General features: G+C 41.1%; 3 protein-coding genes across 5 annotated transcripts in view; 1 reads left to right on the forward strand and 2 right to left on the reverse strand.

Moving 5' to 3' along the window:
* Nucleotides 1–5338: 5338 nt before the first annotated feature.
* Nucleotides 5339–43247, reverse strand: POP1 (POP1 homolog, ribonuclease P/MRP subunit). Of its 2 annotated transcripts, XM_029223240.1 has the most exons (17): nt 43165–43247; nt 42883–43031; nt 39051–39191; nt 37411–37578; nt 35465–35640; nt 33983–34231; nt 30562–30649; nt 29547–29734; nt 28605–28861; nt 28387–28480; nt 26095–26206; nt 25449–25568; nt 17906–18021; nt 15672–15863; nt 14418–14572; nt 7750–8091; nt 5339–6808 (listed from the first exon to the last, which is right to left on the reverse strand). In XM_029223240.1, the coding sequence occupies exons 3-17, from the start codon at nt 39187–39189 to the stop codon at nt 6154–6156; spliced, it is 3051 nt and encodes a 1016-aa protein (XP_029079073.1). In that variant the 5' UTR covers nt 39190–39191; nt 42883–43031; nt 43165–43247; the 3' UTR covers nt 5339–6153. The 2 variants fall into 2 exon arrangements, with proteins under 2 accessions (XP_029079073.1, XP_029079075.1); XM_029223242.1 differs by lacking the exon at nt 15672–15863.
* A 103-nt stretch (nt 43248–43350) lies between these two features.
* RIDA (reactive intermediate imine deaminase A homolog) lies at nt 43351–51670 on the forward strand. Its single transcript, XM_029222412.1, has 6 exons — nt 43351–43528; nt 45785–45890; nt 47432–47486; nt 48851–48919; nt 49839–49894; nt 51096–51670. Exons 1-6 carry the CDS (start codon nt 43464–43466, stop codon nt 51156–51158), a joined length of 414 nt encoding a protein of 137 aa, XP_029078245.1. The 5' UTR covers nt 43351–43463; the 3' UTR covers nt 51159–51670.
* Nucleotides 51671–64406: 12736 nt separating this feature from the next.
* ERICH5 (glutamate rich 5) overlaps nt 64407–72089 on the reverse strand; it is a 19026-nt gene continuing 11343 nt past the window's right edge. The window contains exons 2-3 of one of the 2 annotated variants that reach the window (XM_029223146.1): nt 66578–67483; nt 64407–65047 (exon numbers count right to left, since the gene is read on the reverse strand). In XM_029223146.1, the coding sequence (XP_029078979.1) occupies nt 64911–65047; nt 66578–67483 (1043 nt within the window). In that variant the 3' untranslated portion in view covers nt 64407–64910. The remainder of the gene's footprint in view (nt 65048–66577; nt 67484–72089) is intronic. The other variant, XM_029223147.1, reaches the window with a different exon arrangement.

Genomic DNA, 72089 nt, shown 5'->3' on the forward strand with positions numbered 1-72089 from the left:
AGGAAAACCACGCTCACACACGCCTCAAGCAGTAGCGGCTAAATCCTGCAGGGCAAGGGAGGAGAAGGCTGGAGACTTCAGAGAGGACCCACAGTGAGCCAGAATGTTCGAGGTGCTCCCTAAAGCCAGCAGCCCCTGCCTGAGGCTCATGCAGCAGTGCAGGGGTGTTCTGAGAACAAATTATGTCTTGTCCAAAAAATAATTTAAGGTCCTCTGTGAGATGCTGGAAACAAGAGAAGGGAAGCTAAAAGAAATGAGGCTTGTTTAGACTGGAGAAGAGAAAGCAAAAAGGTTAATAACTGACTTCCTAAAAGTAAACTGCTTGTTCTCAATGTTAGCCCACGGAAGCAGGGAGGAAGGGAGACAGGCTGAAGCTGGGGCTAAAGGGCTAGGTCGCCCATCAACATGCTGCCAAGGGGGAGATGGCATCTTCAGGTGAAGTAATGAGCTCCCCGTCATGGGAGGCATCCAGCAAACTTATTGGGGATAATGTGTATGGGATTTATTTTTTAGATGAGAGCTTTTCAAGTTGTTTCTTCTCTAGGCCCCTCTTTAAAAATCACGGAGCCTTTTCAAAGTAGGATCTTGGGAGTAGGGGTCTGCCCCAGAAGAGAGAACATTGCTTGATCTGTAACCTCATAAACTCCCCCAGTCCAACAACACACACACACACACACACACACACACACACACACACACACACAACTGAATTGTATTCCACTTCTGATGTTATTCCACAGCAGGCGGTTTTCTCATGAGGTCTTGGCACCACCTAGTGGCTCCTTAGTCCATTACAACATATACTGGGGATAGATGGTATTGTAGTTTGAACACAAACACCCTCTTTGATTAAGACATTGATTCAACAAAAGTATGTTAAATACAAGATATGGGTGAGGAATTCCCTGATGACGAAGTGGTTAAGAATCCGCCTGCCAATGCAGGGGACACAGGTTCGATCCCTGGTCCGGGAAGATCCCACGTGCCGTGGAGCAACTAAGCCCATGCGCCACAACTACTGAGCCTGCACTCTAGAGCCCGCGAGCCACAACTACTGAGCCCGCGTGCTGAAGCCCACACACCTACAGCCCGTGCTCCACAACAAGAGAAGCCACAGCACACCGCAACAATGACCCAACGCCGCCAAAAATAAATGAATGAATGAATTTTAAAAAAAAGATATGGGTGAGGGACTCTGCTAGAATCTGAGGTGCAAAGGTAACCAAAAAGACATGGTGTCCCCTTCATGAAGCTCACGGCCTAATGGAAAGACAACAAACAAGTAAACAACAAAATAATCATTACACATCGTGCTGTCATCAGGAAATAAATCCATTGTGTGAAAGAAAATAACGTAGGCAGGAGCGGGTCTCCCTGAGAAACATTAGGCCAAGCTCAGCAGGATGGGATGAGAGGGACAGGGGTGCAGAAAGCATGGGGGAGGGGTGACAACATTCCATGAAGGCAAAGCACAGCACATGTCTGGTGGCATCAAGAGCCTGGCTGGTCAAGGAGCCTAAAGATCAGTGTGTTTAGTGCAAAGTGAAGAGGACGAAGCGGGGTGCAATGAGGCTGGGGCAAGGACCTAGGAGTGGTCCACGTTTGTAAACACTTCCTTAAGTGAAAGCACACGGGTGGTTAAGGTGGGTTCTTCCAGAACAGTACCTGGTTGAATTTTAATTTTAAAAAAAGAAGGAAAATGCCATTATGTGAACTTGGCCGTTTGCTCCAATGCAGCAGGACCCCATCCGGGGACGTCAGTGACAGCTGCATGCCCTGCTGAAGACAAGCCTACATCTATCTGCTCCTGCCCTGCATGATAAGCTGATAAGTTTCTGTGTCCTTGGCTAATTGCATTGAACCTCATATTAAAGTCTAGACCACGGGTTCTCAATCCTGGCTGCAAGTCACCTGGAGCTCATAAGAATCCTAAAGTCAGGCCACACCCCTGACTCGTGAAGTCGGCATCCCTGGGGGTGGGCCTGAAGTAGGAGATAGGCCCCTGGACCAGACAGCTGGTGTTTGTCAAGTGGAGCAAAACTGAAGTTTTGTCCTCAGCCAGACGAGAATGACACCCGTTTCCCTTCTTTCATTGATATGGAGGGAATGAACTAGCAGTGGGGAATTTCTTGCAGCAGAAATAGAAATGAATTTTCCTTTTCCTAAGAGCAAGGGAAAAAAAGGGAACAGCGAACAGACCAGGGGAGAAACATAACCTGGCCTGAGTTAATCACTCCTAGTTTTGTTTTGTTTTGTTTTTTAATAAATTTATTTATTTGTGGCTGAATTAGGTCTTTGTTGCTGCACGCAGGCTTTCTCTAGTTGTGGCAAGTGGGGGCTACTCTTCGTTGCGGTGCGCGGGCTTCTCATCGCGGTGGCTTCTCTTGTTACGGAGCACGTGCTCTAGAGCGCAGGCTCAGTAGTTGTGGTGCACAGGCTTAGCTGCTCCGCGGCATGTGGGATCTTCCCGGCAGGGCTCGAACCTGTGTCCCCTGCATTGGCAGGCGGACTGTTAATAATCCGTCGTGTCTGTAACTAGATTTGTACTTCACAAAGCTAACCTCACTCCCTGACACTGTAAATTACACTCTGCACCTATCACCCCTAACTCTGTGTGAGTTACACCCTGTGCCTATCACTCCCTAACCTTACTACACCCTGGTGCTTACATTCCCTATGCCCCCTTCTAATAAATGACCCCCTTCTAACAAATCACCCCCTGTAGGGTCACCACTTCAGAGAAAAGGTTGCCGGCCGATAAACCAGAGACAAACAGACCCAATTACCAGAATACCAGACCCAAGTTACCGGGCTGCCTGATGCCAGCTATGACTGTTTTGAAATAATGCAAAGGAAAAAGAATACAAGGCCTTCACTACTTTGATCCTTATCACATACCCCGGACTGCAAGCCCCACGTATAAAATCTTCTCCGATTCCCCGAGGAGGGAGGCGCATTTCTTGAGGCTCTAGCCTGCTGTGTCTTCCCTTCTGCCTGGCAGAAAAATAAAGCCATCTCTCTCATCCTCCAAAACCTCTGTCTCCCTATTTCTGTTCGGCATCGGTGCACAGAGAAGCCGAGATTTCGGCAACATCACCTGCCACTGGCCGGGAAGAAAGAACTCACCCTGGGCAGGTGGCAGCCAAGACAGCAATGCAACATTGAGTACTAACTTCCGATAAAAGGAGAATGAACATCAGGGTCACGATAATCAAGCTCCATAAGGAACTGACAACACGCACTTAAGCGGTGCATGTCCTGCATGGGTTTTTTATACATTATATATTGCTGATGCTATTTTCCTTAAAAGAAAACTGCCGACATACATCTCAATGCCTAGAAGGATATGCACCAGAAAGGTAACTGTGCCTACAACCTGGATGGTGAAAATCCAGGTGACTTAAGTTTTGTGATTGTTGTTGCTTATCTGCATTTTCTAGGTTTTTATGATGAATGTGGATTATTAACATAAAAACATTACTTATGTAATATTCTTAAAAAGCAGAGCATAATCACACAGACAGAATTCTGTTTCATGCACAATTCAGGCGTGTAGCTGGTCTCCAGGTGCTCAGCTCACAACTTGGCTGTCTCAGGACACTTCCTGACTGAATGAAATCTCTACTGCTCAACCAGAGGGCGGGAGCCACACTGTACTTATTCGGGTGCTCGGCAGACACCTAGTAGGGTCACCATAAACACGTCCATTCATTTCACTGCTATAGAGAATAAGACCATTCCTATCAGTCTTTTTCACAACAGAAATGGACACTTTCCTGTTTATCTATTTATGCAAATTCTGTCACACTGTTTTGCAAGGTATATTTCACGAAACTAGCGTTCTTCGGACAATAGTTATGCAAAAAAAAAACAAAGTGGTGGTCTGTGAAGGACAGATTTCCTTCCTATCGGTATTTGCAGAGCCTCAACTATACAAATATTCATTGTGGATGTGCAATAGGAGGGTACAGTATATGGCCTTCCCCAAATTTATGTAGCCATGAAACACTTTTTTCCCAGGAAACATCTCCAGGGACCAGTGCTCCCAGGAATGTATTTTGGGAAATGCTAGTCTATCCTCTTAGCGCATAGTTCTTTGACCTGCCACCACAAAGCAGAGCAATTGTGCCCTGTCCCCCGTGATGAGGGCAGGGCAGCAGGGCCCACGCGGGGTGCTGTACGGAATGAGACAGTGACACAGCTCGCTCAGACTTCCGTCATCAAGCGAGCTAAGCCACAGAAGTGGCTTAGAGCCTAGAAAACAAATGAGGAATAGCCCATCAAATATTAACAACCAAGCACCAGGTGACATTTTAATTTATTCTGCTTACAGAAACCAAAAAAAAATTATACTATTTTTTTCAGTCTCATCTGCGTTGGACACAAATACTTTCAGAGGCAGAGTGAGAGGGAAAATGACAGACGTTTCACTGGCTACTGTAATACTGCTGTATCTCTCCCCAACCTGTCACTCCCAAAGACAGTCACTGCCAAACGCTATTGCAAAAACACAATGCATTTAAGTCAATAACACCTAACTGTACATTTAAATAAAAAATTAATACTAATCCCACCTAAGCTCTGCTAGAAACGTATGGCAGAAAACGACGGAGTAAGAGTATGAGTGACACATATGAGTATGAGTGCACAGCCGCTAAAAGCTGATCAGCACCTAGCTTCCCTGCAAGTGAAAAAAAGCAGTGATGACGCCACTCTTCCATATGGGGCAGGAGGAGACCCCTCTTTTATACCCTGCTCAAAATGTCAGGTGGACAATGGGACTGCATGAACGTTTAAAAGCAGCTCGACATTTTAGCTATCACCTTGCAGAGGTCATCGCTGCACTGCACGGCCGCACTTCCCAAAGTATGTCCCTAAGAACACTGGTCCTTGAAAAGAGAATTTGGGGCTCAAAAAGATTTATAAGATACTATTAAAAAAAAAAAGATACTATAGACTATTATCCACTTCTTGGAGAATCACAATGTACATTATCACATGGAAGGTTCTAGAAGTCCTTTAAAAAGAAATGCTTAACTGTATTTATTTATTTACTTTTGGCTGCATTGGCAGCAGGGTCTACTCTTCATTGCGGTGCGCAGGCTTCTCATTACGGTGGCTTCTCTTGTTGCGGAGCATGGGCTCTAGGCGAGCAGGCCTCAGCACTTGTGGCATGCGGGCTCAGTAGTTGCGGCTCGCAGGCTCTAGAGCGCAGGCTCAGTAGTTTGTGGCACACAGGCTTAGTTGTTCTGCGGCATGTGGGATCTTCCCAGACCAGGGCTCAAACCCATGTCCCCTGCATTGGCAGGTGGATTCTTAACCACTGTGCCACCAAGGAAGTCCCGCTTAACTGTATTTAACCCAGAATTTCCCACTCTGTCCTTGGACTCTTTTCCTTAGGTAACATACTTCATAGAACATATTTTGAGAAATGCTCCTCTATGGCTTTGAAAAATTCTTTGCAGAAACAAAGCACAGAAAAATTAAGTAACTCCTGGAATCATGCGCTGGTCAACAACACAGAGGACGAGTGGTCATAAAACCACAGACCACCACTCTAGTTCCATCTCAACACTTTTGCCATAAACTGAACCTGCCTGAATAGAGGCAACAATACGTTTTCCACGATTTCCTTCTTTATGGTGTAAAGCGTTGGGCATGCTGATCACAGTACAGAATTTAACGTGGCCCACAGGGGCCCATACTTCATGCACAGAGACCAGATGTTTCTAGTCTTTCCCACTTCTGTAACAATCAAATCATTAAACAACCGTCGTCGCTTATCACATGACTACAAGATTTTTCAAATAGACTTGACAGCCCTTTGTTCTTGATAGGACACAAGAAAACAATAGGGCTTCTAATTATTTTCAGCAAGAATTACACAGACCAAGAAATCAAAATACAAAAGCTTTTGGCTATATATGCCAAAAAATTTTAAAGTATTACAGCAAGGACAGGGAAAGATGGAAATCAAGGACATTACTGGAATGAGGTAAACATTTCATCCATTTGCATAAATACATAATTTTTTAAATTCTCGTTTCCAAGGAATTTAACATGATATATTGAAACGGAAGACAGCAAAAACAACTCTCCAGTTGTGGGACTTGGCAAACACAGTTATTATCTGTGCCAGGATGTAAACCGACCTCACACCTCAATAACGATTCTCGCAAATCGATACTGCAGAGAGGCAGGCGGCCTCAGCAACACGAGACCCCTCTCCACTCCTGGCTGGCTGGACAGCATATCCAGCAAGCCCGTCAAACTAACAAACCCCAGGGCTTCCCCACAGCCGACAGCCATGGAAAAATCTCCCTGTGTGACAAAGCCAAGGAGAACTCTGGAGCAGTGAGAAGTCACAACCGGGAGAGGGCCTGACCACAAGCCCAGGGTCAGAGGCTGTTGTCCAGCTGCAGGGTCCCCCTCTGCCAGGCCCTCAGATGCAGCACAGCCTCGCTTCTGCCTCTTCTCTAGTTTCTTCTTCTCCTTCTGTTTCCGGATCTGGCTCTTGAATGGGTCACTATGCTTGGGCTCCTGGGGCCCACAGTACAGCCGATCCTGGCTGAGCTGGAGGAGGTCCTCCTCAGCTGGAACACAGATCATGGTGTGCGGCTCGGGGCTGCCCTTCCTGAGCAGGGACAGCCTGACCCACACCAGGGCCTTGGGGAAGCGGTCCAGGATGGACAGGCAGGCCTCTCTTCTCAATTCTTGCTGCCCTGTGCCAGGAGCTCGTGCGGCTGCCCGACTGTTCCCAGAACTGGGTCCACACCAGGCTGACAGCTGCCTCAGTAATTTTCTACTCCTGCATGAAGTGGGAGACACACGTTTTGAGGATATTTTGTTCAAGGGGAAAATATGCAGTTAGAAGACTGGACATTGCTGGAGTTCATTTGATTTTTTGATACTCTATGGGGGGAAAGGATCAAAACTTTGATTTTTTAAAAATCAAAAATACACATTTGTGTAATGATACTTTTCTTTTTATGTGTCTACTACTCTGAGACTCAAGGATTAAAGGTTTCAAGTTGAAGGCAGAGAAAAATAAGACAGTGGAGTAGAATCTATGGCTATATTCACAGTGAGAGGATTCGAGTAAAAAGGAACTGATGTTTTGATGAAAAAAGAACCTCTAAGGGACACTTATCTGAAAAGTAAGAAGGAAGGATATGAAATTACTGTACAGAAGAATAAGTATAAAGCAAAGGGGTGGCACTCTTTTAAAATGAGAGCACAGAATAAAGGGTTAATGATAAGCAGAATCAGATAGCCTGCAGCAGCACTGAGAGAAGAACACATTTTACACAGTAACCTCTGTGATATGACAATATCACAATGAATGGGGATCTAGTCGGCCACAAATGCAGGTCATTCAAAAGCAATGGGAAGAAATCTAATTCAACGGTTTAAAGAATGCTTGCAGGGGTTCTTCATTACTTAAGATCACAATCGTGAGGGGACTGCTTTGTGAGCAAAGACTAAATAAAATAGGTCATAAACTGCCCTGGTTTAGGTCTATTGACGCGATATTTTAAATCATTTCGTCAGTTAGCATCATGCCCCAAAGCAAATGTATGTGATTTAGCCTTTTCCCTGGGCCCTCTATGATTCACTGGCTTTCCCTTCCAGAAGGTCCACACATTCACTTGGGCTTTGTGTAAAGGAGCAATGGTAACTTTTACTTCCTGGTCAGTGTCAAAAAAAACAGACAATCCAAAAACGTACCCGAAAGTCGTGTGCACTTACCTCAGAACACAGAGGAGACTGCCGGTGGCACCCTGGCCCACTACCCCCTCAGTCCCCGGCCGGGCTGGACCATCTGTGTCCATCACTCCCTTGGGCTCGCTGGAGTCGTTTAGGGGTGTGCCCTCGTCATCAGACAGCTGACGAGTCCTTCCAGGCATGGGAGCACAAGGCACCACATCTCTCCTCAGGCTACTCTCCTCACCACCTGGAGAGGAAGCTGCAGACGATTCGTCTTGGGCCTGGACTCTTGATTCCCAGTCTCGAGTTAACTGCTCCCAGGGACAGCAGAAAGGTGCCAGCGTGCCAAGCTTAACGTAGTTGGGCCGTTTTGCCGGAGGGCGTCTAATGGAAATCAAAGAGGAGAACCAATTTTGAACAATTTAGGATGGACAATCAAAATAACCATGGCCACCATACTCCATCTCTATTTTAAAAACAAATGGACAGGGCTTGCCTGGTGGCGCAGTGGTTGAGAGTCCGCCTGCCGATGCAGGGGACATGGGTTCGTGCCCCGGTCTGGGAAGATCCCGCATGCCGCGGAGCGGCTGGGCCCATGAGCCATGGCCGCTGAGCCTGCGCGTCCGGAGCCTGTGCTCCACAATGGGAGAGGCCACAACATTGAGAGGCCCGCGTACCGCAAAAAAAAAAACAGAAAAAAACAAATGGACAATCAAAATAACCATGGCCACCGTACTCCATCTCTATTTTAAAAACAAACATACAAAAAAGTTTTCTAAGAAATACGATTTTAAAAAATAATAATAACCAACTCTAGTGGCTGAGCGTTTTTGTTTTCTTTGGTTTTTACTGTAATAGATAACGCACCCACAAAGTCACCCTACGTACATCACTCCGGGGAGTGCCACTCCTAAAGAACTGCAGGTAAAGGGTGCTCCTGGAGCTGTGCAGTGATGCCCCTGAATACTCACAGGGTTTGAAGTTCAAAAGGTGCAGGAGGGGGACTTCCCTGGTGGTCCAGTGGTTAAGAATCTGCCTTCCAATGCAGGGGACGCAGGTTCGATCCCTGGTCAGGAAACTAAGATCCCACATGCCATGGAGCAACTAAGCAACTCTGAGCCCACGCACTCTGGAGCCCTCGTGCCCCAACTAGAAAGCCTACGCACCGCAACTAGAGAGCCTGCATGCCACAACTACTGAGCCTGTGCACCGCAACTAAAGAGCCCGCACACCACAACTAGAGAGCGCACCACAACTAGAGAGAAGCCCACGCGCTGCAACACAAGATCCCACGTGCTGCAACTAAGACCCGATGCAGCCAAAAATTTTTTTTAAAAAGGTACAAAAGGGGTGATGGTGAAGTTCCTCTCTTACCCTTGACCTCTAGTGACCCAGCTGTCCTCCACAGAGACAATATCATCATCTGTATCTTATATATCCTTCTAGAGACATTTTATAAACTTACAAGCAGATATAGACGTATTTCTTTTTCTACTCATTTTACACAAATGGTGGCAAACCGATCCTGTACTCTTTTGCTTAACTTTATTCATTTAACAAAATAGCTTGGAGGTCATTTTATATTAGCACATCAAGACATCCCTCACTCTTTAGCACAAGTCTTATCCCACTGGACGGTTTATACCTTAAGTTATTTAGACAGTCCTCTCCTCGAGGATATTTTGGTTATTTTCAAGCTTTTGCTTCTACAAACGATGCTGCCATGAATGACCTTGAACATGTTGTACAAGTACAAGTATATCCACAGGATAAAGTCCTGGGAGTGGAAGTGCTAAGGCAACGAGTATTATTAGCACTTGCAATTTTGACAGATATTTCCAAACTGCCCTTCACATGGGTGATACCAAATGACTTTTCAGCAACATGTGAGGGAGAACCTTCAAAAAACCACTAACTAGTGGGAACCAGGGCCTGCTCTGGTATGTAATGACCCCAAGAGGTAAGGAGCAGCCTGGCCATGGGCGCTTCCGGGCTGGGGTACTCTGTGGGAGTCCCAGCCTGCACCCTCAGGCTGATGGTCTCCTCGGAGACAGGCCCAGACATTCCTTCCCCCCTCTGTTTCTTACTGTGTGCTATGCCCTAGGACCTCAAATGGAAATGAACCTGTATGCTTAATCAGAGGTTCAGTTTGAGCCTATATTCTGGAGACTGAACCAAATGTGTTCTGGCCTCCTGAGAGGGGCAGCTGGTGAAAAACCCTCTAAGGGTACTTGCCTCACCCAGAAACTTTTAAAAAGAGAGACGGGCAGTTTATAAAAAGAGAGACAAAAAATGGTGAAAACACCTAAGGGTACCCAACCTCACTTGTAAGCAAACAAACAAAAAATGAGAACGGTAAGATGCCATTTTTTCATCTATGTTTTGTCAGTATTAAGATTGGTAAGGACTTCCCTGGTGGCGCAGTGGTTAAGAATCCGCCTGCCAATGCAGGGGACACGGGTTTGAGCCCTGGTCCGGGAAGATCCCACATGCTGCGGAGCAACAGAGCCCATGTGTCACAACTACTGAGCCTGCACTCTTAGAGCCCCCGAGCCACAACTACGGAAGCCCGTGCGCCTAGAGCCTGTGCTCCACAACAAAGAGAAGCCACCACAACTAGAGAAAGCCCGCATGCAGCAACAAAGACCCATCGCAGCCAAAAATAAATAAATAAATAATTTTTTTTAATTAATTAAAAAATAAAAGATTGGTAATAGCCCATGTTATGGAGACGTGAGGGAAAACAGGCACCCTCGGAACTAGAGGTAAAATTCTACACTAATACAAATAGCAGTTTGCCAATGGTACGTCAAATCCTCAAAGCATGCAGCTTTTTTTTCTTTTTAACTAGAAATCTTATTTATGAGATTGAGCCTAAGGTCCTTCTTTGCCTTCTTTCCGCTACAGCTCCTCTCAAGTGATAGCTCTTTCTTTTTCACACCCCACAGGCCTAGGGGTGGGCACATTCCTCCTGATGCCCCCAGACCGCTTTTCTTCTCCTTCCCGCTCCCCTGAAGCACAAGCCATCAGATAAACCACTGGCTCTCCCTGCTCAGCCAGGGCCTCGGTCAACTCCCCAGGCACCCCATTCCCCGCCACTCTGCCTTCCCCTCCATCCCGACCATTCTCAATGGCTTCAGCAGCTACATATATCATCCTTCTAGTACTCTGGCCCACCAGAAACTTCTCACACCTTTTACTTCCCCCCATCTCAACCACCCACTCTCCTGGTCACACCTTACCTTTTGGTCACTGCCAACACTTGCTCCACCTTAAAATCTCAATTTCAAGTATCCTTCACTCAGAATGACGCCTCCTATTTTGCCTGCCCATTTACCTCTCCACGGCAACAGTTCCTCAACCACTGGAACTTACTACGGTAAGTCCCCTACGTACGAATGAGTTCCGTTCCAAGAGCGAATTCGTAAGTCCAATTTGTTCGTAAGTCCAACAAAGTTAGCCTAGGTACCCAACTAACACAATCGGCTATATAGTGTTATAATAGGTTTATAATATCAATACTTTTCACACAAATAATACATAGAAAACAAACACAAAAAATAAAGAGAACATTTTTAATCTTATAGTACAGTACCTTGAGAAGTACAGTACAACAGCTGGCATACGGGGCTGGCATCGAGTGAACAGGCAAGAAGAGTTACTGACTGGAGGAGGGAGAGGAGGTGGGAGATGGCAGAGCTGAAGGATCCTCAGCAATGGGAGACGGAGGGCAGGCTGCAGTGTCACTCATGCCTGCCTGACGCTGATGGAACACACGTTCACATCGTTGAAAGTTCGCAACTTGAAGGTTCGTATGTAGGAGACTTACTGTATTCGTTTACCACTTCATCACTGCTCACTACCGTCCTCACATCTCTCTCCTTGGAAGCCTAGATGCCACAGTTCCTAAGAGAGTCACTCCCTTTACACATACCCCCAAGTCCCTCCTCCGGCAAAGCCCCTGCTGGTTACGTTCAACCCTCCACTACCCCACGCCAGCACCTGATTGGCAGAACATGGCTGGGGAAGAACATGCAGTAGTCCCGAAGGGTCTCACTGTCAACACAACTTAAGTGGACTCCTACATTTCTTACAAATCTGATACGTTTCTCCAGTCGATTCTATCTTCCACTCTCCCAGAACACTGTTTATATCAATTCCTCTCTCCTCAAATCTCCAACAGCCTCTCTCCCCCTTATTCCTAGATGATAACCTTGCCTATTTTTCAGAGAAGACGGTCACAATCAGACTACTACTACCCAACCTCTGCGCAGAGTCTAGCCTACCTAAATCCGTATTCGCATTTCCAGAGTCAGCCTTCCAGCCTACTAAAAATAAGACAGCTAAGCCTGATCCTAAGGAATGCCACTCCTCCCCTTATGCCCTGGATGCTACCCCGTCTTCCTCACTCAAGGGCTTTGCTCTGGCCATTTTAGCCTCCCTCCCCTTGCCTGGATCCCTCCCACTAGTGTAGAAACACGTACTTCCATCAAGAATAAGCTCCACAAGGGCAGAGCAGACTTTGCCCGTCCTGTCCCCTGCTGCAGCCTCAGTGCCTAGAAAGGTTTTTGACACACGGCAAGTTCCAAGTAAACATGTGCTAAATGAATAGATCAAATACGCAGAGATACAAGTGGAAAGCTGTTCACAGAAGCACAGAGCAAAAACTCAGAAAGAACCTAAAGGGCCACTGATAAATCACAGAACAGCCATGCTGCATTGGCAGACTACAACTCACTGGGCAAACCTGGCCCACTGCCTGTTTTTGTATGACCCGCGAGCTAAGAATGGTTTTTACATTTTTCAATGGTTGAAAAAAACACAAGAGGGAATTCCCTGAAGGTCCAGTGGTTAGGACTCCGCGCTTCCACTGCAGGGGGCCCGGGTTTCATTCCTGGTTGGGGAACTAAGATCTCACAAGCCGCGCGGTGCAGCCAAAAAAAAGAAAAAAGGAAAGAAAAAAACACAAGAGAATAATATCGTGTGGCACATGAAAATGCTATGAAATTCAAATAGGATCGTCCATAGCGTGAGCCTGGAACACAGCCGTGCTCACTCATTTATGCATCCTCTGAGGCTGCTTTCGTGCCACATGGCAGAGTTGAGCAGCTGCCATGGAGACCAAAGGGCCCACAAAGCCAGAAATAGTTATCATCTGGCCCTTTACAGAAAAAGTTTGCCAACTCTTGGTTTAGAGTCATATTTATTGATATGGGAAAACTTTCCATAATACACAGCTAAATGAAAAAAGCAGGTTTCAAAATAGTATATGTAATACAATGCCTTAAAAAAAATTTGTGTCTATGAAAAATTTACATACATAAAAAAATCGAAAGGGTGAGAAATAAGTATTACTGTCAATTATTATTTAACAAGCATGGAGAAGCCCCTGCACACCATGGGAGGCGTAAGATGTACAACACACAATGGCTGCCCTCAAAGGGCTTGTAAACCAGCAATCCAGGAACGTATCCCCGTTCACTCACTCACTCATTCATCCATCATTCAAACAACAGCTGGAAAGCCAAGCCAACTGTGGCCAAGCCTGTCTCTAGAGTTGCAGCAGCGCACAGGAGAGCACAACTGCGGAGCTCACAGTCAAGGAAATACAACATTCAATGAGTCACCCATTCATCAGTCAACAAAAAAACAGGTATTAAGGCCCACTGCGCCCTAGGCACCGGCTAGATACTGCAGATGCCACAACAAACAAGAGAGCTTTTGTGCTTCCCGAAGTCTACAGTTCAGTAGGAAATACAGGTGCCCTATGTTTCCTTTCCAGAGTATAAAGGAAATAAAGCCCCTCACTGGCCACTCCTCCAACGGAAAAGAAAAAAGTCTAGATGGATAGATACCAAAATGTAAAAACAGTGCTATCTCTCTGGATAAAAGGAATACACCAGTTTATAAAGTATTTTTGTATGTTTCCATACTTTCATTAAAATTCATAAGTATGTACTCCATCTATAACCATTACGAAAGACACAATTTCCATTTTGAGGAGGCAGGGCTCAGTAGCGGGAATCAATTAACAAGCGCCCGGGACTCAGGTCCGCAGCTTAGGTGTCCACCATCATCAGTGAAGCAAATAACCCAGAGAAAGGTTTGTAACCTGCATGGGCTATAAAATCTAGATGTAGGGCAATCTCCTGACCTAAGTAGCATCTTCTGAATTATGCCTTGGGAATGTTGACAAGTCTAAGAACTCCACATTATATAGTAAGAGTCCCTGAAGCCAGGACAAACATGATTGTTCAATGTGTCTTCCCCTTAAGACATCAAACTAGGGACTTCCCTGGTGATGCAGTGGTTAAGAACCCGCCTGCCGGACTCCCCTGGTGGCACAGTGGTTAAGAATCCGCCTGCCAATGCAGGGGACACGGGTTCGAGCCGTGGTCCAGGAAGATCCCACATGCTGCGGAGCAACTAAGCCCGTGCGCCACAACTACTGAGCCTGCTCTCTAGAGCCCGTGAGCCACAACTACTGAAGCCCGCGTGCCACAACTACTGAAGCCCGCGTGCCTAGAGCCCACGCTCTGCAACAAGAGAAGCCACCACGATAAGAAGACCGTGCACCTCAACGAAGAGTAGCCCCTGCTCGCCGCAACTAGACAAAGCCCACACTCAGCAATGAAGACCCTACACAGCAAAAAATAAATAAATTTATTTAAAAAAAAAAAGACATCAAACTAGAGAATCCAGTTTCTTACCTTTTGTACTTTTCAAGAAGATTCTTAGCTTGCTCTTCAGCAAAGAGAATCCCAGCAGGGCAGTCTGGGAAATCACCTGGGACATTAGGTGACCTTTTATACTGAGAATGCACTACAGTCTCTTTTAATCCTCCAACTCTTGCACCTCGATAGATCTGAAAGAAATGCCAGAAAGATCCTGTCACTATACCAACTTAAAGTGAAACTGCTAAATTCTTTGTATGGAGAAAAATGGGAAACCTAAATACCCATCAAAAATAGAATGGATAAATACACTGGGGAACTACCCCATGATGGGTTACCATACAATAGTAAAAATGAATGAAATAGAGCTTCACCAATCAACATGGAAAAATCTCAATGTTGAGTGAATATTGCAAGTTGCAAAAGCATTTATACAAGGAATAAAGTTTAAAAACATGTCAAATATAGCTATTTTATTTTAGGATATACACACACACTTAATAAAGCTATAAAAACATGCATGATAGTGACAAACACCAAAAATAGGACTAGTGATTCCTTTAGAAGGAGAGAGGGAAATGGGATTGGAGAGGGATACACAGAGCGCTTCCAATGAACCTATAATGTCTTATTTCTTAAGCTGGATGGTGGGTGAAAGGTACACAGGTATACCTTCTGTGTGCTTAAAACAGTTCATAATTTTAAAGTTAGATTTAAAAATATTCCCACTCCTAAATGATTAACTGAATGTCCTTTGCACTATGCATAATCACTAAAATTAATTATCTGCCTGAATCTAATGGTCTTACATGTCATGTCCTTTATGCTTTCTAGCTCAAAGTAATTATTTAACCAGGAAAAAAAAAACACACATTAGATTTTCAATAAAATTTTTAGCTGCAGTTAATAAAAGAGGAATAAATGGAACAGCACGTAAAAAAAAAAAAACTGTATTCTACACATCTATAAAAACGAAGTCTTTTGGCTTTTAAACTGTAACAAATTTCAAGTAAAGAAACCTCAACATTTTGTTGCCACTATTATTCAAAAATCAGGCCACTTTTAAAACCTCAAAAATTCAAAAAATGTCAGCACAACTCTTAGTAATGAAAACCGGGCTCCAGGGACTCTATGAAGTATCTTATATCCAGGATTATAGCTCAAAGGGCAGAAAACTAGCACTCAATTTCTAGGTCGTGCGTAAAGTCAGGAACATTTTCAGTGCTTGGCATTCACTGGGAATGTATTTTAAATGTTGTAACTGTTGGTCAGAATCGAAGAGTAACTTACAAATGGAATCCAGAAAGCCATGCCCCAGCCCTTTGGGAGGAGGACATCCCAGCCACTTCCCCAGCCTCGCTGGTCATCACCAGTCACTTTTCCTGGCTGTTGAATCAAAAGTATAGGAACCTTGGATTCATGGGGACCTAAAAAAAGCTGTGACCCGGGCACCAGCAATTCACTCCTCTTCCGGTTTAAATCCTGAAGTGGAAGAAAATAATTCAAGACAAACAACCCTAGTCTTCCGGGAGATCCTACTGGGTCTCCCTATAAGCAGCTTTAGAAAGTTCAATGCTCTTTTAAAAAGCAAGAAAAAGGTGTTCTCAATAAATAAATGTGAGCCATTTTAAGTACAAGGTATTTCTCCCAGGATGATTTTCCTCTATACAAGTGCTTTGGTAGAAAATGCCAAATTGTCTTAAATTAGAATATACTAAGTGATTCAAAGTAATAAAATAATATACATTCATTCTGCTAATTCCTTATCTATCAGGATTAATCTTACATTGTGATACTCTGTCCCTACATTTATTTTGGTTAAGATTGGTGGTCATGAAGTAAAAGGGCTATAAACAAGAACTTCTCAAGGAGGGGCACGTGGGAAAATACTCCAGCTTTTAAGAAAATTTCTCAGCAGGTCTTAAAAGAGAAGATGCTATAAATGATCTATTAAGTGGACTGCAGGGAGTGGATAACAACGTCCTTGCAGTCTTGCCAGGTGGAGGCAGGCCTGACGCTCAACTGAGAAGACTACACAGGAGGCCACCTCCATGCTACAAAGTCTAACTCATGAATGCCCTTCATGCATGACCAAGTCCCGAGTCTCCTTTTTTTACCTTTGGTCAAGTTTCCACTACCTTCTACATATTGGTAATTCCAAAATATCTATCTCTTTAGGCCCAACTTTTCCTCCTGGGATAGAAACCTGTCTCCTGGACATCTGCTCCTGGGACGTCCTGAGGCCCCTCAGTTTATCTGAGACTAAACTCATCTTCCCCGCTGCGTCACTCTCTTCCTGTGTGCCCCGGCTGGCTGGATGACATACAATTCTCACAGTTCATTAGCTCATTCACTCATTCTTTCAAATGTTTAGTCTTCATTCATTTACTTGTTCATTCAAATATTTCCTAAGCACCTGTTATATGCCAGGCACTTAGCTAGAACTTGGGAAGACAGCAGTGACAAGTCAGACCTGGCTCTGCCTCTCTTTTAGCTGAGCTCCTAAAACCAAGCTAGACCATTAGGACCTAAACCACAGGCCTCCTCCTTTCTCACTTCCCATCTTCCAATCAACCACTGAGTCTAGGCAGTTTTACCTTCCAGGTATATGTATTAAACCCTAGCCCCTCCACTCCAGCCATACTGCCACACTTCAGGCCCCCATCATGCCATCTGGACTACTTCAAGGGTCTCTTCTAAGCCATCCAACCACAAGCCCTCTCTCCAGCTCTTCCGCCCCCTTATCCCCGTCCCTAGTCTCCATAGCACTGCCAGACTGAAATCTGATCATGTCATGGCCCAACTTAAAATCTTCAATGGCCCCTGCATCTTCAGTCCAAATCCAAAAATGCCTCAAGGTCTTTTATGCTATAGCCCCTTTTTATCTCCTCAGTTCCATCTCCTACCCTACCCTTAACTCCAAGATACTGGTCTGCTTGGAGATTCCTGAACATGCCATCCTGTTTTTGGCCTGGGCCCTTGCCCTCGTTCTCAACTCCAACAATCCTTTCTCCACTGTAGCCTTGGCTCCTGGCCCCTGGCCGCCAAGAAGCCTAGGTATTTCTCACCACACACCTAAGAGTTAGCTCAAATACCAGCTCCTCCACCCAGGAAGCTTTCCCCAGTTTCCCTAGTCCGGGCTCAGTACCCCTTCTTCGGGCTTCCTTTGTACTCTGTACTTCTTCAACCTAATCCTAGTCATCTACCCCATTATCTAATACAATACCTGGTGTTGACAGGAGCTCAATCATTGTGAAATTAATGACAGAGAACATTTAAGGGGAAAAATAATAAAAGAAAAAAAATTAAACCATAAGATTATCATTTCAAGAAAAAGTCTTTGTATTAACCTTTTCTAGAGATTATTCTTCTCTAAGAATGGAAAATAGCATTGTATATATCATAAGGGATACAAAAATTGAAAATAAAAGGAAGTCTATGGGATTCTATAAAATATGAAATAACGTTCATGGTCTCTAGAGTGATGAATTTCAGCCTGTTTTCACAACTTTACCATTAGTTACCTGATCCGGGATTTTATTCTCTGTGACACTCTTACAGATATCTTGGTTCCAAAGAAAGCTATGCGAACACTCCACAGGCACACCCTCCAGAAGCAGCTGTCTAACTTTCTCATTATCTAAGAGGGAAAAGAAATAGCCTTAAACCACATTCCTTAGATCAGTGAGGTCAAATTCTAAACAAAGCCAGGTGACCTTTTCTTACAAGAAACTATTCTATAGGCTCCTCTAGAAGCCTAACTTCTCTAGAGGAATTTAGTTACTTGAGTAGAAATTGTTATGCTTACAGTTGGTTTCATAATCTGTGAAACAGCAAAGGCTCCTAAATTTATTTCTTTGACATTTATTTTTAGTCTGTAAGATGCAAATATTACATTAAATTGCCTCTAAATATCTACCTGATTCCACATTTAAGATAATCACGTTCTAGGCATCACTGCAGAGGCGAACCATTTCTTGATTATATGCTCTTGACGGCACAAATCATATTTTAACTATTGGCTTCAGGGCTCTTTATGTCATCCCTGACCCAATGGTCTTGAGCCAACAGATACCATCCTTTTCTTCTGTCCTATTACTTCAAGTCTCTGATAACCCTTTTTTATTGAATTGAATGTATTCCTTTCTGTAAAACGTATTTTTCTCAGTCCTTTAAAACGAATATATTTGTTGTGAAATATGTTGTTTCATCCCTTTAAACGAGCTACACCATGCCAAAAAGTACTCTAGTGGGAAAGGAGGAGGAATTTTTTCAGTTATAAACATATATATTGATAGAAGAGACTTCCTACATGCAATTTACTTAAACACTAGGGGAAAAAAAATCTTTCAAATCTTACTTTGCTGGACTGAAGAATTAAAAGTAAAAAGTCAGACAATTCATGAGTTTAGGCTAAGGTCCTAAAATGCCAACATAGAAAGGTCACTCAACCTGCATGGGTCTGATGGCTGAAAAAAGTAAGCTGGAAGTGACTTGGCCATAATGTGACAGATATCAGGGATAAACAAGTTAGAAAAAACTAAACTGGTGAAAAGATCTGAGATGAAAGCAGCAATTGCTTCTAGTGCAGCTGGAGAGAATAACCAGCAGCATCTCAAGGGACAAGGCGTGTGCTGTAAAAATTCACACGGCCTGTCTAGGAGCAAAAAAGCCCCATCAAACAGCTGTCTGCCGAGAAGGCTTTCTTGTGGAGTGCTGCCATAGATCTGAGTGACAGAGCTGGGATTTTATTCAGATTTGGCTGCAGACAAAAGAGATGGCTAAAGTTAGGGTGTGAAGGCATAGGAAAGCACAATTTCATCTTCAAATATTCTAAAAAATAATAAGTAAAAAGATGAAACAAAGTAGATGGTACATCCAGACAATGGAATATTATTCAGCACTAAAAAGAAATGAGCTATCAAACAACCTAATCCAAAAATGGGCAGAAGACCTAAACAGACATTTCTCCAAAGAAGATATACAGATTGCCAACAAACACATGAAAGAATGCTCAACATCATTAATCATTAGAGAAATACAAATCAAAACTACAATGAGATATCATCTCACACCGGTCAGAATGGCCATCATCAAAAAATCTAGAAACAATAAATGCTGGAGAGGGTGTGGAGAAAAGGGAACACTCTTGCACTGTTGGTGGGAATGTGAATTGGTACAGCCACTATGGAGAACAGTATGGGGGTTCCTTAAAAAACTACAAATAGAACTACCATATGACCCAGCAATCCCAGTACTGGGCATATACCCTGAGAAAACCGTAATTCAAAAAGAGTCATGTACCAAAATGTTCATTGCAGCTCTATTTACAATAGCCAGGACATGGAAACAACCTAAGGGTCCATCATCGGATGAATGGATAAAGAAGATGTGGCACATATATACAATAGAATATTACTCAGCCATAAAAAGAAACAAAATTGAGTTATTTGTAGTGAGGTGGATGGACCTAGAGTCTGTCATACAGAGTGAAGTAAGTCAGAAAGAGAAAGACAAATACCGTATACTAACACATATATACGGAATCTAAGAAAAAAAAAAGTGTCATGAAGAACCTAGGGGTAAGACGGGAATAAAGACACAGACCTACTAGAGAATGGACTTGAGGATATGGGGAGGGGGAAGGGTAAGCTGGGACAAAGTGAGAGAGTGGCATGGACATATATACACTACCAAACGCAAAATAGATAGCTAGTGGGAAGCAGCCGCGTAGCACAGGAAGATCAGCTCGGTGCTTTGTGACCACCTAGAGGGGTGGGATAGGGAGGGTGGGAGGGAGGGAGACACAAGAGGGAAGAGATATGGAGATATATGTATATGTATAACTGAGTCACTTTGTTATAAAGCAGAAACTAACACACCATTGTAAAGCAATTATACTCCAATAAAGATGTAAATAAAAAAATAAATGAGCTATCAAGCCATGAAAAGACAAGAAAGAACCTTAAAAGCATATTACTATATGAAAGAAACCAATCTGAAAAGGCTACATACTGTATGATTCCAACTATGTGACATTCTGGAAAAGGCAAAACCAGAGAGACTGTTGGAAGGATCAGGGGTTGGAAGCAGTGAGAAAGGGATGAAAAGAGAGAGCACAGCTGACTTAGGATGGTGAAACTATTCTGTGTGATACTATAATGACAAAGCAGAGTATGTCTGAAGGCAAAAGAGGCCTTTTAAGTCAACAGTCTTCACTACTGAGAAAAAAATATTATCAGTTGAGTCAGCACACCCCTCAGTGTGCCCAGAATCACTGTCAATTCCGTGCGTAATTCTAAGTCCTTCCCCCAAGGCTCACATAAAGCACATTCTCTTTCATCTCGGACCAAAGCTAATTGACTACATAACTCCAGAATTGTGACTTAAAGGTTGACTAGCTTATCTTCTCCTTTCTTAAACGTATTTGAAGATTACCAGATTTTAAAATTTTCTTAAGTGTTTCTTAGAGAAGCAAGGGAAATGAATAAAAGGTTTAATCATTTGGGATTCAAATGAACCAAAGTTACAGCCTTCAAATTCACTCTATTTTAAATTAAATTTGCAGAACAGTTAAAAAGGCCCAGCTGAAGCTATCAGATATTTTTTCTCCCAAGAGCAGAAACTGAGAAGTCATGGCAATAATGACTAATAACTGGGAACTTGAGAAAGTCAACTGTTTGGGGTACACGGTAATAGAGAGGGTATAAAGAGAAAGACTAAAAGGAGCCTATGAGCACAATGTAAGGTCAGTATTTTCTAAAGCAAATTCATCTCTGGAAGACAAAGACTAGTTAAAATAATCTAACAAAGCAAACCAGATGTTAAGGAGAGCAAATACTAAAAGAACAGATAGTAGAGCAGAACTTGTATTTTTAAATTTCACCCAGAAAGCCAGCTCTTTACACAGTGAAATGCTGTGTTAATGAAGTTGAAAAGATTCACAAAAACATATTGTTAATATTTATCAAACTCAAGAAATGAATGATAGGACTTCCCTGGTGGCGCAGTGGTTAAGAATCCACCTGCCAATGCAGGGGCCACGGGTTTGATACCTGGTCCGGGAAGATCCCACATGCCGCGGAGCAACTAAGCCCGTGCGCCACAACTACAGAGCCTGTGCTCTAGAGCCCACGAGCCACGACTACTGAGCCCACATGCCACAACTACTGAAGCCCGGGCGCCTAGAGCCCGTACTCCACAACAAGAGAAGCCACTGCAATGAGAAGCCCGTACACCGCAACAAAGAGTAGCCCCCCGCTCGCCACAACTAGAGAAAGCCCGCGTGTAGCAACAAAGACCCAACGCAGCCATAAATAAATAAATGAAAATAAATTTATTTAAAAAAGAAAAAGAAAGAAATGATCAGGTAAACTTTTTCAAAGCACCTGAGGATACGCATCATCACCTCAGGGTCTTCACTGAAAGAGAAAACCATTTCCATCTCTGTACTCTATTCTACTCTCAATATTTCTGATGCTCAAGTGTGTGGGTGTTTTTCCCACAGCAAACAATTCTCTGACACCAGCTGAGTGTCCTACAATTTAACTCAATCCTGACGCTACCTACCTAGAGATAGCATCAGATCCCACAGGTTAAGGGCTCAGTCCCACAGACGGCTCCCACTTCAGACGCCAATTTTAAGTCCTGACCAACTGGCTATAAATTGGCCAAGTCCAATAGTTTGCTAGAATGGCTCCCAGAACTCAGGAAAACAGTTTACTTACTACATTACTGGGTGGTTTTTTAATAAAAGGATACAGCTCTGAAACAGCCAGACGTAAGAGGTGCACAGGGCAAGGTAAAGGGGAAGGGGTGTGGAGCTTCCACGCCCTCTCTGGGCACCCCACCACCCAGCACCTCCAAGGGTTCAGCAAACAGGGAGCTCTCCAAACTCCACTCTAGGATTTTTATGGAGGTTTCATCAGGTAGGTATGATTGATTGGCCATTAGCGATTAAGCTTAATCTCCAGCCCCTCTCCCTTCTCAGGGAGAGAAGGAGTGGCGCCTGAAAGTTCCAACATTTTGGTTGGTTCCCCTGGCAGCCAGCCCCCAACCTTAGGGGCTTTACCAAAAGACACCTCATTAACATAAACTCAGGTGTGGTTGAAAGGGGCTTGCTAGGAATAAGAAAAGGCTCTCCTTTTAGCCGTTAAGGCTCTTGTCACTTAGGAAATTACAAGAGTTTTAGAAGCAAGGTGCCAGGAACCATGGACAAACAACAAAACATGTATTTCTTATTACTTCACAGTATCACATTGCTGTACCTTCTCTTTTCCAAGCCCTCTATAATTCCCAGCACACACAAGAAGATAAATTGTTTACGTTATGCAAGTCAGGCAAACCCTTCCTATGGTTTAAGTAGCACCAGAATTGATCTGTTTTGTCCAAGTCAAAACAAAGAATGACTTCAGATATGGAAAGACAGACCGGAAGTTATGTCAGACAATTAAGACCATCATGACCTTAAGATTCTTCTAAGGATTCACCTTTTATTAATTGATCCAGCTCATCGAGGTATATTTCTAAAATTACTTTTGAATTGTCATCCCAGATGGTATGTTACATTTGTTAATAATATTTGTGTAATACTAACTCCTTAAAAAGTTTACTTTTTTATATAGCTCACATGCCGATACTTCTTCAAAGAAATTACTTAAAACAGGTTTTAATAAAATACAACAATAAGATTGGTGGCCACGATGGTGAAGTAAGACCCTGAACATACCTCCTCACATGGGCACACCAAAATTACAACTGTTTACAGAGCAACTGTCTATGAGAACGTCTTGAAGACTAGCAGAACAGGCTCTCCACGACTAAAGATAATAAAGAAGGAACCAGATAGGAGAGGTGGAGACATGGTAGAGTCAAGATACACACCCCTGGGTAGGCAACCCACAAACAGGAGGAGAATCATAATTGCAGAGTTTCCCCGAGGGAGCAGGGGGACCAAGCTCCTCATCAGGTACCCCAGCCTGGGGGTGCTGCATAGAGAGGATGAGCCTGTAGAACGTCTGGCTCTGAAGGCCAGCTGGGCTTGAGAACAGGAGAGCTGGAGGGCTACAGGAAACACAGACTCCACTCTTAAAGGGTACACGTAAAATCTACATGTTCCAAGTCCCAGCACAGAGGCAGTAATTTGAAAAGAGCCACTTGCTGATCTTCGAGAGTTTCCCAGAGAGGCAGAAGGCAATTGGGAGTCCTCCTGGGGACACAGATCTGGCGAGGATGTGGAGAAAAAGGAACCCTCACACACTGCTGGTGGGAATGTAAATTGGTACAGCCACTACGGAAAACAGAATAGAGGTTCCTCAAAAAACTAAAAATAGAACTACCATACAATCCAGCAATTCCATTTCTGGGTATATTTCCAAAGAAAATGAAAACACTAATTCGAAAAGATACATGCACCCCTATGTTCACTGCAACATTATTTATAACAGCCGAGGTATGAAAGTGTCCATCAACAGATGAATGGATAAAGAATATGTGGTATATATACAATGGAATACTACATTAAAAGAATGACACTTCGTCATTTCCAACAACATGGATGGATTTGGAGGATATTACACTAAGTGAAATAACTCAGAGAAAGACAAATAGCACATGATATCACTAATATGAGGAATCTAATGAACAAACATAACAAAACAGAAACAGAGTCCTAGATACAGAGAACAAACTGGAGGTTGTGAGAGGGGAGACGTGTGCGGGGGGATGGGTGAAATAGATGAGGGAGATTAAGAGATACAAACTTCCAGTTATAAAATAAGTAAGTCATGGGGATGTAATGTACAGAATGGGGAATATGGTCAGTGATATTGAAATAACTCTGTATGATGACACATGGTAGCTAGACTTATCTTGGTGATCATTTGGTAATGTATAAAAATATTGAACCACTATGTTATACACTTGAAACTAATGCAATATTGTAAATCAATTATACTTTGATTATTAAAAAACACAACGACATAACATGGTAAGCTTTAATAGTAGAAATTAAGTCATGTTTTTCAAGATAGACTTTAATTTTCCTTGAACTGATTTATATTAAGACAAAAGCCTTAGGAAGAATTTAATACTGCCTTATTCCAAAAAAGCGTTTGAGGCAGCAAGAGAAGCTAAGTAGAGTTTCACTACAGTTTTGAGATGATTACGACAGTAAACATTTATTGGTGTAGTAGACGCTGTTAACTTTTATGGTTGTTCCAGACCATATTGCTATTAAAAAAGAAAGAGGCAACAATGAATTGATTAAAGTGTTAGGCTCCGTAATTCACTAACTTACCTATATATCTTAAACTCCTCCCTCATCCAATCCACCTTTCATGTAAAGTTCCGGCAGAGTACTTTATTGTCCCCTTAATAAGCTATCTAACTACATGTGAAGGTAAAAAAAAAAATTCTGAAGTTGTTTCTACACACACCTGTATCCTTTCTCCAAAAGTTCATAAGCTGATTTTAATTATTCTTCCAATTAACCGTGTTTAAATGACAGTAAATACGAGACATGATCACAACTGCTGCAAATCGCAATTTTAGACTAAAATTTTAGCCAGCCCCTACCCATCCCCCACCGTGTCACCCCAAAGAACTCCTGCAGGCCACTCTACTGAGTCTAAACCAAGACATCTTACCCTTCAGCACCTGGGATGGCCTTGCCAGGATTCGAACCTGGATCATCTGTATGGTCAGACAGAGGCTTCCAAAGAGCACAAGACCAGCTGCCGGTGCAGATCCCTTCCTCACAATTAAAATTCTGAAAAGCCAGGCATTTTCAGAGAACCAAGTTTGCAGAGACAGGTTTTACTTAGATACTAAAAATAGAGAACTCAGGGAAAAAAATGAACATAATGATCAGGCTACATGTTTACAGCTAAAAGATACTTCCTCATACACATCTCCTTTGATCATAATCACCTTGAAAGGTAGGCAGGTAAAGACTGCCCTAATTCTTCTACAGATAAAGTTACTGCAAAAGTGTCACAGACAGAACTCTTCTAATGGGACTGACTGCTCTAAATAGTAAGGAAAACCAGGTTGTCTCAAGAACTTTACCTTGGCATTTTTCTGGATTGGGCAAAACTTTGGACCTCTTTTGAGGCAAATTTATTCGTGGATCACCAACTGTCAGTCCCAGAATAGTACCTGCTGGAATTTCTGCTGGTGACGTTATTCCTTTAGCAAAAAACAAAACAAAACCAAAAGCAAACAGAAAGTTATTCACAAATACATATATATTTGCTTTTATTTTCAAATTTTTCTAATGAAACTTTCACCTTGGGCTAATTATGTAAAGACACGTATTCCCCTTTTTTTCCCCAAAGATACTTTCAGGGAATAAATGAACGTTCATAAAGAGTGAAGTTTCTTACAAAAAGCATTAAATTAACATAACAGGTTATTTTACGACATGAGCATGTATGTTCCTATCAATAACTACAGGAGCTTCACACACAAATGCAATCATGCGAAGGTAAGTAAGATTTTAGTTTAGTAGCTGGCACACGCATTTATCTATAGCAATGGAATGCCAATTATTTAGAATACTAACACCTCATTTGTGCTTTCTTGCTGTATTTTAACAAACAGTTACAAGTTAAAAAGCACACTACATTTAAGTAGCTCAACTGCAAGATGCTCTTTTAACCCATTTCCCACTCTTCCCTTCTTCCCCAGTACAACCCAGTATCCCCCGTTATACCTCCCAACAATTCAAAGATGGTTTCCTGTCTGTGATGAAGGGAAACGCTATCAGGATTCCTGCAGGCTTCAATCCACCAACAGTGAGGTGTCTTCTCTGTGTCCTCTCCCTCCTGGAAAACAACAACTCCTGTTCACCAGACAAATAATGGATCAGACTTAATAATTTTGGTTAAAATCATTGTGCTATTGGCCCCATCCTTTTTTCCCTGTTTGTGGGAATGAATCTTTTGTGAGGGGAACCAGGGAAACTGTCACATCAGACTAATGATTCTTCTAATTACAGACAAGGACACAGGACTATACTTCTCTCAAGATTTCACAAACTAAGAAAAACATTCCTGGTTTTCTGAGAGACTACCTACCTAACTGACTGCACACCTGTGATCTCTGTAGCACAGTGCCAACAAGAGATGCCGTGTTCTTCTCCCACTCTACCAACTTCATCACCACAGAATGAAGCAATAAAATTTTCCTCACCAAAGAAAAACCAAACCAATACCTTTTGAAGAAATCTTCAGCAAAAGGATTTATTACTACTATAGTATTTCTAGAAATTTCAAGGAAGTTACACAAGTATTTTACTTGCCTTTTTTCTGAACAGAACTAGGAATTGGGAAAGGTTTCAAACAGCAGTTCAAGTACCATAAGCATGCCCAGGAAGAGAACCTACAGCCAGCCAGGATTCATACCAAAGTTCACTGAAGTAGGATGTGCCCCTACAGATTCTAACCTGTAATACATGCGCCCATTACCTCACACAAACTCAGGTGGCACAAACTAGTGGTTCAAAGTACAGGCCCTGGAACCAAACTTCCTAGGTTCAAATCCTCCCTCTGCAACTTACGAGCTAGCATGGAGTAACAACTCTGCACCAGGCACTGTGCTAAGCCCAGGGGACAGAGTAAAGAATGGGACTGCTCCGTCCTCGCCATCACGAAGCTCAGACTCTCATGAGACACGAACATCGGACAAATATGCAAACAAATCTAGACGTAAATAGAGGAAATGTGCAAGATGGGATGAAAACAACAGGAGGGATATAATTTAACTTAGGGGATCAGAAAAGGATTCTAGAGGAAAATGATATAGATGTTGAAACTTAAAGAATGAGGAAGGCTTAGCCAAGAAGAGTGACAGAGGTGGGACATTCAGACAGGCTCTAAGGGAGGTGAGATCTGACATATTCTAGAACTGGAAGAAGGCCAGGGTGGCTGAAGTGCCAAAGGCGAGGAGAGATGAGGCCAGACAGACATGAAGGTATAAGATTACCAGTCAAATTAAGGGCTTTGGAATTTATCTCAAATACAATGAGAAGCTATCCAAAAGCTTTTAATCAGGAAGTAGCACGATGTGAATAAATTGTCAAAATATCACTTTGCCTCCTGCGTGGAGAATAGAGTGAAAAGTGAGAGCAATGAAGGAAAGTTAAGAAGCTGCTTCAGGATCCAGGAAAGAGACAACAGTGGTTGAGACTACTGTGGAAACAGGGAAGAGGGAGAGAGAAGTCGTCTTTTTTTTTTTTTAAATATCTGTCTTTTAACAGCTCAAACTCTGCTCAGATCTATCACCATATTCAACGTGTCCAATATGCAAGAGGCACAGGCACTGAAGGGTTAATTGCACAAATACAGAAAAACAAACCGAATCTGAACCCAAAGTGTCTGATTCCTAATCTAGTCTCTACTCTCCAGACCTGCACTGTCAACATGGCAGCCACTAGCCACAGAGAACAGTTTGAATTTAACTGTTAGTTAATTAAAATTAAATAAAGGAACCAATTCACTTCCTCAGTCACGCTAGCAACTTGGTAGCTACATGTGGCTGGTGGCTCCGTAATGGACGGCACAAAGAAACATCACCCTCGCAGAACATTCTATTGGACAGAGTTGCACTCAACACACTGTTCTCAACCTGTTAGACATCACCCTTAAAACTAGCCCCAGAAAATATGCATCACACAAGTACAAACAAAAAAAACTAGGATATACTTTCCAGGATTTTAGGGGCTCCCTGTTAGCTGCCTATGGAGAAGTTAAGAACCTTCTACAAGACTCAGAAGCTGCAGGAGCAGTCTGTATTTCAATAAGAACAAGTCAGTTTACTTATTACATTCACTTAGATTTGCTCTTCTAGGAAAAGTGAAAGATAAAAGTCTTTGATAATAAGCATAAGTAGGGAAACAAACATTTATAAGCCATGGCCCAAAATGTTACCAAATTATGTTAGGTTTCACAAATTTGCTAAGAAGGAGGTGACCAGAATAGAACATTACAAGCACGTTTACTCTTACAGTGTGGACAGAAGCAGCTTTGAGTGCTTCAGTTAGGATGGAGTGGGCAAGTGGACCGATCAGCCGGAATCTGTTCATCTCCATCGTCAAATCACTGAAAGAAAGAAAAGGTCTTAAAATGGAAACTTCCATCGTATATGATGTCTGTTTCACCGGCAAAAACAGAGCACACCTTCACTGAAAACGGTCAGTAGGTTCAGAGCAAATTCAACCCATACCTGATTACAATGCCTGTGGTTGGAGAGATCCAAGAATACGGCTGAAGTGGATCTCTAGTTCCATCACCGATGACTTTTTTAATTGGTTTAGCATTTTCCTCATCATCTTTCCATTTTCTTTTCTTGCCAATTTTCTCTGTGGGCAGGTCAGTTCGGCTTTTTTCTTGGGATGGTGTCAGAAGGGGATCAGGGAGGCAGACAGTCGACTTGGTGGGTTCCACACACTGGCACACTGCTTTTATTTCCTCTAAGATATCCTAAGGATATGTTTAAACATTTTACTTTTAAACTCTGGAATTTAAATACGTTTCAAATTTAAGCTGGTTTAGTTTATGTTATTTTTTCTACCTTTAAAAATGTACATTTTTATTCTTCACAAATTAAACTCAAATTAAAATCAAAAAGGTTTTTTGATTCCTCTGCACTTAGAACAAAAAAAGAACTCTGAAATGTCAAAGATTAATGAAAACAACATGAATACTCTGACCAGTTTTTTTAAAAACTAGTTTAAAGAGGAATTTGGAGAAAATTTACAGTCTACTGTATAAAAGCAGTGAGTATGATAAAAAAGGAAAGCTAAGCTAAATGCAGTATTAAAAACTCATCAGAATTACTCAAAACAGATTCTCATCATCAAACAGGCTCTCACAAGCACCTGAATATCAATGAACCAATTCAGGCTGATGGAAGCATTAGTCTCAGGGCACCATTTCAAGCCCTTTGCATAATAAGATTGGTTTTCATCTCTCCTTCTACTTAGGGCTTACTAAAAGTCAGGTCAAGATTTGCTCCACTTAATATTGACATAACTATCCTCCCTATATTCAAATACCAAGCTATCAATCAAACTTTTAGACTATTCAAATTTCTATAGCACTGATTTCCAACAGTCATCAAGAATACAGGGACAGAGTGATGAGGAAATACTGTCAAGGATTATACCTGTTTAAGACTTGGATGAAGCCATATCCACAAGTGCCTGCTCTCAGAAGTGTCACCAGGGGTCCTCTCAGCCTTCCAGATAAATGTCACAGGACCCAGCATTTCTCTAGGATATTTATTTGCCCGGTAAAGCATGAGACTACCTTGGTGCTTTCCAGACAAACAGTGAACTGCTGCAAAAGTCAATCCTGACATAAACAGAAACAGAATTCTAAGATTTCAAGTGCTGAGACTGCATTATTAGTTCCTGATAGCCATACTGTTATTTATTGTCTATCTCCATGATGGATGAGGTGTTGGTTTCGATCACTGCTTAGATCAAGAAGTGATCAAAACCACCCAAGAAGTTCTCAGTAAATATTTGAGTAAATGATTTAATGAGTTTTGAGTTTCCTCCTGCCTAAATTCACTCCACCAGAATAATGGTTCTCTCACTTTACACTTTAAAGCCATCCCAAGCTTTACACTTTAAAGCCATCCCAAGCTTTCCTTATATGAACATAGTCATTGGTAACATGAGCTGTCTCAGTAAAGCGTGTTTAAATTCCAAAATGCTTACAGCAGACACTTGTTCATGAAATGAATACATTTATAAAGACTAAAATAGGACTCTGGGCTTCCCTGGTGGTGCAGTGGTTAAGAATCTGCCTGCCAATGCAGGGGACACGGGTTCGAGCCCTGGTCCGGGAAGATCTCACATGCCACGGAGCAACTAAGCCCGTGCGCCACAACTACTGAGCCTGTGCTCTAGAGCCCGAGAGCCCCAACTAGTGAGCCCACGTGCCACAACTACTGAAGCCCGCGCACCTAGAGCCTGTGCTCCTCAACAAGAGAAGCCACCGCAATGGGAAGCCCGCACACTGCAAGGCAGAGTAGCCCCCGCTAGCCGCCACTAGAGAAAGCCCGCACACAGCAACGAAGACCCAACGCAGCCAAAAATAAAATAAATAAAAATAAATAAATTTATAAAAAATAGAATAAAATAAAATGGGACTCAGCTCTGAAACAAGTTTACCTGTGTCTATGCTACACATTGGAGAAAGTGCCTTCAGTATTTCTTCCTCTTTGCCCTTCAACTCCAAACAACAGTAGTAGGATAAATCCTGCAAAAAGAGGGAGATACAATCAAAAACTTGAATTTCCATTGAAAATGTAAGTGGCAGTGTCCTACTTTTTAGAAAGAAAATATGTGTTTTATCCCATATTCACAGATAAGTTCGAAGTAGGGTGTGTAAAAACTACTGCCTCTAAGTAACGGATTATCCCTCTCCAAAACCTAACTAAAGTAAAAAAAATCAGAGTAGAATAAGCAAGACAGTAATAAATTCAGCAATATTATGTTAAGGTTGCTCACTTTGGTTACCTAATTCAGGACCTCAGGATTACTAAACACTGAGCCTAAAGACACACGTGGCAGTTTATCCCACATTTCTCTACTGCTCAGTCTTGACCATGATATCCAAATTTGACTAAGCAATGGCACAAGGAAAACTGAGAGCAATCAGAGTAAGGCCATACCAACTTAAATAAGATGAAGAGAGCTCAGACTGAGCTAATAAAATCAATTACATTAAAGAACTATAATAATGGTTAATGGATACTGAAAGGTTGCTTAAGTGCTAGCAATGGGCTAACTCCTTATATGGACTGCCATTTAATCTTCCCAAGACCTGATGAACCAGGTACTATCGTAATCTTATATGACAGATGAGGACACTGAGACAGAGACTGTTACTTGAACAGAGCCATATCATCAGTAAGTGGAGAAGCTAGCGTTCAAGTCAGGCTCACTGACCCCCGAACCAACCCCTCCGCCATGGCTCCTTTAAGCAATTTCAGTGCACGCAGCAACTGAAACTAAAGTCATAGGTAAGGCTCTGACAAACTCACATGAATCAGTGCTATCACGCACACACAGAAATCTTCCCGGCAACAGCGATCCACTCTCAGCTGTCAGTGGCAGAGGAACCCCACCAGAGTGTGTACAACTGAGTGACAGCAGAGAATAATGGTTAAGAGCGTGGAACTCTGGAACCAGACTACCTGGGCTCAAATCCCAACTTCACCACTCATTAGTTGTATGGCCGGGGATATGCCATACATCTGCCCAACGTCTCAGTTTTCTCATTTGTAAAATGGAAATAATGGTAAAACTTACCCCATACTGTTGTTGTAAGGATTAAGTGAGTAAACACATGTAAAGTACTAAAACAGACATAAATTAAGTACTCAAAAATATTTGTTATTACTAGCTATTATTTTTATTACTTAGGGCTAATCAAATGTAAAGAAAATACCTGATAACCTCAGCAAAAATTCTGTCCAAAATGAGAAGTAACTATATGTCTGCCTTAAAATTTGAGAGATGACAGAGTACAGTGGAAAAAGCAGAGGCCAGGGGAATCAGCTCCCGACGTAGCACTGGGGAGAGCCTATCTTGCTACGTAGGCCACCAACAAGCTGGGCAGCCCGAGGCAAGTCACTTCATCTCTCTGGATCCCAGGCTCCTCAACAGTCAAAATGAAGAATTTGACTATAATCCATGATTTCTGCTGCTAGGTCTTCAAATCAAAGGCTCTTATAAGGTTCTTTACTTTACACCCATTAGGATGGCAATTATCAAAAACACAGAAAACAACATGTGTTGGTAGGACATGGAGAAACTGAAGCCCTTGTGCACTGCTGATGGGAATGTAAAATAGTGTAGCCTTTATGGAAAAAAGTATGATGGTTCCTCAAAAAGATTAAACACAGATCTACCACATGATCCAGCAATTCCTCTCCTGGGTATATACCCAAAAGAACTGAAAGCAAGGAACTGAAGAGATATTTGTACACCCATGTTCATAGCAGCATTACTCACAATAGCAGCTCAAGTGACCATTGACAGATGAATGAATAAACAAAATGTGGTATATACATACAATGAAATATTATTCTGCCTTAAAAATGAGGGAGGACTTCTCTGGTGGCACACTGGTTAAGAATACAACTGCAGCGCAGGGGACACGGGTTCGAGCCCTGGTCCGGGAAGATTCCACATGCCGCAGAGCAACTAAGCCCGTGTGCCACAACTACTGAAGCCCAGGCGCCTAGAGCCCGTGCTCCACAACAAGAGAAGCCACCACAATGAGAAGCCTGCGCACCGCAACAAAGAGTGGCCCCTGCTCACCGCAACTAGAGAAAGCCCGTGTGCAGCAAGGAAGACCCAATGCAGCCAAAAATAAATAAATATAATTTAAAAAAAAAAAATGAGGGAAACTGACGAATGATACAACATGGATTAATCTTGAAGACATCATGCTAAGTGAAATAAGCCAGTCTCAAAAGGAGCTGGCTTACTGTTATGAGTCTGCTTATACGAGGTACCTAGAGTAGTCAGAGTCATAAAGATGAAAAGTAGAATGGTGGTTGGCAGAGACTGGTGGAGAGAAGAATGGGGAGTTAGTGTTTAATGGATGCAGGGCTTTGGTCTCAGAGATGAAAAAGCTCCAGAGATGGATGGTGATGACAGTTACACAACATGAATATACTTAATGCCTCAGAACTGTATACGTAAAAATGGTTAAAATGACAAATCTGTTGTTATGTCTAATTTACCACAATTTTTTTTAAGGTTCTTGTATTGCTTATTCTGCTACATTGCTCTCAAGAGGTAGCAGAGGATACTAATACTAACAGCTTTCAAAAGCTGGCCAAGGCCATCCTGCCACTGAAAGATAGGCCCTCTGCAAAGAACAAATTTCTAAACACGTACTGGAAGAGAGAAAGCTGCTGAATTAGCAACTGACCGGGGGCGGGGTGGGGTGGGGGGATGCACACGAGAAGACAGGACAGCCAAATAAATACTATTATGTAGCTCTAAAACCAACTGTCCTCTTAAAGAGTTTAAAACAAACTTCCCAGCATAGATGGTTCTCAAATATCTGTGGTGGTGAATGACTGCTGAATGAATCCCGAGCTTGACCGACAAGATCCTGCAGGATCTGGTTCCTACTTATTCTCCAGAACTAATCTCGCCCTATGTTAGCCCTGCTCTCACTCTCTTCATCTTTGTCACAATGAATTTATTTCAATCCTTCCGTCCTATCTGGCTGCCTCTGCCTTCACCGACTCTGCCATTTCCTTATCCCTTAGAGCTCCGCTCAAGCATCACTTCCATGGGAAGCACTCCTATTCCTGTTACGAATGGTCACGGTATTGTATAGTATTCCCTCACAACTGTATATTTGGCTAATTATTTGATTAACGTCAGTGTGCCCCAATAACTTTAGGCTGCTTCATCTCCAGCATCTGGCAAAATGCCTCTTGCCCAGTAATTACTTTTAAAATGAATAATCTTAGATAGGGCTTTGGCATACCATGAACTAGTCTAAAAGTCTAAATCAGAAAGGGTCTAAACGAAAATAAAGGGGAAAGCAATCGGAAAAGCATACCTGAAGGAGGCAGCGGCTCGTCATGGCTCGATAGCAGGCTCTGTGGCTCTTGACTGTCGGCCTCTCCCCCAGGCAGTAGCCCCACCTCTTGACCATGTGAAACCGCTTCGCGTGCCAGATGTGAGTTTCTAGCCATTTGTTCTTCTTTTGTCTCCGGTTAAATTCTAGCATCCGGTTTATGTGACATCGTCGAGCTTTATGGCACTTATTTTTTGAGTGTTCTTTTTTCTGATGAACTGCTTTCTCTGCCTATAGTTTCAAGAAGACAGGCAGATCCTAGTTTGTAACCATCTCAAAACAAAGTTAAATGTTAGGAATTCAAACAGCTAATTTTAGGTGAAGTGGAGTACCTTACAGACTCCATTAGTTTGCTTAATTTTTTAACTTGGTGATTTCTCCAATGAAAGTAGAGGAGGCAACAGAAAGAGTGAAGATTTTAGAAAAAGGTAAACCTAGGAAGGAAACACAGTTCTATCACTTACTAACTGGGCAAGCTTCGGGGACTGGGAAGATTAGAATATATATAAAATGTTCAACACAGTAACTCAAACTTATTTGTGGCTATTAATATTAGAAAGCAAGAAAGAATAAATCAAATGCTAGCTTTGTGTTGATTTTTTTATTGTTTTTTAACATCTAAGAATATAACTAAACCCAAAACTCAGGACCAAAGATATAAAAGTGGGGAAAACCTGCACATTTCATATCACTTAGGTACTGACAGACAAATGTTTAATGTTACCACTAGGAAACAGATTTCACATTAAATCTAGAGAGAACAAAATTCCTGTTTAGTTTTCATTCTTCACTTCTTCCATAGCTAAGCTAAACTTTTGTGGGAAAAACTCTTTTCCATTAGTTTGCGGGCCCCTTAAGAATAAGGACTTTACCTTAATGGACCCTAACCTCACCACCAGCATAATACCAGTACACGGAAGGCACTTGATAAAGAAATGTTGAATCAATTAGTAAAGACATAGTGTGGTTAGACAATCATAGAATGTCCAAGCCAAGAATTTTGGTAAAGCCAAAAACAACTGGACATGAACAAAAAATTAAATCCAAGTTCAAGTTTTCAACATTAAAAAAAGACAAAAGGCAAATACTAGGCATTGATGCTGCCTTTTTTAACCTTCCAACTCTCAACTGGTCACACCCCCAAAGTGCAGAGCTAAAATTACTTATCTGGTAAGAAGGTCAAATTTTCATTTTAAATCTGGCAGGGGAACATCAACTGTTTAACATCATAAAGAGAGAGAGGTTCCAAATGCTGTATTTAAAAGTAACTGTAATATCCAACAGCCTGCTAATTTTGGAGGGGAGTGGAGGTGGGGGTGGGGAAGATAATGATTAAACCAAAAAATACGCAAAATGAGCATGTTGTTTTTTAGTCTTCATTTTAATAAATTCTGTTACGTTAATACTTCTCAACTTCCTCTAAGAACCACTAACCTAAACATTTACATTAAGGGACACTTATACCTCTTTCTGGGCAATCTCCTGTAACCGTCGAGGAAGGCGTTTGACATTGTGACTCATGGCTCTTCGTCTCATGTGCCGTGGCAGTGTCTGGAAAACCAGTGAATTAGAAGATTTCTGGGCCACTGCTTTCAACATGGCACTGATTTCAGCAGCTCGAGCTTGAGCAAAAGTAGAAGCTGTCGAAGAGAACACCACCGTCATTAAAAACTCATCTTGAATTGACACTTTTCCTGGTAGGTTTCGGAAGGAAAACAGATTTGAAGCACATGAGCTTACAATTCACCCACTACCCTAACTCCTAATAGATTAACACCAATAGTAGTTATTTCTGTTACATGATTGTGAAACTAAGGATTCGGTTTTACTTTTCTAATCAGAAAAAATTTAGTTAAAAAATAAGGTAGAGGGCTTCCCTGGTGGCGCAGTGGTTGGGAGTCCGCCTGCCAATGCGGGGGACGCGGGTTCGTGCCCTGGTCCGGGAGGATCCCACATGCCGCGGAGCCTGCACGTCCGGAGCCTGTGCTCCACAGCGGGAGGGGCCGTGGTGGTGAGGGGCCCGCGTACCGCAAAAAAAAAAAAAAAAAAAAGGTAAAAAAGAGGTTTCTTTAAAAGAGAGAGCTGGGCTTCCCTGCTGGCACAGTGGTTAAGAATCCACCTGCCAATGCAGGGGACACAGGTTTGAGCCCTGGTCCAGGAAGATCCCACATGCTGTGGAGCAACTAAGCCCATGCACCACAACTACTGAGCCTGTGCACCACAAGTACTAAGCCCATGTGCCACAACTACTGAAGCTCACATGCCTAGAGCCCGTGCTCCGCAACAAGAGAAGCCACCACAATGAGAAGCAACGAAGAGTAGCTCCCGCTCACTGCAACTAGAGAAAGCCCGCGTGCAGCAATGAAGTCCCAATGCAGCCAAAAATAAATAAATAAAATAAATAAATTTATTAAAAAAATAAAAAAAACAGAAAGCTACATGCAATATAATCACAACCATTCTTTTCTTTCTTTTTTCTTCCTTTTTTTTTTTTTTTGCGGTATGCGGGCCTCTCACTGCTGTGGCCTCTCCCGTTGCGGAGCACAGGCTCCGGACGCGCAGGCCCAGCGGCCATGGCCCACGGGCCCAGCCACTCGGTGGCACGTGGGATCCTCCCGCACCGGAACACGAACCCACGTCCCCTGCATCGGCAGGCGGACTCCCAACCACTGCACCACCAGGGAAGCCCACAACCATTCTTAAGTGTAATAATCCCACAAGAAAACAAAGAAAAAACAAAATTTTAAATGATTTTGACTCCAGGGGTTTTCTTCCTTAATATTTCCTGTATTTTTACAAATATGTGACCATAACTATTTTCAGTTTTCTTTATTGAAAAATAGACTATTTTTTCTGAATAATAAACAGAGCACTGGAGAAATTTAAGTGAACGCCTCCAGGAAGGCATAAAGAAATACCAGAAGGCACGCTTAAGGTGTGTACAAGGAATACAGGGTTACCAGGTAGTGAGGGGTGACGGTGAAGGGGGGTATTGGGAAATGAGACTGGACAGGGCCTGGAGACAGGTTGCCGTCAGAGTGCGTTAAATTGGGTTTTATCTTTGGAGATGCCGTGCTGAGGAGTGTGGATGGCATTTTATACTTTTTAGAAAGGGGGGAGGGGGTGACAAAGATGACTTTAAGACAAAAAGGAACAGTTCACAAATCAGAACCTCTAAGAAGACAGTAAGAGAGAGGAGGGAGCCCGAAGGAGGGAGAGCTAGCAGGCCCAGGGAAGCGCTGGTCTGAGTCCAGGCTGGAGGTGAGACACGCCCATGTGGACAGAAGGGAGGAGAGAGACGGGGAGGCAGGGCCAAGGCCCGGGGCGGAGAGAAGGCACTAGAAATCTGGCTGCAGGAGAAACAGAGAGCTCCCGGTACTATCAAACTTGGCTTCTGTACAAATACCTACCGGTTATATACTTGGGAATCTCCTGAGAAGTGCCCTCAGGACCTGCTTTCCATCCTCCCTTTTTTTTAAAGGTTACCCTGGAGGAAGACTGCTCCTTTGCATCAGACTCAGCCAGTGAATGGTGGCTCATTTTGGTTTGCCACTGTCGTGAAGTTCCAGAATGAGGCTCTAGTACATTTTCAAAAAAGAAAACAAAAAGAAAAAATGTCACTTTTATCAGAGATAAGGATTAGAGTGTTGGGTGAAAACTGATCAGGTTTTTAATCCTGCAACCACCCTGTAAGTGGCTATTACTGTCCTCCCCTTAAAGAGGAGGGATCTCAGGCAGGGAGGTGAGTTGACTTGCCCAAGGTCACATAGCTAGGAGGCAGCACACTAGCTAATCATGTCAGTGTGACACATGAAAGAACCTTGGGTATAACAGAGGGAACTTTTCTCCATATAAATAGTGCAATGTGGCCTTTACACCTAAGCTCCCTTAAATACTATAATCCACATGATTTTGCATATGCAGTCTTTCATCATAATTCTCTGGCACACTCAAGATGAGAGCCACTATGCTAAGAAAGAAATAAAAGCAGTCTCTATACAAATGTCTAGGCATTCAAACCATTCTGACATTAACACAATATCTCTATGAATACAGGGAAAGATCAGTAGATAATTTTACGGCCTTCCTGTTTATTTCCATGGCAGTGATAATTAACCCCCATAATCATGAAACATGTTGCAAGGTCTGTCATTGTGAGGTTTAAATGAGATAATGTGTGCTATGGCGTCTCACTTGGCACAGTGGGCATGAATGTTGGATCTGAATCAATTTTCTGTTGCTGCCTGATGAACAGCTATCCCCTTCATATCACTTTACAAGGTTCTAAAATCAGCACACAAGTTAAACGCGGATATGATGAATGCACTGCATTTCTTTTAGGAAATATAGAAGTGTCATTTAATAATAACTGTTAAGGTACAGATAAAAAAATATATCAGCTGTAAAATACCTACAGCCAATTCTCATTATTCCCAGCAGTTATGTTCTAGAAAGTCACAGCCAACACTGAACTAGTGAACACTGAACCACTGCTCCTAGAGAAAACAAGTACGTATCTATGTATGTATGTATACATACATCTCACAGAGATTATGACCTTAAATCGTAAGAACAACTCATCCTAGTAGATTCTATTTCCTTTCTTTTACAAAGAGAAAATGAGGTTCAGAAGTGTTAAGTGACCTGCCTGAGGCTGCCCCACAATCGCAATTCAAACCCCGGTGAGAGCTGGAGCTTCTTGCACTACACTGCCCTGTCCCACCAGTCTCCTTCCTCTGGTCATCTCTGTATGAAGCTGAAGCAGGAAGGCACTGGGAACCTCCACTGGGAATGCCCACATCAGGTGACTCAAAATTTTCCCCACTCTTTGCACGTCCGTGAACGGCCATCAAAGTGCCATGAGTATTAAGTTTGTGGTTACAAATTTAGCAACTAGGCGAATGTGCAAATACAAAACTTGCAAATAATGAGGGTCACCTGTATCTATTTTTAACTCAACTCCTTTATCATTTAGATTATGACTAACAAAAGGAGCTGACAAAAGCAATCCAAATGGAAGTATGTGTAGAGAGCACCACGTTTATCTTACCTTTTTGAGACTGGAAAGGTTTTCTACCTCCATTATGGTACTTTACACCACTGTCAGCCACAAAGCCAGAGGATAAAGTCACATTGGTGGGCTGGTTTCTCATTTTCTTAGCATGTTTCCTTTCTTTTGCATTAGACATTTCTGGAAAGAAAGTAATAAATTTACTACAGGGAGAAGGAACTTCCTTTCAAAAATAAAAATAAATTTAATGGATAAATGTTCATGTGACTCAAAATTTGATTCTTCAATATAATAAATCTCCATTTATGGATTTTTGGATTGATGATATCAAAACGTTATCATGGTATTGATCTACAGCAAGGACCCAAAACCCGATTCAACAGAAAAAAATAATTTTGTTTTGCGCTGTCAAATAATAAGTCACATACCAGTGTTGACACTGCATAAAGTCTATTGGAAGAATGAAAAATGAACTGTGAGATAAGATCCCTATGCCGCGGTAAAAAACTTAAATTAGCTAAACCAGTTTATCAAAATTCTTAGGTGAAACGAGTCACATGAATTAATGAAATATGGGACACACTATTCAGATACGGTAACTTCACCAAAAGCTGAACATAAATTACTGATGTTTTCATTTCTACTGCTGAGATGAGGCCAGGTGTACCTTTAATTTAGAAGAGCAAAATGATTTCAGTTTGAAGTAAGAAGGACAAAGGACAAAGGACAAAAACCTAGTGGAGCCTGACTACACAGTAGTTCTCAACTCTCAGACTCAATGTCCTCTTTCTTTTACTGAATAGTTTGAACACTGTTTTCTATTTTTAAATGAAATTCATTAATTACATAACCTACTAGACACAACTTTTATCAAAACATGTCCTACAATACGTGTCCTCATTGTGATGCAGAGGAGAACTAAAAGTAATTCTAATAAAATAATATCTATTTTCTGTATGTAAATATTTCACCATAACTAGATGGCATTATGAAATAGAGATATTTTTAACCCAGGGAGATAATCACTGACACAGGCACCAACACAGGCATGGGCACAATCTGTAGAGCTGGAGAAGGGTCCTGAAGCTCCCATGCAACAGTCATTAACTCTTTCCTTGCTGACTGTAGGGAGGTCAGACACAGGGAACGGTCCTGCAGGAAAAGGGGCACACCAGGAGGCTGGGAAGCTCAGAGTAGCAGAACCAAGCTATTCTCCAAGCATTTAAATGTTTTAATACTAGTCTTTACTCATACCTAAACATAGAATTACGTGTCTGGGGCTTCCCTGGTGGCACAGTGGTTAAGAATCCGCCTGCCAATGCAGGGGACACGGGTTCGAGCCCTGGTCTGGGAAGATGCCACATGCCGTGCAGCAACTAAGCCTGGGGGCCACAACTACTGAGCCTGTGCTCTAGAGCCCGCGAGCCACAACTACTGAAGCCTGCGCGCCTAGAGCCCGTGCTCTGCAACAAGAGAAGCCACCGCAATGAGAAGCCCGTGAGCAGCAATGAAGACCCAACGCAGCCAAAAATAAATTAATTAATTTAAAAAAAAAAAAAAGGCTTACATGTCTGCAACAGCTACAAAGGCAAAGTAATACGGGTGTGTTGGACTAGTACCTCTAAGAGAAGGTAGTAATACCACTGGCGACATAATTTCCCAAATTGGTAAACACTCTTCGATAAAGTACAAAATTTTTTTAAAAATACAATCTTGCCTCATTTATTGTATTCCTGGAAAATTCAGTGTATATTAAATCCATGAAGCCGATGCTTTTATGCAAAGCAGAGTCAGGTACTACACACTGCAGGATGGCTAACATCCCTGACCCCTGCCCAGTAAATGGCAGCAGTGTTACCCCAATCATTATGCCCACCAAAACACCCGCACAAACTTTCAAATGCCACATCCGGATTTGCACCACGTCCAATAAGTAGCACTGAATTAACTACCTTCCATTCACTTACCACCTTTCCAATGCAAGACTTCATGCAAAATTAAGAGTAACCTAAGTGGCATAGTGTTTAAGAGCCTTCACTATCTTCCTTAACACTTTTTAGTTGTATAATCTTAGGAAAGTTACTTTCCCTCTTTGAGCTTCGGTCTCTCCTTCTATAAATGGGAATAATCAGCAGGATGCTATGAGTATTAAATAAGGTAATGTACATAACACAAATCATGGGGCTTTGCATAAACTAAGGGCTCAGTTTATGGTAGCTCTTATTCTTAAATAATAAATGAAATAACAGAGACCTATGTCATTTCACTTTCTCACTCCATCCTGCTTTGACCTAAATGAAAGACAACCAGATCTACACCCCAAAACACTTTTCAAAATAAAAAATATGTAGGAGGTAAATTGAGTTCTACAGAGCTTGTTGGCTAGTGAAGGACATGATTCAGATCAGTCTGTATTAAGAATCATTCAAAATTATCCTACAAAACAATTTATTCCACCTGCTTGCATCAGAACTTGCCCAGCAAAACAGAGCACTACCTGGGAACCCTGGGTGGGACACCAGGGTTAGGGTGACCTTCAGAAGTCACATCTCTGAGCTTAGGTTCGAGGGCAAAAAATTAGCATTCCATTGTATGTATATACCATACTTTGATTATCTACTCATCTATCAATGGATATTTGGGTTGCTTCCACCTCTTGACTATTGTAAATAGTGCTGCTATGAACATGAGTGTACAAATATCTCTTTGAGATCCCGCTTTCAATTCTTTTGAATATATACCTACACGTAGGATTTATGGATCATATGGTAGATCTGTTTTTAATTTTTTGAGGAATGGTGATATGTTTTCTATTTTAGTTGTGCCATTTTACAATCCCACTAACAGTGAATGGGTGCACGGCCTTACTTGCTCCACGGCATGTGGGATGTTCCCGGACAAAGGCTCGAACCCATGTCTCCTGCATTGGCAGGTGGATTCTTAACCCCTGTGCCACCAGGGAACAACGAGGATTTTCTTATATTCCGTTTCAGAAGCAGGATAGGGCAGGGATTTTGCCAGTCTTTTTCACTGCTGCATCTCCAAGACCTAGCCTTGCCATCTGCTGGACCAAGACCTATAATCTACCTGAAATCAGATCCCAGTCACTAGGCTTCTGCTGAGATAGAAAGGGAATGCAGAGACACCCTGAAATCTTGGGGAGCTCTCCCAGAGAAGGGAGCATGGGAGGGGGTAGGTGAACAATGCCCAGGTCTCAGCGTGGTCCCCTCAATGACCCATCTTATTCCTTTAGGATGTGCAAGCCAGCTCCCAGGACGGCCTCTGCCCGGAGGTGCAATGCAGAGAAATGACAGACACAGTGGGCTCGGTCACAGGGACTGAAGTGTAAGTAGATGAAGTGGGGGGTCCCCGGAGAAAGAGAAGCAGGCATGAATTTCTTGACATAAGAGAAGCCATTTTTGGCCCAAGCCATTTTGTGATCTAAGCCTGGCTACAATGTTTGCCTTTAAACAGGTCTCAGTAATAGTGATCTTAAGGGAACTAAAGAACAAACGACAGTTATCAGGCAAGAGAAGTAACAACAGTAAAAATCAGTTGTAAACTCCCATTTCTATTTCCATGACAAGATTAGCCTGAAGCACTTTCTTGAGCTGTTTTGCAGAATCTGAACCCCCTCGAGCTCTCAATCACCAGATCAACAGAACCTAACCCACGATGATGTTGACCTTTCTTATGACCCTGGAGGTTTCAGCTAAAGCTTGGACTCTGTTGACCTTTGCCACAATTCAATGCTGAATTCCCCTCTGCTGGAGCCCCTTCATGAATATGCATGCATCCTTAGCTTAAAACTTCCCCAATTTTTCTGTTGGGGAGATACTGCTTTGGGAAAGACCCCCGGTGTTCTGCTTACCTGCAGCAAGTAATAAATCCTTCCTTCTCCTGATCTTTGTCTTGGTTGGTTTTTTTGGTTTTGTTTAGTTTTGTTTCTCTTGACATCCACCAAGACGTGAACCCAGTTCTTGGGTAACAGAAAGAGGTGCCAGGCAGGAAGAGGGGCCCCTGCGCAGGCAGCAAGAGAAGAAGAGTAGGTCAGCTGGGTGTGAGGGAGAGAATCGGAGGGGAGCCCGGGGACCGCCACACACACTCCCCCATACTTGCGAACCCTGGCGGACGCCAGCCCCTCACGACCTACCTGCCAGACGCTCCGTGGTCCCAGGTCAGGATGACAATGTTCTACCACAGTCCCCGGCGCGACGTGCGCGGCGAGAGAGCTGGAGAGCGCATGCGCCACTGTGACTGCGGCCTCCACGTGGCCCGGAGTCGCACGGAAACTACAACTCCCAGAATGCCGAGCGAAACCCCCCCTCCCCGCCAACCAGCGACTCTTTAAAGCAGGGATTCTAGCCCCAGCTGTTCAGACCCGTGAGATACGAATAGAAGTAGCATACGTGGTAGTTGTCTCCGAGGGGCGGCAAGGAGAAAGGATTAGCCATGTCGGCTTTGATAAGAAAGGTGATCAGCACCGCGAAAGCCCCAGCGGCCATTGGTCCCTACAGGTACAGGAGGCCTGTGGGAGCTGAGAAGGACGCGGGGCCTGTGGGGTCGGAGGTTGTGGGGTCGGAATTTAGGGGCTTGGGCCAGTCCGGGTCCGAGCTGCGCCAGGCCTTCGGGGTTCACCGGGCAACCTCATGCAACATGCTGAACCCGGAAACGGAACCCGGGAAGGCGGGAAGCCCACCGAGAGACCCACTACGTGTTATAAAATTATCAATTTTGTATTTAAAATTATAAAGAAGAAAGATAACGGTCTGCAAATCAGGGGAAATGCCATGAAATGAAAGATAGGAAAGTTGGGAGCATGTTGGAAAACAAACTATAGGGAACTAGAAAATTAGAAATGAGAATATCTTGTTTTCTAGATAACCGTGAAATGGGGTAAAACAAATTTTACTTCTAAATTTAAATTGATATTGTTTTCTTTATCAAAAAAAATTTTTTAAACATTTAATGCCATTGAACTGTGTACCTTAAAGCGGTTAAAACGGTAAAAAAAATTTTTAATATAAATTTATTTATGTCTGTGTTGGGTCTTCGTTGCTGCGCGCGGGCTTTCTCTAGTTGTGGCGAGCAGGGGCTACTCTCCGTTGCGGTGCGCGGGCTTCTCATCGCGGTGGCTTCTCTTGTTGCGGAGCACGGGCTCACAGGCGCGCGGGCTTCACTCGTTGTGGCTCACGGGCTCTATAGCTCAGGCTCAGTAGTTGTGGTGCTCGGGCTTAGTTGCTCCGCGGCATGTGGGATCTTCCTGGACCAGGGATCGAACCTGTGTCCCCTGCATTGGCAGGTGGATTCTTAACCACTGCGCCACCAGGGAAGTCCCTAAAATGGTAAATTTTATGTTTGATGTATATTTTTTAATCACAGTTAAGAGAAACAATGGCGGGGCTTTATCCAAAAACAAATAAATTGCCTTTAAAGTTGATGTGTTTGGCTCTCTTTCAGGTCTCAGTGTAGCTTATGCTTTTTCTTGAGACCTTATCCTAATTCTGATATTTAGTATCCTCATTACAGAAATAATCAGTTCCGAAAATAAGCACTTTGCAGAAAAGTGTACCCTCACAGGTGGATCCTTAATTGACCCTTCAGCAGTGATCAACCTTGTCTAATTACTTATTTTCTTAAAAGTGCTCTTGGCATTGCTTTCTTTTGCTTGTTTTACAGCTTTATTGAGGTATAAGTTACATACAAAATTCACCATTTTAAGTGCAGAGTTCCATGAGTTTGGGTAAATGTATCGAGTCATGCACCTACTGCCACAGTCAAGTTTTTGAACATTTACATCAACCCCGCAAACCACCCCCCCTTGCAAAAACAATCCGTCATACCCGTTTGTGTTCAATTCCCACCCCTACCCCTGACCCCAGGCAGCCACTAATCTACTTTCTGCTGCTTTTTTTGTTTGTTTTTTCTAGAATTTTATATAAGTAGAATCAAATAATATGTAGTCTTTAGTTGGATCTATCCGTGGGTGTTTTTTATTTTTATTTTTTTCCTTTTTGCTATCATGAATAATGCTGTTCTGGATATACATGTGAAGTTTTTGGACATATTTCTTTTGAGTAGTTGTCTAAGAAAGAAGTCGCTGGGTTGTATGTTATGTGTATGTGGTTTTTTTTTTTTTTGGCTGCGCCTCGCACTTTGCAGGATCTTAGTTCCCCCACCAGGGACTGAACCACGGCCCTCGGCAATGAAAGCGCATCCTAACCAGTGGACCACCAGGGAATTCCCTGTTTACATTTTTAAGAAACTACCAAACTATTTTCCAGTGTGTACTGTTTTGCATTTGCACCAATAAAGTATGAAGGTTCCAGTTTCTCCACATCCTCATCAATACTTGTTACTATCAGTGATGCTTTATTGTGTGTGATGGTATCATAAGTGTGCCTTTGGTTTGCATTACTCCTTCACTTTTTGTATGTCTTCTTTAGTGAAGTGTCTGTTCAGATCACTTGCCGATTTTTTACTGAGTTGTCTTTATATTACTGAGTTGTAAGAGTTCTTTATATATTCTGAATACAAGTCCTTTGTTAAATATGTGTTTTGCAGATATTTTCTCCCAATCCGTGAATTGGGCTTTCATTTTCTTAAAGATGTCTTTCAGTAAGCAAAAGGTTTTAATTTCAATGAAGTCCAATTATCAATTTTTTTATTTTACATTTTGTTCTTTTTGTGTCTTAGCAAAGAAATCTTTTAGCATTGAGTTTCACATTTTATGTTTATGTTTTACGTATATCCTGGATTTCTGTTCATTACAGTCAGGCTGTGTTAGTCGACAGGACCATTTACATTTCAGGACAGCTAGGCATGGATCCTGCAAGTGGACAGCTTGTGCCAGGAGGGGTGGCAGAAGAGGCTAAACAAGTGAGTCATTTTCCACATTTGAAGTTCCCTTCTCTACTCCTTTTTAATATTGAGGAGTATTAAGAATCCATTTGGCTGATTTATTATAGAGATAATCAGATAAGTACTTTTTAAGTTACTGGTTAACTAAAGACAGTTTTATGTCAGTAGAAAGTTGGAAATGTGATGACTCATTTAACAACCAAAAAAAAAAAAGATTTTACTTTCCAAGGTGACCTTGAACCTGAATTACTGGCTATCAACTAAACTTATTGTGGTAATGATTTCACAGTATATACATGTATCAAATCATCATGTTATATACCTAAAACTAATAAATGTTATATGTCAATTATATTCCAGTAAAATGGGAGGGAAAAACCTTGAATTATTGAAAACATCTTGCCACTTCCACATGGGTTGGGAAATTGTTTTATCAGGGCCAATGGCCTGCAAAAAAAAAAAAATCCACCACCACAAAAGTAAAAGTCAACATTTTGTTAGAAAGAGAAATATCAAAGGTTACATGCAGTACGTTTTTTGAAATAAGAATGGGGGATATAATTCTAATCCAATAAATGGAATTAAATTATAATTTAATACATTCACTGAGTCATTTGTAATATCCAAAGATAGAAAACAATCTAAATGTCCATCCATGAGGAACTAGTTAAATAAATCATGCTACATCTGTACAACTAAATTCATATGGAAAGATCTCCAAGATAAATTATTATATGATAAAATAAAACCAAGATGCAGAACAGCATGCACAATAAGCTAGCCTCTGTTTGTGTGTCTAAGGATACATACATTTATGTTGGTACAAGCATTGACTGTCTCTGGAAGGATATACGAGAAACTAGAAACAGTGGTTACCTTTGATGAAGGAAACTGGGGAGGCGGAGTAAGGGTGGAAGACATCTTTTCACTGTATATGCTTTTTTATAGCTTTTGAATTTTTTGTCATATCTATGTATTACCTAAGTAGAAGATTAATTTTTTTAAATCATCAACTATTATAATGTGATCAAAGTGGAAGAATGAATTGAAAAATAATAAATTAAGGACAGGGTGAAAAACTAATGTTTTTCCAGAGCCCAGAATATCAAACATGTACACAATTTACTTTGAGAAAAAGGAAAAAAACCTTTTTAAAATCAAATATTGCTTTAAAGAAAACAGGTTTTAATGCTTACTAGCTCATACTTATCCTCAGAGTGATATGGAATTAGGAGCCCCAGTAATAATTTCTGTTTTAGCTTAGTGGACATTGGCTGAGAATTTCACCATTCTAGCACTGAGGAAGAGACTTCAGTCTTTTTCCTCACAAAAGGAGGCAACTTCTCATTGTATTTCAGAAAGATTCATTTCATTAAAGAAAGCCAAGAAGCAATTCACTTGTATAGAGGTGGCCTACAAAGAGTAGAATTTCCTAGAAAAGGGAGATTTTTCTGCAACATAGGCTGTTTAAGGAGATATTAGTAAAGATGGTTAATTGAATTGAATTAAAGCTTCAGTGTAGCATCAGTGCCTTAGGCCTTTCTTACCTCGGTTCACAGGCTCTTACAAACATGGGTGAAATTCTGAAAGCAGCAGGCTGTGACTTCACAAATGGTGAGCAACTTGATATTATTTCACATTTCTGTTTGATATTTCTTTGGTCTTTTTGAAGAACACATGGCATCCAGTAATATATCATGCCATATCTTTGTTATTTGAAGTTGGTTTAATTTCAGTCCCATTTTAATCAAGACAGTCCAGAGCCATATACATAATATCAATGAAAAATTAATCATTAGTCAATCTAAGAAAAAAATGGAAAATTTTATTTGACCCAATCTGAGGATTATAACCTGGCAGACTTACAGAAAGATCAGAGGACTGTTTCAAAGAGGTAAGGGGAAAGGCCAGAATATATATGATTTTGGCAAAGAGGTACATGCAATCAAAATGGCACACATCTTGGTAGAAGGTTACTGCTGTTCGCGAGGAACAGATATCTTAGTTAATGGTTTTAGTGCTTCTCTTAGTATGGGAACATGTGAAAAACTAGGTGCATAAAATTTTCTCCCGAAAATATCTGAGGGCCGGTTCTGCCAGTTTTCCCAGAGCACAAAGTGCCTTATCCTGATCTCTTACCTGAATTCCTTTCTCAATATATTGTAGGTCAGCGACTGCAGTGGCTAATGACTTGATTCTTGTAGAACTGGATGGTGGGCAACATTCTTACTTTACAATCCCCTCTCTTTCAATCTTAATTTCAGCCAAGGTTTGGGAGGCATTTCGTGACCAATTTGTCCCGCGGTGCTAGAAATGCTCGTTCCCAGGTCAGGCGGGGATTTCATTGCTGTGCCACTCAATGTCCTATTAGTGGACTAAAGCTCTGTTAATAGTAGCCAAAAGCCAGGAAATGATTCTCTCTTGTTGCTTCTTCCCATATCGAGAGTTACACTATTATAATCATTGATCCTGTAGAACTATATTTTAGGTGAATAATTTCAAGTCATCTACTTATTATTTTTATTGGAGAACTATATTTTAGGTGAATAATTTCAAGTCATCTACTTATTATTTTTATTGGAGGCTCAGTCACATTTGATCATGCAAGAAACAAGAATCTTGTAAAATAGGCAGAACAGAAGTAATATAGCTAGTGCCATTAATAAGGTCATAAGTAAGAAATGTTATGTTCTAAGGGGTTGCATGGCTGGCACCAGCAGAAGAAGAACTGAACTTCATGGTTGGGCAGGTATTTCTGTTGTTGGAGGGGTCTGGCTAATGCTCAGTGCAGATGCACACTGCACACTAGAGGGGACAGAGGAGGACTAAATGGGCAGAGAAAACAAATTTTATGTTTAAATTTTTCTTGTCTTGCCTTAAAATATGAAATTTATTTCATCAGTACTGTTTTTCTAAGTAATGTTTTGGATCAGACCAAATAACTAAATAAACCTAATGACAATGTATATATCTCCTAGTGGTAAAAACAACGGTTTTGCTGGCTGACATAAACGACTTCAATACTGTCAATGACATCTACAAACAATGTAAGTAATTTGGCTTTATTACTATTTCCCATTTTAAAGAGAAATATATCTATTAACCTTATTTAGTAAGTGTCCATTATGAATTAGGAATGTTGGGAGATGCTAAAGAAATGGTCATACATCCTGTCCTAAAAGAATTAATAGCCTGATTAGAAACACACAGTGTCCGCCCCATGAAAACATCCAAGATATTTCTATTGCATTCCCTAGAATAACATACTACAACCGGACAAATCCATTTCCCTAAAGCTTCATTTTGTTATACCCTCCTCAGGCTTTCTAAGCCCTCCTAATCATTTTTCAACACATAGATTGTATTTATTATCGCTGTGATAAGGTCTAGCCACCACCTCTGTCCTACTCTCTCAGAATCATTAGCGGGTTAGTTAATATTTCTGTGCCTTGGTTTCCTCATATGCAAAATAGGGATAAAACCATATAAGGTTGTTGGAATTTTAAATGAGTTAATACAACATGTAAACATGTTAGAACAGATGCTGGCACGTTGTAAGCACTCAGTACGTGTTATCTGTTATTATTAACATTGCTGTCCTAGTGGGGAAAATGAGTATCCCTACCACCTGGTGAGATTAGACAAAGGTATAACACGGAAAAGGCATCATCACTTATAATTATCACTTTAAAAACAACCTCCTTCATGTCAAACAAGATCAAAGTGTCAGAGTATATGAGTATTTTCATTTTTTTCCCCAGAAAACTAAGATATTTTTTTAAATATTAAACACCATGGGAATCATGGCAAAATATTTTATCAAATATAAATATGAGCTTCTTTTTTTCCACGTTGCTTATATCTAAGAACTGACACATATCTGAAGCACTTACCAGATTCTTGATCCTGCAGTGTTGAGTTTCAGCATAGTATCTGAAAACTGAAATGAAATTCTTTTAAATTTAGATTTCCAGAGTAGTTTTCCTGCAAGAGCTGCCTACCAGGTTGCTGCTTTGCCCAAAGTGAGTACACATTTGTCTTAAAATTAAGAAAATTAAAAATCAAGGCTACACATGGACATGAACACAACAGAATCAGAGTACTTAAATTGTGAGAAAAAGTAAAATAGCACTGTATTGTTTTACTGTTGCTTAGAGACTATAAACTGAGCCAGGTCTGTGAGTTCTGCAGTAAAAATTTTACTTTTCTATCATATAATAAAAAATCTAGGGAATTCTCTAGCAGTCGGTCCAGGGGTTAGGACTCTGTGCTTTCACTGCCAAGGGCCCGGGTTTGATCCTTGGTCTGATCCTTGGTTGGGGAACTAAGCCCGCCAGCCACGCGGCGTGGCCAAAACAAAAACAAAAACAAAAAACAAAAAAACACTAGACCTTCTATTAGAAAAAGTCATCTGAAAACCAGTGGCTCATAGATTTCTCACCATTCCTACTTTGGTATTCTAGTCGAACTAGAAGCTCTTCCTATGCCCCTTAGCAGCACAGTATTTCTACCTATAAAGAAGCAGCTCTCATGGACTTCTGGCAATTTTCCACTAAAGAAATTTATCTTCTATGAGTGGTATTTTTGTTGCTTTAATTTTTTGTTACTTGGAATGATCAGTATCTTCAAATTTATTAAGGTATAGAATGTGATGGAAGGAGCTCCGAACTTGGAGTTATAAGACATGGGTTTGAAACTCTGCTGTTTAGTTTGGTTTTTTTTTTGTCGGGGGTGGGGTGGAGTACACGGGCCTCTCACTGTTGTGGCCTCTCCCGTTGCGGAGCACAGGTTCCAGATGCGCAGGCTCAGCGGCCATGGCTCACGGGCCCGGCCGCTCCACGGCATGTGGGATCTTCCCAGACCGGGGCACGAACCCGTGTCCCCTGCATTGGCAGGCGGACTCTCAACCACTGCGCCACCAGGGAAACCCTGCTGTTTGGTTTTGTGTCCTGGGATGGGTTAAACAACCTTTCTAAGCTACAGTGTATCAATCCTCTGCATTGAGAGAACGCCTGATAATAGAGCTGCTGTGGGAATCACATGAGCTAACATAGACGAACACATTGAGCATGATAACCTGGCCTACTGTAGATTCTTGGTGCATGTGCCCCCTCCTTTACTTCTTTGATAAGTTTAATGTTAAAAATGCATATGTTAAAAATTGCATATGTTTTTAGTAGGTATTATGGCGCTCTCTTAATTTATTCATTATTTTCCTGACAGGGAGGCCGTGTTGAGATTGAAGCAGTAGCTGTCCAAGGACCTCTCATGACAGCATCGCTCTAAGTGGGCCCAGTGTTATTTAGTCTGGAATTTTAATAATGTTTTTAAATTAACATCTTAATTTTTACAGTATTTGTTGGAAAGTGTAAGGTTGACTGAAATATCTGAAGTTATGGAAATACCATATAATAAGGGAAATTGAACATGAGTTGAAGATTAATGATGAATCTAGTTACTGATGTTATAAATTACACTTCTATAACACTCATTAGTGGATGTGGGAAAAGAGACACACATTACATAGTTACTCAGAAAAATAAAAGTAAAGGGAAATAGCATGTAGGAAAGATGAGTTACTATTCCTGAGAAATAATAAAGAGCACACCTAATTCAATTAAACTATTAATTTAATGGTGTGAACTATTTAGTTCTCATGTCAGATACATGATTCTGCTTTTACTTGAGTAAAATTAAAGCATTTAAGTTTGAATGGTAGAGGTAAAGGAGAAGAAACTGGACCAAATTTTATATAGATAGTATTTTTCTAATGGAAATAAAATAGCATGCAGATTTTCCTTTGTGTGATTCTGTTCATTTATTTTTTTAAAGTTTAATGTATACACTAAATCCTATTACCTAAATATAGGTGGGGGAACTATGAAGTTTAAATTCCAACTTTTTTTCTCAAAGCTTACTTCTGGCTTTACATTTTTACACTGTGGTAATAAGGCTATGTATAACCATTTTGTGTTTGTTCTTTGAAGTCTTTTAACATTTTTAGAAACTACTACATGAATATCTCCTTGTTGTAGAATAAATTCCAACACAGAATTATGTAGATTAAAAAGTAAAAGTCAAAAGAAAAAAAAAAAGTAAAAGTCCCAGGACTTCCCTGGTGGCACAGTGGTTAAGGATCCACCTTCCAATGCAAGGGACACGGGTTCAAGCCCTGGTCCGGGAAGATCCCACATGCAGCAGAGCAACTAAGCCCATGCGTCACAACTACTGAGCCTGCGCTCTAGAGCCCGAGCCAGAACTACTGAGCCCGCGAGCCACAACTACTGGAGCCCGTGCACCTAAAGCCCACGCTCCACAGCAAGAGAAGCCACTGCAATAAGAAGCCCGCACACCGCAACAAAGAGCAGCCCCCGCTCGCAGCAACTAGAGAAAGCCTGCACGCAGCAACGAAGACCCAACACAGCTAAAAATAAATATATAAATAAAATAAAAAAAAAAAAAAAGTAAAAGTCCCCTTCACTCACTGGCCATTCCACTTACCTCCCCAAAGATGACCACTGCTAAGAATTCTGAGTGTAACGAGCAGATAGTTTTCTATTCATTATATACTTAATCATCTCGTTTGGTTTTGGCTTGTTTACATAAATGGAGCTTTACTGTATATGTTATTCTACAGATTGCTATCTTCTTGTCTTGAAGGTCTTCCATGTAACTACATATTGATCTACCTCATTTTTAAAGCTGTTGTGGAGTCATCTTTTGTGTAAATATACCTTAGGTGATTTAACCATTGATCCAAACAATTCCATATTTGCAAAATTATCGTATCAATGCTGCTGTAACATTCTTACATACACACGTAACATTTTACATATACCTATTTGTTTGAGGTTAATTTAGAAATGTCATGCTAATTTGAAAAGTTTGGTAAACCAAAAGATAATATTAGAAGCACTTGGGAAGAGCAGTTATAACACATTGACTAGAGATGTATTAATGTCTTTTGTTACCCGAACGTTATTGACCAGAGAGACATATCAGTATCACTTAATAACAAATCACCGGCCATAGGAGTTAGTTTCTGCAAAAATCGCCCAGTCAATAACGAGTTTAAGAGCACAGACTTTGGAGTAATTCTAACGGGCTTCAAGGCCCAGATCTACCACTTATTAGCTGTATGATCTTGAGCTAGTTATTTAACCTCTTTAAGTCTCAGTCTCCTGAGAGATAATAATTGCACCTTTTCAAAGGGATGTTGTAAGGATTAAATAAGATAATGTATATGGAAAGTGCTTAGCAGTGTCTAGCATACAGCAAAGGGTCAAACAAGCTGTCACTGTTCATCAGTGTTTAATAATTATCATATAGAATAATGTGCTAGATGGAAAAGTTTCTGCTCTTTCCATACCTAAATTTATTGACATAGAAGATAAGAATGAGGATTCTTCAAGGAGGTAGAGTTGGGGAGTATAGCACTATGAGTTGATAAACAAGATTAGGCCCTGAAAGTTATTTCAGACATTTTTACATGAAGCTGTACAGTACAGTAGTCAAGGGTGTAGGCTCTGGAGCCAAACTGCTTGATTTCAAATTCTGTTCCACCACTTATTAGCTTTGTAGCTTTGGGCTAGTTACTTAAGCTCTCTGTTCTGTTTCTTCTGTAAAATATCTCCTTCGTTTCATCTGTAAAATGGGGATATTACTAGTACCTACCTTATAAAGTTGTAAGGTTTAAATAAGTTAATATGTATAGAGCACTTAGAATAATGCCTGGCACATAGCTATGATGATAAGGATAGAAACCTTTCTGTTATTTGGCAATAAAAAGAAATGAGGGGATTCCCTGGCAGTCTAGTGGTTAGGATTTGGCACTTTAACTGCCATGGACTGGGTTCAGTCCCTGGTTGGGGAACTGAGATCCTATAAGCCGTGTGGCACAGCCAAAAAAGAAAAATAAGCTATCAAGCCACAAAAAGACATGGGGAACCTTAGATGCACGTTACTAAATGAAAGAAGTCAATCTAAGAAGATAACATACTGTATGATTCCAACTATGTGACATTCTGGGAAAGGCAAAACTATGGAAACAGTAAAAAGATCAGTGGTTGCCAGGGTGGCAGAGGAAGTAGGGGAGGGATCAACAGGTGAAGCACAGGAGATGTTTAGGGCAGTGAAACTACTATGTATGATACTGTAATGGTAGATACATATCATGCATTTGTCAACCATAGAATGTAAAACTCAGAGTGAACCCTCATGTAAACTAGGGGCTTTAGTTAATAATGTGTCGGTGTTCATCAATTGAAACAAAGGTACCACACTAATTAAAGACGTTAATAACTGGGGAAACTGTGCAGTGGGGAGGAGGAGTATTTGGGTAATCTTTGTACATACAAATGCCCTAGAAAATTTAAACCTTTTTTTTAAGGACTGTAGTAATGCAGTCTGTGGTAGACTGTTAACTGAAAGGTCTTTTCCCTTTCAGTTAAAAAATGTTGCTCATAGTTAACTGGTATTGCCTAAAAATATAAAGACTTAGGAGAGGGCTTCCCTGGCGGCACAGTGGTTAAGAATCCACCTGCCAATGCAGGGGACATGGGTTCGAGCCCTGGTCTGGGAAGATCCCACACGCCGCAGAGCAGCTAAGCCCATGCGCTACAACTACTGAGCCTGCTCTCTAGAGCCCGCGAGCCACAACTACTGAGCCCGCGAGCCACAACTACTGAAGCCCACGTGCCACAACTGCTGAGGCCCGTGCACCTAGAGCCCATGCTCTGCAACAAGAGAAGCCACTGCAATGAGAAGTCCATGTACCACAACGAAGAGCAGCCCCGGCTTACCGCAACTAGAAAAAGCCCGCGCGCAGCAACGAAGACCCAATGAAGCCAAAAATAAATAAATCATAAATAAATTATTTTAAAAAAAAAGACTTAGGAAAATCAGCAGGTGACAAACACCCCCTGCAAAGTGTGCTTGGAAAAATGTTGGCAGGTGATGAAATTTGTCTAGGACAATACCTGAGTTTATGTTACCCATCAAAACCGGTTTATTATCCACTACTTCACACTTATCAAAGAAGCTATGTAATTTATATGCATGGTTTAAACAATAATAAAATGAACACCTATGTACCAAATCCAGCCCAAGAAAGGAACATCACCAATACTCTGGGAGCCCTGCATAAGCCATTACCCTCACTTCTGCCAAAGATAACTACGGTCCTAAATTTTATGTGAATTGTTCTTGTTTGTCTTTATAGTTTTGCCATTTAGAAGTTATGCATTCAAATAAGAAGTGAAGATCATTTAATTTTGCCTGATTTTAAATTTTATATTAACAAAATACAGAATATATTTGTCTGACTTGTTTTCACTCAATATTATGGTTTAAAAAATTTTTAAACATCTAATACCAACAAAAGAATGTTGACCACCCACATTCCTACCACACAGTTTGAGAAAAAGAACACTCTTACAGCTATATAAGACCAGATATGATGCTCCAATCCAGATGTCCCCTTCCCTCCCATCTCAGAGGAAACCTGAATTTTGCATTTATCACTTCTTCTTTCTTCTGTTATCATATGTTTGAAATATTGATATTTCAATATCAATATTGTTGATATATTTTAAGTTGAAATATTTTAAGTCTCTGAGCTGAAACAAAAATGAAATCATATTTGCGTTGTTATTTGTTTTTAAAGGAACGTCTTTGACATGTCACCATTGAGTTTGATGCTTCCTACTGGTTTTCTTTTAATAAATTTATTTATTTATTTTTGGTTGTGTTGGGTCTTCATTGCTGCGTGCGGCCTTTCTCTAGTTGCGGGGAGCAAGGCCTACTCTTCGTTGCGGTGCGCAGGCTTCTCATTGCGGTGGCTTCTCTTGTTGCAGAGCACGGGCTCCAGGTGCACGGGCTTCAGTAGTTGTGGCTCGAGGGCTTAGTTGCTCCTCAGCATGTGGGATCTTCCCAAACCAGGGCTCAAACCCGTGTTTCCTGCATTGGCAGGAGGATTCTTAACCACTGTGTCACCAGGGAAGTCCCACTATTGTTTTTTATATATCCCCTTTATTAGATCAAGAAAATTTCCTTCTAGACCTACTTTGCTAAAAGCCCTTCCTCCCTTCTTTCTTTTCTTCCTGCCTTCCTTCCACAAATACTTAATAAGCCAGATATTGTCATGAGTGCCGTGATTTCCGTAATAAACAGCCTAAAATTCTTGCCCTCAGGGAGTTTACACAAACAAAGCAAGTAAATTATATACTAGGGAAATATATATCATAGGGACAGAAAATAGATGAGAGCTTACCAGGGGTTGGGAGTAGCAAGCTATGGGGAGCTATTGCTTAATGGGTTACGGTTTCTGTTGGAAGAGATGGAAGAGTTTTGGAAATAATTGGAGTTTAAAATGGTTGCTGAAATTTGTTGAATTTTTCCTGTTATCTATGAGGTCGTGATATGATTTTTTTCATTCAATTTGCTAATATGGTAAAACACAACTATAGTAATGAATTTTTTATAATGTAGAACCAACCTTTCATTCCTAGATAAATTTAACTTGGTCAACATATATATTATAATGTATGTTTTATACACTCAAATTCAGAATGATGTTTTTTGTTGTTTTTTTTTTTTTTGGTACGCGGGCTTCTCACTGTTGTGGCCTCTCCCGTTGCGGAGCACAGGCTCCGGACGCGCAGGCTCAGTGGCCATGGCTCACAGGCCCAGCCGCTCCGCGGCATGTGGGATCTTCCCGGACCGGGGCACGAACCCGTGTCCCCTGCACCGGCAGGCGGACTCTCAACCACTGCGCCACCAGGGAAGCCCAGAATGCTGTGTTTTTTGTTTGTTTAGGATCTTTACATTTATGTTCAGCTGTGAGACTGGTTTTTTTCTTTTATAAAAGGGTTTATGGTTGTAAATATCTATCCTTGAATGTTTGATGGCGTTTACCTATAAAACTGTTGGGGCTTGGTATTTTCTTTGGGAAAAAATTTTAAATTACTGATTCAGTTTGTTTCATGGTAAAAGGAACATTCAGATTTTCTAGTCTTTCCTTCAGTTTGGGGTCATTTACATTGTCATAGAATTTGCACACTTCATCTAAATTTCACCTTTTTAATCTCTTGTATCTGTATTCAAGTGCCTTCATTTCATCTAATATAGTTTATTTGTGCTTCTATTGTTTTTTAATCAGTCTTGCCCAGAAGTTTATCAATTTTATTAATCTATTTACAGAACCATTTTTTGGCTCTTTTGATTCTTTCTATTACCTTTCTTTTCTTTAGCATTAATTTCTGCTCTTATATTTAATATTTTCTTCAGCTCATTTATGACGCTTCTTTCTACTTTTAATATTAAGACTCTTATTTGGATGTGACAGAAACCCAACTCAACTAGTATAAGTGGAGAAAAAGAGGAGTTCATAGGCTCATGTAACAGAGAAATCCAGAGTACAGCTGGCTTTAAGCATGTGTGTTCCAGAAACCTCCCGGCTCCATCTGTCTCTTAGGGGAAGATGCTGCAGGGCCACCAAGGTAGAGAGAGACCACCAAGGTACTAACCCAGCAGAAAGACATCATTTCCTGATATCTCTGGCAGGAGAGTCTCAGAGAAGCCTCTGATTGGTCCAGCCCAGGATAGGGATGCATTCCTAAACCAGTCACTGTAGTCAGGAAATCAGATACTACTCTGGCCAGTCAGGGTCTAAGGGGCATAGTTACAGATAGGTCATGACTTCAAATTCTAACCCTACCATGAGAAAGCTGGAAATAAAGTGCTGATATCCAAGCTGGTTTGTTAGCGACTGGGTTGGGATTTTGAGTCTTCTTTCCACAAGGAGAATCATGATTTTGTTAAACGTGAGAAGGAACGCATTGCACATTAACCTTTCAAACATAAAGAAATAGCAATCTCTTTGAAGTGTGTTATCATTAAATAAGTGATCATAAAATGTCTAAAGAGTCACCCATATTTCCCTGCTGTTGTCATACTCCTTACCTTTGAGGGAGTGGGTAATTTAAAAAATGCTTTTCTTTCTGAAGGACACAATGAGTCAAAAGTAATATGTTTCTATAACAAAATTCACATACAGAGAAAAGCTTTCAAACACTTTATTTCTAATAACATTCAATCAAAATTGTAAATATTGAACCATCAGTACAAAATGATTTTATAAAAATTTTGGCCATATTTTCCCTATAGCCAATTATATTCAGTTCTGAGGAAATTATCATGATTATATAAGAAGAAGGAGCATGTGTCATCAACAAGCATTTAGAGCGCAAAACTCATACTAGGGCCTGTAAGGCACTTTTCCTGCTCTTTGAAGAGCTTACAATCTTTTCACTAACATTTGGTCAACAATTAGAAAGCATTAACAATAACTTCAAATAAAATTTTTAGTTTCAGTGTTTTTTCCTAAGATATCAAAAAATTAGTTATCATAAATTGTGGTCAGCTAAATGCTAATATACTTGGGCATAGTTGCTCTCTCTGTAACACTAATCAATATTTACTAATATAGCAAGGATTATTGGAACATTCTCTGTAACCTGCTATCTCCAATAGATTCCAGTGGGGAAAAGTGCTATGCTCAGCAGTTCAACAGACATAAAGTTCTATTAATAGTTGTGCTTTGGCTAACTTGCTATTGCAACACTAAAAAAATAATAATCCCTCAGATGCATCAACATGATTTTTGACTGATTGTATTATGTGTAATGTTAGATTTCCTCTTTTTAAAGTTTATATTTTCTGAAGTTTCTACCATGAACATGTATTCATTTTATACTAAGAAAAAATTATTATTTTAATAGTAAAGGAGTTCTTCCTTGCAATTATTACCTAAATAATCACTGTGTCATATACAAGTACTTAGAAGCAGTGTTTTTACCAAAACAACAACAACAACAGCAACACTTTTTAACAAAGCTCTGATATCCAGAAAACGTGAAGCAAATCCATACTGATCCACTAAATAACCACTAGCTGAAATAAACTTTTCATTTGTTTTCACAGTGGACTGCTATGAGTTCACCTTTGGGCCTTGTGTCTTCCTAGTGAGGTGCTGGGGCTGAAACTCCCTCCCAGCCCAAAGCCCCTCTACAACAGTACAGCTGCTGTGGAGAGCCTCTTCTCTTTATCACTGAATTTTTTTTTTTTAAGTATTTGGAATCAGGGTCACATAAATTGATTCAGTATAATATGCATTACTTTTTTCATAAATTTATATAACATGAATTATGTTTTGCTACAGTTACTTTTATTTTGTTAAGAAAAGTTTGAGAACTACCTATATTTTACAAGGAAAAAAAAAATGAGGCAGATTTCAAACCAAAATTATTGTCCCTAACTGGTTTCTCAGAACTCTTTTTCTGGAAACTGGTGAGGCTTGCAGATCTCTGTCCCAGTAGTGGATAGAGTTCTATGTTTATTCACGTCAGTTGCACATTATTAAACAGAAAGGGTAATTTAGATTAACATAATACAGACTGGCCCCTCTTCGACCTTCAAAAGTTATTAAAGCCTGGCTGATGTCTGGAGACTTCTTTCATTAGGCTCAAAAGTAATGATATGGTTGTTAGCTTGCAATATCTCAACTATTGCCCAACACATTTGCTGGGTGGTATTTCTGAAGTAAAGTTGAAGGTCTCCAGTTTGACTCCATATGGGTTAACACTGACACGGAATTCCTTAACTTTTGCTGAAAGTAACAAGAACTGAAAAGAGAAATTCCACACCTGTCAACAGTTCTCTGAGATTACACGGATTCTGCAATTAAAACCTTGAGATTACAACCAATCTCACTTGTTAACTTTATAAGCTCTGGGGACAAGAGGAGCTGACAAAGTTTTAGATTAAATGATACCTTGTGAGCAAATGCTTTCAACTTTTTAGACACAGCCATGCCTTGCTATTAGAGGATCATTCTCCTTTCACCCAACAGATGCACTAGGCTACATGAATGGCTTTATGATGTTCACATTGCTGACTTTTGTGAAACAATTCAGAATTGGGTCACCAGATTAGCTTTATAAAAATGAGATGCTTGTAATGTTCGATGCTATAAGAAGCTATTGTATTTACCAAAAGAGCACAGATTATTTGACTATGACCACCCAACACTCTTTGATTACTTCAATGTGGAAAAGAAAGATTTTCCTTTAAAAGCCATTTTTAACTCAAGGCCAAGTGTGGAATAAAGCATTTGTTAAGAATGATGATGGGGAATTCTCTGGTGGTCCAGTGGTTAGGCCTCTGTGCTTTCACTGCTGAGGGCTGGGGTTCTATCCCTAGTCAGGGAACTGAGATCCCACAAGCCATGCCACATGGCCAAAAAAAATTTTTTTTTAAATAATGACTTGGGTGTTTTGACTGCTCAAAGGCTATTAGCTATGCTAGGACTCTTACTGCAAAGTTGAAATGGAAAAAGCAATGAGGTCACATGTTGGCCACACACTCCTATCCTGTGGGTCCTCCAGGAGTGATGCAGAAAGCTCAGCTTCTCTGTACACCGGTGCCGAATCAAATCTTGGAGGCAGAGTTCTGGGTGAAGTAGAAAAGGATAGCTTTATTACTTTGCCAGGCAAAGGGGGACACAGCAGGCCCCTGCCTCAAAATACTGTGTGTCCTCACTTGGAGAAGATAGTGAGAAGTTTTATAGTAATTGTTCAAAGACGGTGTGATCAGCTCATGGACTTTGTTCTGATGGGTTGGTGGTGAGGTAAGAGTCGGCATCATCAACCTTCAGGTCCAACTGGTCTGGGGTCTACGTGCTTGTGGGCAGCATACTGTCGTTAATTGTTAACTTCTCCCACCTGGAGGGGGTTTCGGTATCTGCAAAATAGCTCAAAGATATTGTTGTGTGCATCTGTTGATAGGGAAACAGACCCTTGCCCCAAGGCTGCTCTTGACTGTTTGTTTCCCCCAGGTCTGGCATCCCCTTCCTTCCCTAATTAACAACTGCTTGAATCTGCCTATTGGAACTCAGGGAAGGTCATGGAGGCTGAATGAAGGCTGTTTCCTGTAATCAAAGAAATGGGGGACACAGAAAGGCTTTGTGCCCAGGAGTCCCACAAGGCCCTGCTTGGTATCAAGTGATGGTACAGAGCACATCTGGCCAAGAGTTTTGGAGTCTGGGTTGGGAATTTCCCAGATTTGCAACTGGCACCCTCTATCAGTAAATGCCAACGTTCACGCCCTAATGGGGATACCAGCTGGTGAATCGTTTGTTCACCATTTCCTTCCCAGCTAGATACAGAGAATTCTGCAATCATCTTAATAGATCACAAAACTGGGTTACAAAGTGGTTGTACGGCCACTGGAATTAGAAAATCCAGTGGAAAATCCAGCCCTGATGGTAGTTTTTTCTATTAATTCATTATAAATAGCTCAAGCCTTATCCAACATGTGCATTTTGAATCTGGAAGCAAAATTGATAAACTCCTCTCAGAGTCTGGGGACTTAGAATGCACTTTGATATGCTAAGTCTATATACCAGTTTTATTTTATTTTATTTTATTTTTACTTTTGTTTTTTTTTTTTTGCGGTTCTTGGGCCTCTCACTGTTGTGGCCTCTCCCGTTGCGGAGCACAGGCCCCAGACGCGCAGGCTCAGCGGCCATGGCTCACGGGCCCAGTCACTCCACGGCATGTGGGATCTTCCCGGACCGGGGCACGAACCCGTGTCCCCTGCATCGGCAGGTGGACTCTCAACCACTGCGCCACCAGGGAAGCCTATATACCAGTTTTAGACAAAAGAAAAAACTTCTAGCAGTGGAAAGGATGGATTCGTGGTTTTACATGCACTTTTTCACAATGTAAGGACAAAATAGTGATTCGTGGGTTTTTTTCTTAATTAATTAATTTATTTATGGCTACGTTGGGTCTTGTTGCTGAGTGGGAGTTTTCTCTAGTTGCGGCCAGCAGGGGTTACTCGTCGTTGCAGTGTGCAGGCTTCTCATTGTGGTGGCTTCTCTTGTTGTGGAGCATGGGCTCTAGGCGCGCAAGCTTCAGCAGTTGTGGCACGCGGGCTTCAGTAGTTGTGGTGCATGGGCTTAGCTGCTCCGCGGCATGTGGGATCTTCCTAGACCAGGGCTCGAACCCGTGTCCCCTGCATGGGCAGGCAGATTCTTAACAACTATGCCACCAGGGAAGCCCATCATTTGTGTTTTAAAATGTGGATGTGTAAGCATACACTTCTGTTTTAGCATATCCACATAGCCTGGCTTATACATCACCCTTTTAAAAAGTTTATTTATTTGGCTGTTCTGGGTCTTAGTTGCAGCACGCGGGCTCTTTTAGCTGAGGCATATGGGCTCTTAGTTGTGGCAGGTGGGCTCTTAGTTGCGGCATGCATGTGGGATGTACTTCCCTGACCAGGGATCGAACCCAGGCCCCCTGCATTGGGAGTGTGGAGTCTTAATCCCTGGACCACCAGGGAAGTCCCTACATTACCTTCTTATGAAAGTAAACACAAGAAGCTTTATCATCTTTTCATAGAGGGACAAAAGGATATGGGAGGAACAACTTTACTTCCCATTTTATACCTTTCTTTATTATTTGAGTTTTACTACAGTCACTTATTACTTTAATTTTGTTTAAAAAAATAAATTAGCAGATTATTTAGATGAAACGTTTTAATTTTGGAATATTCAAATATTATGGAACATTTCAATTTTCTTTATAAGTTTTGAGTTACAAAGTTATTAATATTATCTAAAAGAATAATTTCTAAAAATGTCTTAGTAACCACATTAAAGGCCAAAGACAAAAGTATAGAAAGTATCAGAAATGTATACAAATTTCCAAATTTTTCTGAGAATAAATGATTTTAGTTATTATGGAAAATAATGGTATTAATAAGTAATTTTAAAACTTTTACATTACAACTATATAATAATGCTTCTGAGAAGGACTTCTTTCAAGAATGAGCTCTGAATAGAGGTCTCTTTAACATATGTTAGAGATTTTTTTTTAAATCCACACAATGGAATCCTACTATTTCAGTACTTGATACAAAGTACAGTCACTTTTTAAGGTGATCATACTTTACACTAAGTTCTGACATTTTCTATTTACTAGATATCTATATAAAAATAGCTTTGGGTCAGGAAAAACACCTTTGGATTACAAAATGTAGCTTGAAAGATGTTATAGCAGTTCTGAGTTATGTAACTTTCTGACCCCAAATTATTACTGTTTTTGGAACTACCCTAAATATATGGTCTTACTAAGCTTGAGCAGCTTTGGAATGAAAACATTAGTGTCACACAAATTCATATTTCAAATTCAATATATAAAGAATTCTATATTGGTTTTTTTTTTTTTTTTTCTCGCAGTACGCGGGCCTCTCACTGCCGTGGCCTCCCCCGTTGCGGAGCACAGGGTCCGGACGCGCAGGCTCAGCGGCCATGGCTCACGGGCCCAGCCGCTCCGCGGCACGTGGGATCCTCCCGGACCAGGGCACGAACCCGTGTCCCCTGCATCGGCAGGCAGACTCTCAACCACTGCGCCACCAGGGAAGCCCTATATTCTTTTTTAATGAATTAAGTGTAAATGGGAACACTTGGTATTTATTATTCATTTATTGATTCGACAAATACTTATCAAGCACCTATCATGTCCCATTAAAAGAGCTAAATGCATGAATTCAAAGACACATAAAACAATCCTTGTTCTCAATAAAATCACAACCCAGCTTCTTTACTTTGCAGGAAGGATGAAGTCATCTACTCAAGTAACTCCTCTTGTTGGCTACCTCAACTCTTTAAAGTCAGAAACATAAACTAACATTAAAATCAGAGTAAGGATGATAATTCTTCCCTCTATCCTATATTCTTAAAATTAATTACATCATCTTAATAGTTTAATATAGAAGCTAAAGTAAAAATAGTCTAGTTAATTCATCTGAGCAGTTATCTTTAAACTACATATTTACAAATAAGATAAAGATATAAAATGTTTCCAGAATATAATTCTATCCTGATATTCATAAACACAAGGCACTCATTGGTGGGCAAGATTGCTATCATTATTATTATTCACATATCATCATTTACCAAAATCCCTTGGCAACTTTGGAGGAATACTTGAAAAGGGACTTTCTGTGGTGTATCATTTTAACACAAAGGAAATATTATAAATGGTTTTTAAATCCTGATTTTTCAGCTCTTTTCCACATCTAAAGCCTAATATTAAATCAGAGTAATCTTAAAAAAAAAAAAATAGGGCCCAAGGAATAGACTCCACATAGGCAACAAATCTAGGTTTTAATTCTTGCTGTTTGTTGCCTCTGAAATATATTTAAAAGTCAGTTAATTTAAAATACCTTTAACGTCAGTCAAAAGGATAACACCAATTGAAACACCTCACATAAGTATAAAATCACTAGGCGATTCAAAATGGCACATAAAACATGTATAACCTTTCATTGTGAAAATGCCTAATCTTATAACAGCACCAGAGTCTGCATTCCTTGAAGAAGAATTTTGTTACCATATTTAATACACCATGATCAATAAGGATGTATGGTAGTAGATAGACTTAAGGTGAGAAGATAATTAGATGACATACTTTCCCAGGTTCCCACCAGCTCTAAATTCTGTGATAGGAAAGAAATACTAGGTATAGTTTGCCCGGTTATTGTTGATCATTCTTACTCCATCCTAATTCCAACTGTATGACTTTATTATCATGAGCTCCCTAAAATCTGCTAACTCCTTTCTCCGGCCACCTATACTTAAAGGTTTATACTTTCTTTTAGGGTCTCACTTTCTACACTGAATGGACCCATTGCCACAGTGAAGAAAACACCCTCACACTCTTAAACGAACATATACCCTAGCTGGTATTGGCTCTAGCTATTGTAGTTTTCTTTTTTTTTTTTTTTTTGTAGTTTTGAATTGTAAGTAGCTAGAAAAACTGTTCACAGCTTAGCAGTTTTATGGAACAATGTAATCAAGAACATGATAACCACACTCCTTGTATAAAACATGTAGATGTTGAAAGATAAGATCTGTAACCACAAACTTCACTGCCGCTTTCTGTCTTCTCTGTTATAATACGCTGTGTCCGTTCACCCTTCCATCACCATACCTATATACGGGGCTGCTGAAAGACCCACAGCTTCTCCTGTTTCTTCTTCTTTTGTTTCAGCCCCTTCACTTACTTTCTCATTCTCCACATCTGTTTCAACCTTTTCTCCTGTTTCACCTGGAAAAGTAACCAAAGGTGATATTAAGAGATACTTGTTTAGCATTAGTAACAAAGTGCCCCGCAGCTGGTTTCCAAGGGGGGCAGCTCTTGCTCTTTAGGTCTAGACAGTAAGTTTCTCTGGTGTTGTCAAGAAAGGCAATTGCCCTGGGTCTCTCAGATCCTCGGAGTGGCCCTGGGTCTCTCAGATCCTCGGAATGGCCCATGTCACTTACCATTTCCGAATCTTCGCATTTTCTTATATAAAATCAGGATGCAGAATTACCCAAGAAAGACAGTAGAACATATTACAAATAGAAAATGCCATTTATATTTAATTCAAAATGTGTTCTATGGGTGCCCAGAAAGCGTCTTGTTTGGTCATTCTGGTGTTTAAAGAAAACAATCATTGAACTTTTAAATAGTTTAAACATTTAAAATCCTGGCCATTGCACATACAAATGTTTCCCTAAGAAGTCACTTTGGGCAACACTGGTCCCCGTGCTTTGCGTGGAGCCCAGAAGCAGCTGCCTCTTTTGATAGGATGGTGCTCCTGTTAACCAAGGTGCCCGGGGCTTCCCACAGCATTACATGTGCCCCTCACTTCACCCACTGTCATTATCCTAGGCCCTAAAGACTTGAGTTTGCCAACCCTGATCTAACAAATATATACCTTTACTTGCTTCTCCCTTGTTATTCCCAGAGCACTTTTATATACCTTCACTAAAGCACTTACCTCAGTAGACTGTAGTATTTTGTTTAAATTCTGCCTTCTCCCTGCTAGACTGTGAGCCCCTTGAGAACAGGGACTAACCCATTATTCCTGCAGCTAGCAGATGATCAGACACTCAAAAACTGCTGCATTAACTAATGAGAGAATTAAAAAACAGATGAATGTTTCACTTAATTATACTGTAGGGTGAAGCCAAAATTTACTAAAATGTAAAACCTGCCCTAGAAGAATTTTTTTTATTATAACGCCAATAAAGAACAGTATAGATACCGTTTGCTTTATACTGGTAAAGTACATTAAAAAAAAAACACCATTTGCTAAGACGTAGTACATTTCTCTAGTCTTCTAATAAAGATAAAAAGACTATAGGAGGACAGGAGCAGGCTGACAGTAATTTTCTAAGGATAAGAGTGCAAAGATGAAAGTGACACTCTAAGAGGCATTATTTGTGTGTTCTTTCATTAAAAAGTCAGTTCCTCCACTGACCATCTTTAATTTGTATCCTCATGCCATACATGGGGCCTGATGAAGAGTGAACTCGGAAAAATCCAGAAATGTAACATTCCTTCAATATTCCATTTTATTCAACAATGAAGCTCTAGGTTACAAATCTGGACACAGACTATGCTTTAGAAAATTTGTGCCAGAAAGTCAAATGCCTGTTTTTCAAGTATGGAATCCTTTTTGGTTTGGGTCAAATGAACTTCAACCACTGAAACAGAGACTAGAGGCACTGTGTCAGCCACCCCGGTCCCCCAGAGATGATCTTTTATGGAGCACACCTAAACAACCTGTATCTGTGACAGCATGACTTTTACCTTCAACGTGTTGGTCCTCTTCGTTAGCATGAATATTCTTGACCGTTTCCACATTTGCCCCTGTCTCTAGAATTTCTGCTGGATGTTCCATGTTTCCAACTATTCTTTCAGGTTGGATCTGCTCCATGTTTCCTGGACCTTCAGGAGTTTTATGGAGCGAATCATCCTTGACAGCTGTTTCCATAAGCTGGCTTCTGTCTGATACTTCTGGTGTTCCATTCTCTCTGGGAATCACCTCTAGAAGTTGGGACTGGTCATCTTCTCCCAGTGTTTCTTGAAGTTGCTGCTTTTCAGCTGTTTCCACAAGCTGACTTCCTTCCAATATTTCTGGAGATTCCATCTCCTTGGGAACTGTTTCTGGGAGTTGGGACTGTTCATCCGTCCCCATAGCTTCTTGAGATTGTAGCTCTCTAGCTGCTTCCAGAGGTGGAATTTTCTCAGCTGTTCCTAGGGGTGTCATCTCTCCGGCAGCTTGTGGATTCTCAGTACCTTCCACTGCTCCAGGAGAGTCCCTCTCTCCCGCTGTCCTCAAAGGTTGACTCTTGGCTTCTGCTCCTAAAGCTTCGGTCTCAGCGTTTCCTTTAAAAGGCTGAGCCTCTGTCACTGCTTCCACGTCCTTATTCTTTTCTCCTGCTCCTGGAGTATCATCTTTGCCACCTGGCTGAGATGACCCAGACTCCTTCAGTCCCTTAAGAGGCTGAATTTCCTCTGTGGATCCTGGTGGGTCTGCAGCATCCTTTGCCAGGGGCTGTTCATGGAGGGATTTAACACCATTAGCTGTAGACACAGCTGAAATCTTGAGCTTTTCTAGTCGAGGAAGGCTTTCGTTTTGTACCTTGCCATATAAAGTAGATTCTCTTCCCAGTGTACGTGGTTTTGGTTGGACAAAGCAGGACTCACTTTCTTCTGTGGTTGAAAAATACATATTTGAAGTTACTTTTTATCATTCATTTGAAAAGAAAAAAATACAAATTATTGTTTAGTTTCTATCCTGAGTAAGTGTATTGCTATCAAGAAGTAGATTTAACAGTTCAAGACAGTCCTGGGTACAGTACAGTTGAGTACAGAGAGGCCATACCATGACCCTAACATGCCCTAAGTCAAATCTCTTTAGTGTTTTCAGCTCAAATACCTAGTCTTAAGCGTGAAGATCCCCCCAAATCACAGGTTTTTTTCCTGTTTGTTCCTTGTGCACCTTCTCATGACTCCAGTCCCATATTCTAATTTAGTACCCTTTGTTTCCTCATGCTCTTTCCTCTGCCCCACCCTTTCTCCTCCTTAGGCTTGATAGAAGATTTTATAGCCCAAGAAGTGGTCCTTGGGCTGCTAGAGAGGTCTTACCTTCCCCCTAAAGCAGAATGGCCCTCAGTGAAAGGAAAGGGTCCCATGACAGAGAAGCCCCACTAGGTCAAAACTAAGATGTCTGGGAGAGAAAGTGGCAGGCACAGTCCAGCCTGAGTTTCATTTCATTTGGGGGTCCTGGTTAGAAGAGAAATCAAGAGAGAGTTGGGAAACATGCATTTTAATTCTGGCTCTTCCCCCAACTGTGTGACCTTGGGAACTTAGCTCCCAATAATCATATCTATAAAATGGCAGTGAATCTGTCTCTCCTACCTACGTCAGAGTTGCAAGAGGCATCATATCACATTAAACAATGAATGCATAAGTGCCCTCTGGACAATTTAAGAAAGCAACGTGGCAACATGTTTATACTCTTTGACCCAGTGATCCTACTTCTGGAAATTTACCCTAAAAGCAGAAACTTCAGGGAAATGCTCTGGGGGAAAGTATATCATCCCAGTATTCTTTATAACAGCAAAATCTGGAAAACAACTTAAAAGTATAATAATTTGGGGGAAAGATCAATAATCCATTGGGTGGAATATTATTGTACCATGAAAAAGATGATTATGAAGACCATATGCTAAAATAATAAAATAATTATTATATAATAAGTTAAAAAATCAGCACTCCCAGTTGGGTTAATCAAATAAAATAATGGATATAAAGTGTATATTAGCACAAGGTCTGCTGTGCAACTATGTGCTCAATAAGTTAGCTATCAATTTTATATACAGTATGATTATAGCAGTGTTGATCATTGGAAAGGAGAAAGACAGGAAAAGCAAACAGAGGGAGAGATACTGGAAGAAAATAAACCAGCATGTTAAAATGGGCCTCTAGGTGATATATTTCCTCTTCTACCTTTTTTTCCTCAAAGATAATTTTTCATCTTTTCTTGTCCTTTTTTTCCCTAAGTTACCCCTGACCCCAGCTATATATGCATATCGTTTAAAGAGTTACCTGCTTATTTAATGTAAGTTAAGATATACAACTAAGACTCAGGTCTGCTCTCTCTTTTCCCCTTCTCTAGGGTCAAATTTAGCTGTCTGGGAGGGATACTTTTTTTTCCTGTATCTCTAAGTGAATTGCTACTTCATTATTTTTTAGTTTGGGCATTTCAACTAACTCCCACTATGGAAAATAAAGACTTAGCGCTTTTTTTCTGCACCTCCATCATCCTTCACCCTCTCCCATTACGCATTCACATTTCCTTTCAATTCAGTAATTGCATATTAGTAATGATTTAAGATAGTAATCATGAGACTTCCTTTAACCTTCCAGTGGTTAAAAATCCGCCTTCCAATGCTAGTGGACGCGGGTTCCATCCCTGCTCGGGGGACTAAGATCCCACGTGCCGTGGGGCAACTTTAGCCTGTACACTCTGGAGCCTGCATGCTGCAATGGAATATCCCGCATGCCGCAACAAAGATCCCACATGCCGCAACTAAGACCCGATGCAGCCAAATACATGAATAAATAAATATTTTTTAAAAAATAAAATACAATAGTAATCATGTTGTAATTTGGGTTATATCGATATTCAGTTATATGTACACATAATGAATATGTCTGCTACGAAGAACTGAGCCATGTAGTAAACTATTACTTGTGTAAATAAGTTTTAGTTTGTTTTTCCCACGTTAGTAACTGTCATGGATCTTCACGTCCTTAGTTTATGTATTCTCATTACTTCATTTCACTGCCAATTGTTTCTCTTTTTAATACATTTATTCACATCAAATAGTCTCCCACCCTACCTCTGCGACTGTGTTTGAATCCCCCAGTGGAAAGGAATTAGAGCCTGAAGCTGGAGAAGCAGAGTTCAGAGAGGATTTTGTGAGACACAGGACACAGGCTGTGGGCCTGGGCTCCAGAGCTGGGAGGAGGGCTAGACTTCGCCTCCCCCTCCAGCCTCATTATGCACGAAGCCTTCAAATTAATAGCACAGAAGGCAACTTAACAGAAGCAATTTCTCAGATCTATAAAGAAATTCATTATGACAAGATAATTCATTTAGATACCACACAAAGGATGTTTAGGTGATGGCTGCGTTAGGGAATTGACAAGGAAATGTATTATTATGCTAATCACAGATGTCTGCCAAATTATATTTTCTGGTAAAATAGTTATTACAGTGATCAGTACTGTCAGTTAAATGAGACGAATGATTTTCATCCAGCTGTGCCAGCTGTGGGTGCATTCTATTGTCATCATTCTTCTAGAGCAGAAAGCTTGAAGGAGAAAATGTGTTGACACACCCAAATCATAGCCACTCAATTTTATATTTTGAAAAATATATTATGCTATCAGGCTAAGTCAAGCTTTTTTCCCCTAAAACCAAAAGCTTTGTGAAAATTTATTTATACACAAATGGTGTCTTACGTTTCCAAAGGATCTACCAATTTTTGCCATAACTAGAACATTGATGCCCATGATCACAGTATCGATTTTCATTCTTATATACTTTTTCTAGTCTTACTGGCGTACGTGAAGTAGGGAAATGTCCTCAACATATAATATTCTTATACTGCAACCTGAAAATAGTCAACCAAGCTGGGAAATATTACAAAAGAAGTCACTGTCTCTAACATTTTTCTGAGGTAGCCCCAAAAGCTAAAACATCTTTAAAATGATCACCAAAAATTAGAGAAAATGCGAAAAGTGTAGTGACACACTCATTTTGTAATTCATGTTGATTAACTGCACTCTGAATTTTGAAATAAATGTATTTTGGAGTTAATAACTCCTCACTAATCGCTCAGTAGTTCTTTTTCCTATGTGATAGAAGAGAGTAATCTGCCCTAAAAGGGAGGACAGAGATCTTACGATCTTGAAAATGACACCTCCAATGTACTAGGTTGGAATCCTCATTCTTCCACTTACTAGCCTTGTTAAGCCTCTTTGTGCCTCAGTTTCATCACCTGTAGAGTGGGAAGAGGAGCGGTCGAGCTGTTGTGAGGATTACATGAGTTAATACCTGGAAAACACCAGCACAGCGACTGGCACCCCCTGAACGCCAAGCAAGCTAGCCATGGAAAGCGTTACACTTCACCTGCCAGCCCTAGCAAGGAAGAGACCATGGTGGACACACAGAAAGGGAAGGTAATTCCATTCATCCTAATACTGGTACCTTTCTCTGAGCCTATTCAGAAAAAAAGAAAGATCAGAGTCAATACATGAAAAGGGTTGGAAAACAAATGGTTGTTTCAAACCCTCTCTCAGAGGACACAATACTAAAGACTACAGTGACCACAAAACTTCCTTTCTTATGCTTCGGAATGTTTTTATCTCCAGCTGCTGAGGGAAGTACAATTTGGGGATCCATCTGGGCTCCTTCCTCTTCAGCTGGAGCAGGGCATTCCAGACTGTTCTGATGTTCAGTGTGACCCCTCATCCCATCATTTACTTAACTGTGCAATCCAGACAAGTTACGAAACTCTCTGGACCTCGGTTTCCTTATCTATTAAATGGGGATATTATCTTTGCCTTTCAGGCTTGTTAGGATCATTGATAATTCTGAGGTGATATGTGTGTGATTACTCAACATGGTATGTGACATGAGAAGGTACTCAGTAAACAGGGACGCAGCCAACGGCTCTGCAGGTTTCTCAATGCATGGGGTGTGTCCCGCTGAAGGGGCAAGGGAGAGATGAACTCCAGCCTGTGTGCACCAGCAAGGTTGCATGCATCTGGGGTGGGAAGGGCAGCTTTTTCTGATTTCGTAAAGGTCCTCTGTGGGTTAGCAGTAGCCCAGTAGTAGTCAATAAATTATAGCTAATTTAGCAACAGAAAGAATGAACTGCAACATTAAAGAGCTTGGATAAACAGTCCCCTAAACACTGTAAAGTTGTCACTGTTGACCTATAAAATTCTGTTGTTACTAATGGTAAGTTTTAAATCATGACTGTTGATAGAGAGTGAAGTAGTATTCATGTCAGCCATGATTTGACCGGATTTGACTGGCATTAATAAAGGCCACTGTTAGCTTTTATATAAACAAATATGTTTCATTCTGTTTGTTGGCTTTAATTTCATTTATTCATCAAGTATTGATCAAGTGCCTACTATATGCCTGCTCTGGGCTAAGCACAAGGGTTACAGCAGTTAACAAGGAAGATCTGGCCCTCGCCATCCTAGACTTTACTGTCTGCAAGGAAATTCAAATAAT

The sequence above is a fragment of the Monodon monoceros genome, unplaced genomic scaffold (genome assembly GCF_005190385.1).
Source record: "Monodon monoceros isolate NGI ecotype Baffin Bay Population unplaced genomic scaffold, NGI_Narwhal_1 Super_Scaffold_14, whole genome shotgun sequence".
In the NCBI taxonomy this organism is placed as follows: Eukaryota; Metazoa; Chordata; class Mammalia; order Artiodactyla; family Monodontidae; genus Monodon; species Monodon monoceros.

Excerpts from the sequence above, each read along its gene's own strand:
- POP1 (XM_029223240.1), bottom strand. The coding sequence starts at position 39,189 with ATGTCTAATGCAAAAGAAAGGAAACATGCTAAGAAAATGAGAAACCAG. Across the intron at positions 34,232-35,464 it reads AGGAGATTGCCCAGAAAGAG|GCAGAGAAAGCAGTTCATCA; the intron begins GTATAAGTGTCC and ends TTGAAACTATAG. Across the intron at positions 26,207-28,386 it reads AAGCTGCTTCTGTCCACACT|GAGGGAGAGGACACAGAGAA; the intron begins GTAAGAGTAAAC and ends GTTGTTTTCCAG.
- RIDA (XM_029222412.1), top strand. The coding sequence starts at position 43,464 with ATGTCGGCTTTGATAAGAAAGGTGATCAGCACCGCGAAAGCCCCAGCG. Across the intron at positions 45,891-47,431 it reads TGGCAGAAGAGGCTAAACAA|GCTCTTACAAACATGGGTGA; the intron begins GTGAGTCATTTT and ends CTCGGTTCACAG. Across the intron at positions 47,487-48,850 it reads AGGCTGTGACTTCACAAATG|TGGTAAAAACAACGGTTTTG; the intron begins GTGAGCAACTTG and ends TATATCTCCTAG.